At 46.1% G+C, this 70,817-nt stretch overlaps 3 protein-coding genes across 5 annotated transcripts; all 3 read left to right on the top strand.

The window, feature by feature from the left end:
- Window positions 1-11,925: 11,925 nt before the first annotated feature.
- LOC309388863 (ABHD16B-like) lies at window positions 11,926-13,233 on the top strand (the record flags this gene model as incomplete). Its single annotated transcript, XM_081946563.1, has 1 exon — window positions 11,926-13,233. One exon carries the CDS (start codon window positions 11,926-11,928, stop codon window positions 13,231-13,233), a length of 1,308 nt encoding a protein of 435 aa, XP_081802689.1.
- Window positions 13,234-18,956: 5,723 nt separating this feature from the next.
- Window positions 18,957-20,339, top strand: LOC309390267 (ABHD16B-like; the record flags this gene model as incomplete). Its single annotated transcript, XM_081949442.1, has 1 exon — window positions 18,957-20,339. One exon carries the CDS (start codon window positions 18,957-18,959, stop codon window positions 20,337-20,339), a length of 1,383 nt encoding a protein of 460 aa, XP_081805568.1.
- Window positions 20,340-25,543: 5,204 nt separating this feature from the next.
- Window positions 25,544-69,332, top strand: TPD52L2 (TPD52 like 2). 3 transcript variants are annotated; one of them, XM_081949824.1, is made up of 7 exons: window positions 25,544-25,698; window positions 31,871-32,007; window positions 37,318-37,466; window positions 48,731-48,790; window positions 54,343-54,444; window positions 66,491-66,539; window positions 67,381-69,332. In XM_081949824.1, exons 1-7 carry the CDS (start codon window positions 25,680-25,682, stop codon window positions 67,477-67,479), a joined length of 615 nt encoding a protein of 204 aa, XP_081805950.1. In that variant the 5' UTR covers window positions 25,544-25,679; the 3' UTR covers window positions 67,480-69,332. The 3 variants fall into 3 exon arrangements, with proteins under 3 accessions (XP_081805950.1, XP_081805951.1, XP_081805949.1); XM_081949823.1 differs by having other exon boundaries at window positions 25,546-25,698; window positions 31,844-32,007; XM_081949825.1 differs by lacking the exon at window positions 48,731-48,790 and having other exon boundaries at window positions 25,545-25,698; window positions 31,844-32,007.
- Window positions 69,333-70,817: the final 1,485 nt, after the last annotated feature.

Genomic DNA, 70,817 nt, shown 5'->3' with positions numbered 1-70,817 from the left:
GCCCTCTAGAGACCTCAGGAGCTTCCCTGAAGTCTCCAGAGGGCAAAAAACAGACCTACGGGTCTGTTCGGGAATGGTAACTTCTGGTTTGTCCATAGGGCCGATTTCCAACCTTCGGAGCCTTCAAGGGCCTTCAGGAGGCTTCCCTGAAGGCTCCAGAAGGCAAAAAAATGTTCCTACTAGGAAACCAAAAGTCCTTTTCTGAATTTCAAGTTTTCCCGTAGGGCCGGTTTTTCGCGCTTTGGAGGCTTGAGGAGGGCAAAAAACGGCCTCAAAAAAAGGCCGAAGTCAGCTGGTCAGCGCGCCTATGACAGACAGACAGATACAGAGGTGGTATGCAGCCAATTCTGACAGATTCTGGAGAATCGGTAGCAGAAATTTTGAGAGTGGGGAGGAAATGGGGATTTTGCAGTATCCTCACCTTGCCACACCCACAAACCCACACACCCACAGAACCAGTACTAAACAAATTTTGAATCCCACCACTGGACAGATAGATAGACAGATCATAGAGAATGAATAGATAGATAGATAGATGATAGATAGATGATAGATAGATAGATAGATAGATAGATAGATAGATAGATGATAGATAGATAAGTAGATAGATAGATAGATAGATAGATAGATAGATAGATAGATAGATAGATAGATAGATGATAGATAGATGATAGATAGATAAGTAGATAGATAGATAGATAGATAGATAGATAGATAGGTAGGTAGGTAGGTAGGTAGGTAGGTAGGTAGGTAGATAGATAGATAAGTAGATAGATAGATAGATAGATAGATAGATAGATAGATAGATAGATAGATAGATAGATAGATAGATAACTAGATATAGATAGATAGATATGTAGATAGATGATAGATAGATAGATAGATAGATAGATAGATAGATAGATAGATGATAGATAGATGATAGATAGATAAGTAGATAGATAGATAGATAGATAGATAGATAGATAGATAGATAGATAGGTAGGTAGGTAGGTAGGTAGGTAGGTAGGTAGGTAGGTAGGTAGGTAGATAGATAGATAGATAAGTAGATAGATAGATAGATAGATAGATAGATAACTAGATATAGATAGATAGATATGTAGATAGATAGATAGATAGATAGATAGATAGATAGATAGATAGATGATAGATAGATGATTGATAGATAGATAGATGATAGATAGATGATAGATAGATGATAGATAGATGATAGATAGATAGATAGATGATAGATAGATAGATAGATAGATGATAGATAGATAGATAGATAGATGATAGATAGATGATAGATAGATGATAGATAGATGATAGATAGATGATAGATAGATAGAAGACAGAAAAAAGATGATTGAAAGATGAGAGAGAGAGATCAGAGGATCGATAGGTAATCAAGTAGATCATAGAAAGATGATAGAAGATAGAATATAGATAGAAGAGAGGCAGGGAGGGGGAGAGAGAGAGGGAGGGAGGGAGAAGCGTTGGCAAAAGCTGTTCAGCTCTGCTCTTGGGTTCCTTGAAGCCATCCAGCAGACTCAGCCAAGACCACTTCTAGACACCCCAGGAGTTTCCCGTCAACCGCAGGGAGTTTGCATTTGAACCTGTTCCCCTCTGTGGGGCTGTCGCGCTGGGCGGGGAGGGTGGTTTCCTGTCCTTTTCATCCATCTTCCCCTTCTCCCCAGCCAGCCCCCCCTTTGGCTTTCAAACGCCTGTCTGCTTCCTCTCTTACGCCCCGGGGGGGCTTTCCATGCTGGCGGAGAATAAATCTTGGTCTATTTTTAAAGTGGGGAGGGGGCAGGGAGGGAGGCAAACAAGGAAGGCCAGAAGGAACCGGGCCCTGTATGGAGGCGGTGATGGAGGCCAAGAAAAGCCTGTGAGTTTGTAAGGGTGCACAGAGGACATATGATGGGGAAAGTGGCTTGAGGAGAGGAGGAGGAGGAGGAGAAGAGGAGGAGGAGGAGGAAGAAGATGATGTAGGGGAAGAGAAAAAACAGGAGAAAAAGAAGAAAAGGGAGGGAAGGAGGAAGAGGAAAAGAAGAAGGAGACGATAGAAATGGAGATGGTGATGGTGGGATGAAATTCAAATAAATAATATGATAGCAGTCTTCCAATATTTGAGGGGCTCCCTCTTCATCCTCTCCCCAACCTATTCTCCAAAGCACCTGAAGGCAGGACCAAGAAGCAATGGGTGGAAACTCATCAAAGAGAGAAGCAACCTAATAAGAAATAAGAAGAATTTTCCTGACCGTTAGAACAATTAATCAGTGGAACAACTTGCCTCCAGAAGTTGTGAGTGCTCCAACACTGGAAGTTTTTAAGAGGAGATTGGACAGCCATTTGTCCATAATGGTATCCGGTTTCCTGCCTAAGCAGAGGGTTGGACTAGAAGACCTCCAAGGCCCCTTCCAACTCTGTTATTCTATTCTATTCCATATATTCTATTTCTATTCCTTATTCTATTCCATATATTCTATTTCTATTTCTATTCTATTCCTTATTCTATTCTTTTCTACTTTGTCACTCTACTCTATTCTATTCCTTATTCTATTCTATTCTTTGTCATCCTATCCTATCCTACCCTACCCTACCCTACCCTATCCTATTCCCCGTGGTGACACAGGGGTTAGAATGCAGCGCTGTAGGCTACTTCTGCTGACTACGGGCTATTTGGCAGTTCTCTTACCAGCTCAAGGTTGACTCAGCCTTCCATCAAATGAGAACCCAGATTATTGGGGGCAATATACCCTATTTTTCAGACTATAAGACGCACCTAAATTTACAGGAGGAAAGCAAGAAAAAAAGTTGTTAGCCTCCGCGTGTTGCGTTTCCCACCCCCACCCCCCCAGTCCCCAGAAGCACTCTGCAGTGCTCTGCATGGCCCATTTTTGGCGAAAATGGGCTGTGCGTAGCAGAGTGCTTCTGGGGGCTGGGGAGGGCAAAAACGCGATGCACGGAAGGTTTGGGAGGCCAAAAACGCCTGCATTCGGTCTATAACCGAATACGGGTGGCTGGCTGGAATGAAATGGATTTGCTGGAAGGGGAGAAAAGGTGAGTCCGGGCAGGTCCAGCTGGCGTGGTGAGGGTCAGAATCCCCCATTGCTGGGGTTGAAAGAGAACAGAGGAGGAAGAGAAAGGCAGAAAACATGGCTTGAGGTGTGCTTTCTAATCGCCGTCCATATGTTTTTCTTCTGACTGGAACGGAAGACCAAATGAAAAGGAAAAACTGTTTGGTGTGTTGTATATACACAGCCTTAGATGAAGATTAGACAACCTGTGACCCGTTGGGTCCTCCTTGCAGAGATATTTCCTCACCTAAACAGAGAAACGTAGAACGACCACCAACAGGCAAAAAAGCAGACTTCCTGCTGGCTTCCCCATTGACCTTCCTTGCGGGAAGTTGGCAGGGAGTGCCGGAAACGATGACTATACGACTGCAGCTACATCTTGGTCGAATTTCAATTCCTCCTGGAGTCCTGGGTCCCCAAATTTTGGTCCCATTCTGTAAGGAATCACAATTTAGACGCATTGATTCAAAAACCGTTGCTCTACGACGCACCGTTTCGCCCAATTGAAGGTTACAAACAATCGAACAGCCATCAGAGTTTTAGCCGGCCGTAGATAAATTGGTGAAGACAAAATGCTAAACCAAGGATTGAAGAAGGGGTAGTAGCTCAGTTAGCACCGAACCTCTTGGGCCGTTCTCTAGCGATCTGACTAGCATCAAGCAGTTTTCCTCAAATGACGTTCAGCTATTGGTAAGACCATGCTTGGAATACTGCATCCAGTTTTGATCACCATGCTAATAATACAATAGTAGAGTTGGAAGGGACCTTGGAGGTCTTCTAGTCCAACCCCCTGCCTAGGCAGGAAACCCTATACCGTTTCAGACAAATGGCTATCCAACATCTTCTTAAAGACTTCCAGTGTTGGGGCATTCACAACCTCTGGAGGCAACTTCTGTTCCACTGATTAATTGTTCTCACTGTCAGGAAGTTTCTCCTCAGTTCTGAGTTGCTTCTCTCCTTGATTAGTTTCCACCCATTGCTTCTTGTTCTTCCCTCAGGTGCCTTGGAGAATAGTTTGACTCCCTCTTCTTTGTGGCAACCCCTGAGATATTGGAACACTGCTATCATGTCTCCCCTAGTCCTTCTTTCTCTTAAGCTAGACATACCCAGTTCCTGCAACCGTTGTTCATATGTTTTAGCCTCCAATCCCCTAATCCTCTTTGTTGCTCTTCTCTGCACTCTTTCTAGAGTCTCCACATCTTTTCTACATCGTGGCGACCAAAACTGAATGATATAAAAAAGATGCGCAGACTGTAGAAAGAGTGCAGAGAAGAGCAAAACAAAGATGATGAAGGGACTGGAGGCTAAAACATAGGAAGAACGGTTGCAGGAACTGGGTATGTCTAGCTTAATGAAAAGAAGTGTTGGAAAAAAATGTCCTCCTGGGCTCAGTTCCAAGTGGAGAAAAAGACACTGGAAACATGGAGGCTGCTTGGAAAGGTTTAATGGTGGACAGGATCACATGGCTTGAGTTCCTGAACAGAAAATGGGGATCACAGGCTTCCAGATGTTGGGTGAAGAAGAAAAAGAGAAAGAAGGCGCTTCCTGTGAGTTCTTGGGTTTTTTACACACTCTCTTTGGCCCCATCTCTCTGTTTCCTGTTTCTGTGTAAGAAATGTATTCTGATTGGTTGTCAGACTCCCAGGGGCTAACTTTGTAAGTTGTGTGCCTTTTTGAGTCCCAAGCTTGGTTGAGTTCCCAGTTGCCACGTGGTGAGTTTCTGTAGAAGGCTAATCCTACCTTTGTTATGAAAGACTAGCTCAGGCTTCTTTTTAATGGCCCATTAACAAAGGTGAGGGCTATTAAGAGCGAATCTGTTTCCTGCCTAAAAACATGTTTCTCCATTTCTCATCCAGGGAAATATAATATTCTGCCTTTTCAATATTTCCCAGGATATTTCATTTTTCTAGGAGAGGGGTGGGTGCTAACTTCCTAAAAAAAGGACGAGGGGAGACGTGATAGCAGTCTTCCAATATCTCAGGGGTTGCCACAAAGAAGAGGGAGTCAAGCTATTCTCCAAAGCACCTGAAGGCAGAACAAGAAGCAATGGGTGGAAACTAATCAAGGAGAGAAGCAACTTAGAACTAAGGAGAAATTTCCTGACAGTTAGAACAATTAATCAGTGGAACAGAAATTGCCTCCAGAAGTTGTGAATGCCCCAACACTGGACTTTTTAAAGAAGATGTTGGATAACCATTTGTCTGAAGTGGTGTAGGGTTTCTTGTCTAAGCAGGGGGTTGGACTAGAAGACCTCCAAAGTCCCTTCCAACTCTGCTATTCTATTATTCTGTCTTAATCCTTATTTTGGAGGCCAAAACACACCTGATTTATTCCAGGATTAACAAATAATGGTGTTTAGTGCAGAAGTCTTCAACCTTGGCAACTTTATAGACCTGTGGATTTCAACTCCCAGAATTCCCCAGCCAGACAGTTTGGCTAGGGAATTCTGGGAGTTGAAGTCCACAAGTCTTAGAATTGCCAGGGTTATACAATAGCAGAGTTGAAAGGGACCTTGGAGGTCTTCTAGTCCAACCCCTTACCTAGGCAGGAAACCCTATACTGTTTCAGACAAAACATTACACTGAGAAACATTAATCTAGGATCGCACCCCCTCCCCTCCCAATCCCTGCCCCAATCCTGGTCTACTCTCCACAGTAATCATTTCCCGCCTAAATCTTAAACTGAGCTGATCCTGGTTACCTTTCTCAAACCCAGCCAAGATTAGCTAGATGATCCCCAGGGATCTTGCTGGATCTCTTGCTGATTTCCAATTCCACTCTATTTCTCCCTCCCTCCCCATTGAATAACACTTGAGCAAGTAAGTGCATTTGCTCCCTTATTTGTAATCTAAGCATTTTTTTATTTTTAAACTTTTGTTTTAAGCTAAACAGAGAAGTAAAACTTTTGAAAGGGGAAAACGACTTTAGCAATTGGGTGTCAGGATTTTGCTGGCTTTGCAGAGGCATTTCCCCTCAATGACACTCACAGCTACCAGGACTTCACTCTTTCAAATTCTTTGCCCCTTCCAGCCAAATTTTATTCCAGAACATCCAAAAGTGAACTTTTTTGGTTAGTGGATAGTTCAATGTGTTGAGCCAGTAGGTTAATTTAGTACCGGTAGTCCCTGACTAACCACAGCTCACTTAGTGATTGATTAAAGTTATGGCACTGAAAAAAGTGATGACTATTTTTCACAGTTAACCCAAATAGAATAGAATACAATAGCAGAGTTGGAAGGGACCTTGGAGGTCTTCTAGTCCAACCCCCTGCTTAGGCAGGAAACCCTCTACCATGTCAGACAAATGGCTATCCAACATCTTCTTAAAGACTTCCAGTGTTGGGGCATTCACAACTTCTGGAGGCAACTTCTGTTCCACTGATTCATTGTTCTAACTGTCAGGAAATTTCTCCTCAGTTCTAAGTTGCTTCTCTCCTTGATTAATTTCCACCCATTGCTTCATTTTCTACCCACAGGTGCTTTGGAGAGTAGTTTGACTCCCTCTTCTTTGTGGCAACCCCTGAGATATTGGAAGACTGCTATCATGTCTCCCCTGCTCCTTCTTTCTCTTAAGCTAAACATACCCAGTTCCTGCAACCGTTCTTCATGTGTTTTAGTCTCCAATCCCCTAATCCTCTTTGTTGCTCTTCTCTGCACTCTTTCTAGGGTCTCCACATCTTTTCTACATCGTGGCGACCAAAACTGAATGCAGTATTCCAAGTGTGGCCTTACCAAGGCCTTATAAAGTGGTATTAACACTTCACGTGATCTTGATTCCATCCCTCTGTTGATGCAGCCTAGAACTGTGTTGGCTTTTTTGGCAGTTGCTGCACACGGCTGGCTCCTATTTAAGTGGTCGTCCACTAGGACTCCAAGATCCCTTTCACAGTTACTACTGTTGAGCAAGGTACCACCTATACTGTGCCTGTGCATTTGGTTTTTCTTGCCTAAATGTAGAACCTTCCTTTTAGAACCCCATAATTATTATCTTCATTTAATGACCCCATAATCCCTTGCGGGGAGTGAGTGTGGGCAACTGGATCTAGTAAGAGTATTTACTGGCCAGATGCCCTTCCCTGTCGCCTATGTGGAATTTTGTTCAGCAGATATAATCTCATTGTGCCCAGAGTGAGAAATATCTGCCTCTGTCTAGGATCGAACTCACAGCCTCCTGATTGTGAGGCAAGAGCTCCACCTCTAGGCCACTGCAGCACTCTTTTTGACCCCATAACCATGTCATCAGAGGCTTGGCAACGGGGTCATACTTGTGACAGCTGCAGTGTCCCAAGGTTTTGTGACCTCCTTCTGACCAAAGTCAATGAGGAAGCCAGATTCACATAACAAACGGGTGACTAACTTATCAACTGAAGTGATTCACTTAACGGCTGTGGCAAGAAAGGTCATAAAATGGGGCAAAGCTCACTTAACAAATGTCTCAACTATAGAAATTTGGGTGCAATCATGGTCGACATGATAGATGGTGTTCAGATTATGTGCTTCACCTTCTCCCTTCCTTCTCCTTCTCCCTTCTGTCTCCATGTTCTTCCTTTCATCTCTCTCTCTATAGATAGATCTATCTATCTATCTATCTATCTATCTATCTATCTATCTATCTATCTATCATCTATCTATCATCTATCTATCTATCATCTATCTATCTATCCTCTACCCCTTTCACTCATCTATCTGTCACCTCTATCTAATCTTCCTTTCATTTCTCTCTCTCTCCCCTCGTAGGAGTAGAAAATGATTTGACGGCACATAATAAATCCATTCTATGGCGCCATCCAGTGGTCACCTACTTTGAAGTACCCCCACACAACAGCTCTAACTTTTTCCTGCTTGGTTTGGCCACAGACTCCCCCTTCTTACTATGCCAAGGCTGAAAGACACACAAGCAGTGCAGAGGTCCCGGCCAGCTCGCCACAACTAACTCACCACGCAACAACTCGCTGCAGGACAGGAGTTAACAACAATATCAAGAAATGGTGGAATAGAATAATTAAAGAAAGGAGGGACAAAATGAAACGTGAATGACAAAAAATTACGGTATTTTTAAATTTACTTATTTTAAATAATTAAATTGAATCGTTACATCAGGGGGTGTCAAACTCACTTTCAGTGGGGCCGCATGAGGGCTGCGGTTCACCTGGGGAGGCGTGGCCGACTGGGTGGGTGTGGCCCAGAGGTGGTATTCAGCAGGTTCTGACCAATTCTGGAAAACCAGTAGTGGAAATTGTGAGTAGTTCGGAGAACCGGCAAATACCACCTCTGGCTGGCCCCGCCCCCATCTATGCTCTGCCTCCCGAGTCCCAGCTGATCGGGAGGATCAAATGGAGATTTTACAGTATCCTTCCCCTGCCATGCCCACCAAGCCACGCCCACAGGACCAGTAGTAAAAAAAATTGAATCCCACCACTGGTGCGGCCAAATGGGGGGGGGGGATGGCCAGCATGATGCCACTCACTGGGTGTGGCCGGCTGGGTGGGCATGGTCAACTTGACACTATTCCGCAAACTGCTGGCATGTTTGTTTCCTCTTCACATTGGGTAGATTGGGCTGAAGCAACACGAACCAGCTCCTTACATTTTCCAGGATGGCCCCACGGACTGGATCCTCCCACATTGCCGGCCGGATCTGCCCACATGACAAGCCTTGAGTTTGACACCCCCCCATCCCCACCCCCGCATTATATTATCTCATGGCAAGTTGCCCATGGTGAGTTGGGGCAGAAAATTGTCCCATTCCAGCTTGAAAGAATGGGACAACTCTCTGTGTTATGAGTCCTTATAAGAGTTCTACCTTGCTCAATAGTAGTAACTGTGAAAGGGATCTTGGAGTCCTAGTGGAGAACCACTTAAATAGGAGCCAGCCGTGTGCAGCAGCTGCCAAAAAAGCCAACACAGTTCTAGGCTGCATCAACAGAGGGATAGAATCAAGATCACGTGAAGGGTTAATACCACTTTATAATGCCTTGGTAAGGCCACACTTGGAATACTGCGTTCAGTTCTGGTTGCCACGATGTAGAAAAGCTGTGGAGACTCTAGAAAGAGTGCAGAGAAGAGCAACAAAGAGGATTAGGGGACTGGAGGCTAAAACTTATGAAGAACGGTTGCAGGAACTGGGTATGTTTAGCTTAAGAGAAAGAAGGACTAGGGGAGACATGATAGCAGTCTTCCAATATCTCAGAGGTTGCCACAAAGAAGAGGGAGTCAAGCTATTCTCCAAGGCACCTGAGGGTAGAACAAGAAGCAATGGGTGGAAACTAATCAAGGAGAGAAGCAACTTAGAACTGAGGAGAAACTTCCTGACAGACAGAACAATTAATCAGTGGAACAGAAGTTGCCTCCAGAAGTTGTGAATGCCCCAACACTGGAAGTCTTTAAGAAGATGTTGGATAGCCATTTGTCTGAAACGGTATAGGGTTCCCCGCCTAGGCAGGGGGTTGGACTAGAAGACCTCCAAGGTCCCTTCCAATTCTGCTATTGTATTGTATAAACTTTAGAAAGAGTGCAGAGAAGAACAACAAAGAGGATTAGGGGAGTGGAGACTAAAACATATGAAGAACGGTTGCAGGAACTGGGTAGGTCTAGTTTAATGAAAAGAAGGACTAGGGGGAGACAGGATAGCAGTCTTCCAATATCTCAGGGGTTGCCACAAAGAAGAGGGAGTCAGGCTATTCTCCAAGGCACCTGAGGGTACAACAAGAAGCAATGGGTGGAAACTAATCAAGGAGAGAAGCAACTTAGAACTGAGGAGAAACTTCCTGACAGTTAGAACAATTAATCAGTGGAACAGAAGTTGCCTCCAGAAGTTGTGAATGCCCCAACACTGGAAGTCTTTAAGAAGATGTTGGATAGCCATCTGTCTGAAATGGTATAGGGTTTCCTGCCTAGGCAGGGGGTTGGACTAGAAGACCTCCAAGGTCCCTTCCAACTCTGCTATTGTATTGTATTGTAATTAAACCCAGCCCACCTGGAATTCCTTTGACTCTTATCTCCTGCCATTTTTTGCTTGGACTGTTAGTAGTTCAGATTCTTGTAGACAGCTTAAGCTTGCAATAAATCTTTATACCCAATTTGAACTGCCTGAATCTCCGGAGTTCCTTGGCGTTTGACATTGGCAAATGTCAATGAATTATATCTGAATTATAAGCAGAGCACCCTATAGGACACTGAAATGTTTTACATTAAAAAAAAAATCATAAACAGCCACCAAAATCCCACTCAATCCTCAACATTCTAAATTAAATCCGAGCAGGTGAGAAGCCCCAGAATGTCCCGAAATTTGAACCCCTTTCAAAAAAAAAACAAAAACCTCCTCACAAGATCTCTCCCGTCTGCAAAGGAATTGCATGAGGAGGATCCCTGTCTCAAAATGAAGCTGAAGTCCAGGCCAAGGAAGAGGAACTATCTCTGGTGAAGCAAAGTTCTTGAGAAGTTCAGTGCCTCTTGATTACAAGAACAAACGTTGTTTTGTTTTGTGGGGCCACAAAGACTCCTTCAGCAAAACTGGTAGGCTTATCTTCTTTTTCCCAGCTAGCATCCCAAGCAGTGCCCTAAGCACTGACAGATCTTGGTGCCACCCCACCCACCCCTTGTACATACTGTAAAAATCTTCATTGGTTTTTCTTTCTTTCTCAACTTTGTGGTGCCCCCTTGGGGCCTGGTGCCCTAAGCACATGCTTAGTCTGCTTAATGGTTAATACACCACTGATCATGAGAGAGAGACAGAGACAGAGACAAAGCCTGTGTGAGAGAGAAAAGAAAGTGAGAGAAGGAGAGAAAGAAAGAAAGTGAGAGAAAGTGAGAGAAAAGAAAGTGAGAGAGAAAGTGAGAGAGAGAAAAAGTGAGGGAGAAAGTGAGAGAGAAAAGAGAGAGAAAGAGAAAGTGGTGGAGAAAATGAGAGAGAAAAGAGAGTGAAAAAAGAAAGTGAGAAAGAGAGAGAGAGAAAGAAAGAAAGAGACAGAGAGAGAGAGAAAGGGGGAGGGAGAGAGAGAGAAAGAGAGAGAAAAAGAGAATGTATGAGAGAGAAAAGAGGAGAGAAAGAAAAAGAGAAAGAGAGAAAGAGAAAAGAGAGAGAAAAAAGGGAGAGAAAATGAGAGAGAAAAGATAGAGAAAAAAGAAAGAGAGAGGTCTAGGGTAGGTTTTAGGTGGGCTTCATGGCTCTCTTGGGGGATGCCGTGGCTCAGTAGCTAACATGATGAGCTTGTCAATCAGAAAGGTCAGCAGTTCGGCAGTTTGAATCCCTAACACTGCGTAATGGATTGAGCTCCCATTACTTGTGCCAGCTTCTGCCAACCTAGCAGTTCGAAAGCACGTTAAAAATGCAAGTAGAAAAATAGGAACCACCTTTGGTGGGAAGGTAACAGCGTTCTGTGCGCCTTTGGCGTTGAGTCCTGCCAGCCACATGACCACAGAGACATCTTCGGACAGCGCTGGCTCTTCGGCTTTGAAACGGAGAGGAGCACTGCCCCCTAGAGTCGGGAACGATTGGCACATATGTGCAAGGGGCAACCTTTACCTTTATATGGGTCTCTCAGGCAAGTCCTCAGAGGAGAAATTGCTCACAAAGGGAGGTTGCCCTGGATAATTATTACCTCTCCCTGACCTGGAGGCCTCTCAAAGGACATGTCCTCTGCCCATTGCATGGTGCCATCCTCCTTTTCCATAACACCACCTGGGTGACCTCAAGATGTTCTAACACAGTTCAGGAGTCACATCTACTTTGGGGCCAAATCCTGAAGAAGTGGCTCACTCCCGGTCTTATGTCCAAACCAGATTGGTGGCCGTTCCTCCTCCTCTCCTGCCAACTTCCTTTCATTTATCTCGCACTTTTCAGGTGACCTCACTCGAGGGCTCCATCATGTGTTTCAAAATGGAGACGTGCCTGAAGATCAAGGACAGCTATTCCTTCAAGAAATGGCCTGTTGAGTATTCCTGGGATGAGGACAGCGAAAGTAGCAGCAGCGAGAAGGACACCACCAGTCATAGGAGCTCCCTACCACATGTGGACACAGCTGCCCAGGATGGAGAGGCCAAGAAGGTCAAAATTAGCATCCTCCACCAAATGAAGCAGGCCTCCGGCACCTGGATCAGGTACACCTTGGCACACACCCTTGGTCGCTGGCTGCTTTACCCGGGTTCCGTCTGCCTCTTGAACAAAGTCCCGCTGAAGCTGCTGATGAATGGGAGGACACGCCTGATGAAGGAGTTTTGCGGGAAGCGGGCCAAGCTGGTGGCGTGCGACGGGAACACAATTGACACCATGTTTGTGGACCAGCGTGGGAAGAGCTCCAGGAAGCTGGGAACGCAGCTGGTGATCAGCTGTGAAGGGAACGGCAGCTTTTACGAAGTGGGGTGCTTCATCACCCCGTTGAAGGCGGGGTACTCCGTCCTGGGATGGAACCACCCTGGTTTCGCCAGAAGCTCGGGCAAGCCATACCCCAAGAATGACGTCAACGCCATGGAGGTGGTCGTTCGGTACGCCATGCACCGTCTGAAATTTAACCCAGAGAACATTGCCATCTATGGATACTCCTTGGGGAGCTACACTGCGACCTGGGCGGCCATGGCTTACCCAGAGTTGGGAGCCCTGGTCCTCGACGCTTCCTTCGATAGCTTGCTCCCTTTGGTCAGCAAGATGGTGACCAAGCGGGTGAGGAAGCTAGTCCTTCAGACGATCAAAGAGAACTTTAATCTCAACGTGGCGGATATGTTGCGCCACTATCAAGGGCCGGTGCTCCTCATCAGGAGGACCTTTGATGAAATCACCACCACCCAGTACCACCTGGAGAGCCACCTTCCCGTGATCCAGACCAACCGAGCCAACGACCTACTCCTGCAGATCTTAAGGTGCCGTTATCCTAACATCATCTCTGGGGTGGAGGAGGTAGTCCAGCAATGGCTCACTGCCGACTCCCCTCGCGTGGAACGCTTCATCTACCACAATTTCTACCGGGTGGATGACAACTGGTGCCTCGATCAACTGAAGACCTACCGATCCATCGTGGGGAGCCAGGATGAATTCCCCTGGAAAGTTGGGAGCGACTTAGCGACTGCAAGGAAGAAGCACCTGGCTTTGTTCCTGGCCAAGAAACATCTGAAGAACGTGGAGATCACGCACGGGAGAACGTTACCGCCGGAAGAATTTGAGCTGCCTTGGAAGCTCTAGCCAGGCTGGCAGATGGTGGGTTTGATAGCAGAGTAAGAGAGAGAAATAAAAGCTAGGATACATCATTGCCTGTGGTTGCCCTGAGAGGTTTGTCTAAGGAAGAAGAACTTATGACTCAAAAGGTGGATAGGAGGCCAACTTTCTGCTTCTCAAAAGAGCTGAGGAATGGAACTGGCTGGGTCCACCCACGTTATCCCTGGCAGGTAAAGATCTACTGACGTCATGTGCACCAAACCTGATTAACTATAAGCTTGGTTGGTTGGGATGATGGCGGTTTTTGCTTTAGGGTTCATTATCTCCTCAAGCCTGTGTCCTAAATCCGCTGTTGACCCATGAGTGTTGTGCCAACTCAGGGGTCGGCAACCTTAAACACTCAAAAGAGCCATAAAAGTCCTAACTGGAAGCCCCCCGTTCAATTCTGAAGCCAACCGGAAGTCTGGTTCCCCCACCATAGAGTCTTCTCCTAGCACAGCGTCCTTTTTCCTCTGCTGACTGGAAGTCCGGTTCCCCCACCATAGAGTCTCCTCCTAGCACGGCACCCTTTTTTCTCTGCTGACTGGAAGTCAGGTTCCCCCACCATAGAGTCTCCTCCTAGCACGGCACCCTTTGTTCTCTGCTGACTGGAAGTGTGGTTCCACCATAGAGTCTCCTCCCAGCACAACGTCCTTTTTTCTCTGCTGACTGGAAGTCCGGTTCCCCCACCATAGAGTCTCCTCCTAGCACAGCACCCTTTTTTCTCTGCTGACTGGAAGTCCGGTTCCCCCACCATAGAGTCTCCTCCTAGCATGGCACCCTTTTTTCTCTGCTGACTGGAAGTGCAGTTCCACCATAGTGTCTTCTCCTAGCACAGCATCCTTTTTTCTCTGCTGACTTGAAGTCCACTTCCCCCCCCCCACCATAGAGTCTCCTCCTAGCATGGCATCCTTTTTTCTTTTACCTGTTCTAACCGAAAGGCCTATCAATTGTGGAGCTGACCAGCGACAGGGAGCTGCAGCAGAGTGATAAAAGGGCCAAAGGCGGCTCCAGAGCCGCAGAATTGCTGATCCCTGTGCTAGTTTGACCACCAATCATATCGTGAAGTATGTGGACAGTACAAATGACTCTGGCTTCTCCCATTGAATTGCCTTTCCTTGTCAAAAGGTCACAAAAGGAGATCACATGACTCCAGGACACTGCAACCCATAATAAGTATGAGTGGGTTGCCAAGCATTCAAATTTTGATCACGCTTCTGTGGGGATGTCATGTGTATGTGAAATAAGTGTGAAAAATGGTCCCCAGTTATTATTATTTTCAGTGCTGCTGTAACTTCAAACTGTCCCTAAATGAATTGTGGTAGCTGGATGGAATGTGATCTGGATTCCAAGGAGGGAGGGGTTGCATTCCAGAGGGTTTAGAGCCAAGTTTAGATAGTTTGTTTGGAGGAAGAGGGTCGTGTCAGCTCCTCCGTAGCAACTCCCTACACCACCACGGCCCTCCAAGAGCCTTCTAACAGGCAGGATTGCAGGCTAGCTCACTGTCCACTGCCAGCAGTTTGATTCTCACCGGCTCAAGGTTGACTCAGCCTTCCAGCCTTCTGAGGTCGGTGCTCTGACCTAGGCTTCACCAAATCACAAACCAGGCTCCTTGCCCCGAAAAAACATCTCCCCTTTTATTTGGCTAATGTGAATTCCTAGCATTCACATCCAGCAAAGTCCCAGCAAATAGTCTTTCATGGGTGAATTGCAACCACAGACCTTGTCAGTCCATGGATCATTGCCAGGCCGATATCTTCCAAACACAGCACAGTACAAGAAAATATTTGGCAAGGAGTCTCTGAGAGTCACAAACAAATCTTCACACTAATAAAACAAACTAATTGTCTCCTGCAAACTCCACTCCCCTGTCGCTCCTCTTTTATCCCCTCTGGGAGAGGCCATTCATTGTCCACCTGTGTCTTTACTCCCAAGTCAACCCCTGTTCTTTAGCTGTTCCCTTCGTCTGGCAACTCTGTGTATGCGCACACTGGGAACAGGCTCCAGCTGTTCTTCTGCCTCACTGATGTCTGACTCTAAAGGCAGCTGATAACTGTCAGACAGTCCTGGCCCCATCTCTGCCTCCGACACAGAGCCCTCATCAGAGCCTTCCCCAGACTCCAGGACTGGCCCAGGTTCCTCCCCAACCTCCTCACCGTCCAACTTTGCTCCCAGCTGCACTGGCAGGCCACAACTGTCAGTAAAATGAGGACCTCGATTGGTGGGGGCAAGAGGCTCTTTAAACCACTTAGAGTTCTGTAAAGCACTGTGAAGCAGTATATAAGTCTATGTTTTATTGCTATTGCTAATTCTCAGAGACTATCTTTCCTTAATGCCATTACAGGTAGTCCTCGAACTTACAACAATTCACTTAGTGGCGGTTCAAAGTCACAACGGGACTGAGAAAAGTGACGTGGTTATTTTTCGCCCTTAACAATCGCTGCAGCATTGTCCCATGGTCCCTTGATCAAAATTTCGAGCGCTGGGCAACGGGTTCATATTTACAACGGTTGCAATGCCCTGGGGTCATGTGATCAATCCCCTTTTGCCACTTTTCGACAAGCCAAGTCCGTGAGGGAGCCAGATTCACTTAACCGCCATGTTAGTATCTTAACAATAGGAGCAATTCACTTAACAGCTGTGGCGAGAAAGTTCATAACGTTGGACAAAACTCACTTTAACAACTGACTCTTTGGCAACAGAAAGTTCGGGGCTCAGTTGTAGTCATATGTCGAAGATTACCGTATTTTTCGGAGCATAAGACGCACCTTTTTCCCCTCAAAAAAGAGGCTGAAAATCTGGGTGCGTCTTATACACTGAATATAGCATTTTTAGCCTCTCAAACCCTGCCCCCTTCACAAAAATGGCTGTGCAGAGCCTTTAGGAGGCTTTCAGAGAGCTCCTGGGGGCTGGGAAAGGAAGAAATGAGTTAAAAACGGGCCGTTTTTGCTCATTGGGGGGGGGGGCATCTCCCAGGAGCACTCTGCAAGCCCCCTAAAGGCTATTCATGCCTTTTTATGGGAAAAAAAACAGACCCGTTTTTGCGAAAAACGGGCCGTTTTGGGGAGGTTTGCAGAGTGCAAAAACTTTTTTTTTAATTTGCCTCTTCTAAACCTTGGAGAGTCTTATACTCTGAAAAATACGGTACCTGCAGTCTGCTTTATTTTAGCAAGATTCTGTCTTTAGGTGAGGAACAATAAAGGAAATTTGCGCAGAAGGAATTCTTTCAGGGGTGAAATCCTCCCGGTTCGTCTTGGTTTGTCTCAGATCGGCTGACCCGGTAGGGACGATTGCCGTTAGTTCTGTGAACCAGTAGTAAAAAAAAAGCTTCTGAGGATTGTGGCCCTCAACTGTGAACTGCGCAATCGTCAGAAGCTTTCCCCCCGCTTTTTAAATCATTTTTTTCCTGCCTATTCGCCCAAACCAGCAGGAAAAAAATGCTTTAACGAGTGAACAAAAAGTTGGCCCCGCCCATCCAGTCACATGACCCCACCACTACAACCAAGCCACGCCCACAGAACTGATGGCAAAAAAAAATAGATTTCACCACTGAATTCTATATGTCTTTTTTGGTACTTGAAGCCTGACAGCTGGCAACCTACCGTATTTTTCGGAGTATAAGACGCACTGGAGTATAAGACGCACCAAGGTTTTGAAGAGGCAAATTAAAAAAAAAAGTTTTTGCATCTGCAAACCTCCCCAAAACGGCCCATTTTTCATGAAAACGGGTCCGTTCCCCCCCCCCAAAAGGGCATGAATAGCCTTTAGGAGGCTTGTAGAGTGCTCCTGCGGGGGGGGGCAGTAATGAGTTAAAAAAGGCTCTTTTTCGTGAAAACGGGCCTGTTTTTTTTCCAAAAAAGGCATAAATAGCCTTTGGGAGGCTTATAGAGTGCTCCTGGGCGTGGAGGGGGGGCGCAAAATTGAGCAAAAACGGGCTGTTTTTTGCTCATTTCTGTCCCCCCCAGTCCCCAGAACTCTGAAAGCCTCCTAAAGCAGTGGTTCTCAACCTGTGGGTCGGGACCCCTTTGGGGGGGTCGAACGACCCTTTCACAGGGGTTGCCTAAGACCATTGGAAAACACATATTTTTGAAAAATACAGAAAACATAAAATAATTTTATGGTTGGGGGTCACCACAACATGAGGAACTGTATTAAAGGGTCGCGACATTAGGGAGGTTGAGACCCACTGTCCTAAAGGCTCTGCACGGCCATTTTGGGGAAGGGGGCGGGGTTTTGGGAGGCGAAAAATGCTGCATTCAGTGTATAAGACGCACCCAGATTTTCAGCCTCTTTTTTGAGGGAAAAGGGTGCGTCTTATACTCTGAAAAAATGGTACATATTTCTAAAAAGCAATCCATTCCCCCCCCCCCCCGACCTCCTCCAATTCCACTTAGTTCTTTAGTTTTTCAAACATAACTCTCTTTTTAGCAAGACTTCGGAAGTGGTTTTATTGCCGAGAAATTGGGATTGGTGTATCCATTTTGATCTCAGAGTGGGAAACTGACACCCCCTCACCAGCCAGCCCTCCAGCCTCATTTCGTCAACCCTAGAAATCGATGAGAGGGCTACACCAGTTTGATAATAGTTTTACCCAGTGTCAACTACCCTCCAGGCAGAGTAAGAGTTGGAAGGGACCTTGGAGGTCTTCTAGTCCAACCCCCTGCTTAGGCAGGAAACTCTACACCACTTCAGACAAATGGTTATCCAACATCTTCTTACAAACCTCCAGTGTTGGAGCATTCACAACTTCTGGAGGCAAGTTTTTTCCACTGATTCATTGTTCTAACTGTCAGGAAATTTCTCCTCAGTTCTAGGTTGCTTCTCTCCTTGATTAGTTTCCATCCATTGCTTCTTATCCTGATTTCAGGTGCTTTGGAGAATAGCTTGACCCCTTCTTCTTTGTGGAAGCCCCATAAATATTGGAAGACTGCTATCATGTCTCCCCTTCTTTTCATCAAACTAGACATACCCAGTTCCTGAAAAACCGTTCTTCATATGTTTTAGTCTCCAGTCCCCTAATCCTCTTTGTTGCTCTTCTCTGCACTCTTTCTAGAGTCTCAACATCTTTTCCACATCGTGGTGACCAAAACTGAATGCAGGATTCCAAGCGTGGCCTTACCAAGGCTTTATAAAGTGGTATTAACCCTTCACGTGATCTTGATTCTATCCCTCTGTTGATGCAGCCTAGAACTGTGTTGGCTTTTTTGGCAGCTGCTGCACACGGCTGGCTCCTATTTAAGTGGTTCTCCACTAGGACAACCAAGATCCTCTTGCAATTACTACAATTGAGACAGGTATGACCCATTCTATAACTGGAGGACATTCTCCTCCTTTTTCCTCCATCGTGGTCTTCTGGGCCTCCTGTCCAGAGGGGCGGGGGAGCCTCCAGCCCTGCTCAGGCAGTAGCCCTTGCCTGATTTGGGAGCTGTTTGAGCTCACAAAGGGGACTGATGTCACCCATTATTACGCCGTTCTTGTGGGAGGAGATGCTGAACCACCTTGAGACCTGCATGGACATGGTTTCATCATGGTCACAGAGATGTCCTTCTAAAGCTAGCGCCATGCAGCTATGAAGGGAGTGGTCCAGCCACGAAGGTCCTACTTCTGAGACATCAGAAATATCCAGGTGGGGGTCCTTGCCGTAGCCCCCTCCGTTTTTTTAAAAAACAAAATACTTTATGCGGCTCCTAGAGAATAAGCATCGTCTCCCTATGTGCGTCTTCTGTTTTCCCAAAGCGCTAGGCCGGGTTTTTAAGGCTTATTTTACAGCCAGTTATCACTTTGATTTTGCGAACTGGCCGGTGGAATTTCGATGGGACGAAGCAGGAGGCAGCAGCCTTCCGGCGACTCACACCGACCATGGCAAGTCCCGTAAGCACTCTCTCCTCAAGGCCGTGCCGGGGGCTTGTCCCCCAGAACTGGCGTTTGAGGCCGGTCCTTGTGGACATCGGAGTAGCCAATGGAACCTGATCAGCAGCGTCAAACAGTTGCCCAGTCGACTTGCCAGCTACATCATGGCCCACTCCTTAGGCCGGTGGTTACTGTACCCAGGATCGGTCTTCCTTTTGAACCAAGCCCTGCTCCCCATCCTGGCCAAGGGTCAGACTCGCCTCTTGCAAGAGTATAATGGGAGACGGGCAAAGCTGGTAGCCCGTGACGGGAATAAGATCGACACTATGTTTGTGGACCGGAGAACCAGGTTGAACATCCCCGGAACGGAACGAGGGAACCGCCTCGTGATCTGCTGCGAGGGGAACGTCAGTTTTTATCAGTGGGGCTGCCTGTTCACCCCCTTGAAGACAGGCTACTCGGTGTTGGGGTGGAACCACCCTGGCTTCGCCGGAAGCACCGGGCAACCGTACCCGAAGAACGACGCCAACGCAGTGGACGTGGTGATGAGGTACGCCATGCTCCGCCTGGGCTTCCCGGTGGAGGACATTGTGATGTACGGGTGGTCCTTAGGGGGCTATTCGGCCACCTGCGCTGCCATGTCCTACCCAACGCTGGGCGCGTTGGTCCTGGATGCCACCTTTGACGACTTGCTCCCCTTGGCTCTGAATGTCATGCCCAAGAGTTGGAAGAAGCTGGTGGTGCGGACGGTGAAGGAGCACTTCAACCTCAACGTTGGGGAACAGCTGTGCAAGTACTGCGGCCCCGTCTTGCTCATTCGCAGGACCAAGGATGAGGTCATCAGCACCTGCCCGGTGGGTCTGGAGGACCAGATAGACAATCTCCGATGCAACAGGGCCAACGAGCTCCTCATCCAGTTGCTGCGGCACCGCTACCCGTGCGTCATGTCCCAGGAAGGATTGGAAGCCGTCCACGATTGGCTCCGAGCCTTCAACCCCAAGCAGGAAGCAGCCCTTTACCAACGCTACCAAGTGAACGACGACTGGTGCCTGAAGGAGCTCCAGAGCTACAAGTCCATCCTGGGGCTGAAGGACTACTTCCCTTGGCAGGTCGGGAAGTACAGCCAGCACCGAGAGAAGCAACAGTTGGCTGTCTTCTTAGCCAGGAAGCACCTGAAGAACGTGGAGGCCACCCACTGGTCTCTTCTGAAGCCCGACGACTTCCAAATGCCTTGGCAGTTGTAGCCGGAAGAGGAGGAGACGGACACGGAAGGGAGAAAAGAGGAAGCGACAGACAGACAAAGAGAAGGTCTTGGAGAATCGGATGGTGTGTCTCTGTTGTCTTTGCGCGATGTGCCCTTTCCCCCCCAAGTACGGGTCCTTCGGTTTTGCTGGATCAATTGCCATCATCTATGGCAGGGAGAAAGCTATGGGCCAGCACACCTTATGGGGCAGCAGGCCCACTGTAGAGAATTAGGGTGGTAGCCAGTGGTTGGATTCAAATAATTTAACAACGGGTTCTCTGCCCTAATAATGACTGGGTGGGCGTGGCTGGGTGGTCATGTGACAGGGTGCGCATGGCCAACTTGATTGGTTTCACTCTTAGGGAATTTATCCTTAGTCCAACTCACAATAAAATAGAATGATAAAATAACATTGTTCCAATATTTAGAACAGAACAGAATTGAAAAGAAGTAGAGTTGGAAAGGACCTTGGAGGTCTTGTAGTCCAACCCCCTGCTTAGCCAGGAAACTCTATACTACTTCAGGTAAATGGTTATCCAATCTCTTCTTAAAATCTTCCAGGGTTGGGCGTATTTAAAATTTCTGGAGGCAGGTTGTTCCACTGATTAATTGTTCTGTCAGGTGATTTGAGGGGCTCCTGCAAAAATGAGGGAGTCAATCTATTTTCCGAAGCACCAGAAGGCACAAAAAGAAACAATGGATGGAAACGACCATATTTTTCGGAGTATAAGAGGCACCTTTTTCCCTCAAAAAAGAGGCTGAAAATCTGGGTGCGTCTTATACACTGAATACAGCATTTTTGGCCTCCTGAAACCCCCCCTTTGCAAAAATGGCCATGCATAGCCTTGTGGAGGCTTCCAGAATGCTCCTGAGGGCTGGGGAGGGCAAAAATGAGTGGATAACGGGCCTTGTTTTGCTCATTTTTGCCATCCCCCCCAGCCCCCAGGAGCACTCTGGAAGCCTCCTAAAGGCTATGCAAGCCCCCCCCTTTTTTTTACAAAAAACGGGCCTGTTTTTGGGAGGTCTGTAGAGTGCAACCCCCCCCCCCCCTTTTTAAATTTGCCTCTTCAAAATCTTGGTGCATCTTATACTCCGGTGCGTCTTATACTCTGAAAAATATGGTAACCAAAGAGAGAACAACTTAGGACTAAAGAGAAATTTCCTAAGGGTGAGACCAATCAACCAATGGAATAGCTTGCCTTCAGAAATTGTGGGTGCTCCATCACTAGAGGCTTTCAAAAAGAGTGAGGGAAGTACACCCCAAAAGGATAGTGACAGGAACCACTAAAACAATGCAAAAAACCTAAACATCTGTACCCCGTTTTTAAAAAAGTCAACCCCAAAACAACCACAGCAGCTGAGAGGGAAACTTAAGACCAGCCGCTCATGCTAATTGAAAGCCTGGGCATGCTGCCAAAAGCCATTAACCCTTCCAACTCTATTATTCTAGCTTTTCTACGTTCTAAATTGGATTCTTCACAGCAGAAGCAATACAGCTGGCTGGACAACGCATGCCTTAAAATCAAGGACTATATGACCAAGCTGCATCATTGCCCCCTCCTGTATCTTTCCCCCAAGAAAGAAACAAGAAGTAGCCAACATTGCAGCACACACACACACACACACACACACACACCTCCATCATAAATGTTAGTCAGTTGGGGAAATAAATATATATGTTTATGTTCTAACCTAGGCTTCCCCAGCAGCATCAAGCCGAGTCCTCATCCTGATAAACCACTTTTATTTAATTTACAGTGAATTCCTCTCCAGCAAAGTCTTTCCTCTCCCACAGCCTTTCAAGATAGGTCACAATTACCGACTTTTCTCAGGCTTGGAGAGTGGCCAGGCTGATATCTTTCAGACGCGGCAAAACTTGGCAAGAATGCAGGAATGAACTAATGGCCTCCTGCAAGCTCCACTCCCCTTTTGCTCCTCTTTTATTTCTTCTGGGAGGGGCCGTTCACTGTCCACCTGTGGCCTTACTGCCAAGTCGACTCCTGTTCTTTAGCTGTTCGTCTGACAACGCTGTGCATGCGCCCACTGGGAACAGGCTCCAACTGTTCCTCTGCCTTACTGATGTCTGCCCCTGAAGGCAGCTGGTAACTGGTATACAGCTCTGGCCCTCTCTCTGCCTTCAACACAGGAGCCCTCATCAGAGCCTTCCGCAGGCTCCAGGACTGGCCCATTAATCTGCCGACAGGTCTGCTGGCCACTGGCGAGCCACAACAATATATATTCCATGGGGAAAAATAATTAATGCTAGCCAGACTTCGCATCTTACATGAATGGATCTGCTAGAGACATAAAAGCAATCCATCTAACCTTATTGTATGTCATGCTGGGTTCTCCCAGCGTCCCAACCTTCACAGTGAGTCTGCAAGCTGTGTGAAATCATTCAAGATGACGATCGCAATTGTGCAATTAAGGCCCTGCACGGCCGGCTAGGGAATTCTGGGAGGTGACTGCAGCTGGTCTTAAAGTTGCCAAGGTTGGACACCCCTGGTGGAAAAAACCACTAGAGCTTTGTCTGTTAATGAGAAATTCCGGGATTTATTTATTGATTTCCATTAATAAGGCTTGCAGGCCGGGAGGAGAAAAAAAAACTCTTAAAACTTCAGAACAAGTAATGTGATTCTTGGTGCTGTGTGTTCTATCGCCACTAGAGGGCGCTACCCCAAAGGTACTTTTCAAAAGGAAAAACCAGACTTTGTTGGGGGTGTGTGTGAAATTCACATTGGGCCAAAGAGTGGCAGTCTAACCCACGTCTCACGCTACTTCCGATTCTCAAATGCAAAAGTAATCTCGATAGATTGATGTCTATGGAGATTCTCAGTCATCCATCACGGTTGTCCCAAAGGTGCTTTTTTCAAAAGGCAACGGGACTTTGGTTGCCTTTTGATAAAGCATCCCTGGGATCGCTGGATTGAATTTATATAGCTGCCCACTTACTCTTAGTGGCTCTGGGGCGGTTTACACACAATCAAACTCTCTCCAGGGGGAAAGTCAGCCTGGGGGATACGCATGTGGGTGAATTGCTAACGATAAAAGCCTTGCCTTTTTTGGCTGGTGCTTTGAAAGAAGGCCTCTTCCTCCCCAATAAGACAGGAATGAAACGGCAATGCCCCATCAGCCAGTGAAGCTCCTCTTAGCTAAAGAAATAGAATAGAAATCGAATAGAATTAAGGATGAATGAATAGAATAGAGAAAAGGAAATAGAATAGGAAATAAAATAGAATAGAATAGTGTTGGAAGAAATGTCCTTCTGGGTTCGGCTCCAAGTGGGGAAAAAGACACTGGAGACATGGAGGCTGCTTGGAAAGATGGTTTTAATGGTGGACAGGACCGCATGGCTTGAGTCCTGAACAGAAAAGGTGATCACATGCTTCAATGTTGGTGGAGAAGAAGAGAAGGGCAGAGAAGAGAAGAGCAGGGGTGAAGAAGGGCTTGCAGGGATTTTTATAATCTGTTCTGCCCCACCTATCTGTTTCCTGTTCCTGTGTAAGAAATGTATTCTGATTGGTTGCCAGACTCCCATGGGCCCGTGCAAGGGCAACCCTCTAGGCTGAGTTTGAATTCAGGTTTGATTGAGTTCAGCTGCCATGTGGTCAGTTGAGTAAAGGCTTATATTATCATGCCTTCATTCCCATCCCCCTGGAGCTGAAGGGGAGAACTCTTTATTATGTAAAGTGGACTAGCTTGGCCTTCTTAATGGCCCATTGACAAAGTGGGGATGGGCCGGAAGCTGCAGGAATTTACTTTGTGTTTAAAATGTGTTTCTCCCTTTTTCACATCCAGGAAGTATAATATTCTGCCTTTTCAATATTTCCTAGGATATTTCATTTTTCTGGGAGAGGGCTAGGTGATAACTTCCTACAATAGCATTAGGAATAAGAATAGAATAGAATACAATAAGAAATAGAATAGAACAGAAAATAGAAAATAAAATAGAATAAAAATAAAATAGAATAGCATTAGGAATAAGAATAGAATACGATAGAAAATAGAATAGAATAGAAAATAAAAGAATAGAATATAGAATAGAATAGAGAATAGAATAAAATAGAAAAGAGAATAGAATAGAATATAGAACAGAAAATAAAATAGAATAGAAAATAGAATAGACTAGCATTAGGAATAAGAATAGAATACAATAGAATAGAAAATAGGATAGAAAATAGACTAGACTATAGAATAGAATAGAAAATAAAATAGAATAAAATAGAAAAGAGAATAGAATATAGAAGAAAATAAATTGAATAGCAAATAGAATAGAATATAGAATAGATTAGGCATAAGAATACAATAGAATATAGGATAGAAAATAGAATAGAATAAAGAATAGAATAGAAAATAAAATAGAAAAGAATAGAAAAGAGAATAGAATATAGAATTGAATTGAATTGAATATAAAATAGAAAAGAAAATAGAACAGAATAATAACTTTATTGTCGCTTGGAATGTACACTAATCGGTATATATTAAAATGAAATGTCATTGCATGCAGCTCTCCAAGAGTCTCCACCTCTAATAGGCACAACATAAATATGACAAAATAAATAATAAATAAATACAAAATTATGCACATACCCATGTATATGACACAGAGAAACAAGTCTAGTTTGTATTTATACATGTACATGGGGGGGAAAAGGACGTGATGATTTCAATATAAAATCTTAAACAGGGAGACCTTGACTCACCACTTATTTAGTAACCGTTCAAAATTACAGCGGCTTTGAAAAAGTGACTTATGACCCTTTTTCACACTTATGACCATTGCAGCATCCCCATGGTCATGTGATCAAAATTCAGATGCTTGGCAATTGATTCATACTTATGACGGTTGCAATGTCCTGGAGTCATGCGATCCTCTTTTGCGACCTTCTGACCAGCAAAGTCAATGGGGAAGCCAGATTCACTTAACCACCGGATTACTAACTGAACAAATGCAATGCTTCACCTAACAACTGTGGCAAGGAAAGTCGTAAAACGGGGCAAGCATACCTTAACAAACGTTTCACTTAGCAACAAAGGATTTTGGGCTCCATCGTGGTCGTAAGTAACCCGAGGACTACCTGCCCCGCCTTCCTTACCCCCTGCCTCCCACTTCGCCAGAGTCCATCGAGAACCCGAAGTTTTGAAAACGCCGCTTCGCCTCCTCCCGCTCGCCCTCTTTATTCCCTTGGGCGGGGCGTGAGCCGACGCTTCTTGATGACGTTCGCAGGCCAGAAGGGAGCGTCGGTGGCGTGTGACGTCGCGCCGTCAAGCGAGAAAGCTGCCTCGGTGGTTGTTTTCAACCTCCGCCGTAGCCGCTCAACGGTCGCCGGGCCTGGCCGAGATGGAGAGCGCCAGCCAGGGTAGGGGTCGCCGGGAGGGGCCGTCCTGGAGCTCAAGGGGGGGGGCTCGTCTGGGGGCTGCGCGACTTCAGCCTTTCTGGGGGCTCAGGGGCGCGCCTCTCGCCTGGCTGCCCCCCCCCCCCGCCCTGCAAGCAGAAATCTAGCATGTTTGGCGGGGGGGGGGCTCCGCTTTTCTTCACGGGGGGGGGAAGGTTAAGTGGTCCAGCAACTCAGAGGGGAAGGTCAGACACCCCCCACCCCACCCCAAAAGGGAGGAACGGTGGGAATTGGGGCCATGGGCGCTCCTGGGGAGGGGAGGGGTGGACCCTGCAGGGGAAGCGTGTCTGTGGGGGGGGGAAGGGGGTCTTTATTTTATTACATTATTTTATTTGTAAGTGTTCCTTGTTTTCCTTTTTTATTCTTTCGCTTTTCGTTTACTTTTTTATATTTTACTTTTTTATTTTATTCTTTTACTTGTATTCTTTTATTCTTTTATTTTGCTTTTTTATTTCGCTTTTATTCTTTATTTTATTTTACTTTTTTATTCTATTTTTATTTTATTATTTATTATTTTGCTTTTTTATTCTTTTACTTTTATTCTTTGGTACTTTTTTATTCTTTTACTTTTTTATTCTTTTACTTTTATTGTTTTTATTTTATTTTTTATGTTGCTTTTTTTCTTTTCTTTTTATTATTTTGCTTTTATTATTTCTTATTTTTATTTCATTATTTTATTCTTTATTTTTTGGTCTTTTATTTTTATTATTTTACCTTTTCATTTTATTTTTATTATTTTACTTTTATTGTTTTTATTTTATTTTTTGTTTTCTTTTTTCTTTTTATGATTTCTTATTATTTTTATTTTATTCTTTTATTCTTTATTTTTTGGTCTTTTACTTTTATTATTTTACCTTTTCATTTTATTTTTATTATTTTTTATTCCTTTATTCTTTATTTCATTTTTATTATTCTACTTTTTTATTTACTTTTTTATTATTTTCCTTGTATTGTTTTATTTCATTTTACTTTTATTGAGTTTTTAAATTTTATTCTTTATTCTTTGGTTTCATTTATTTTATCATTTTTTATTTATATTTTTTTACTTTTACAAATTTATTTTATTCCTTTTTATTCTTTTACCTTTATTCTTTTATTTTTATTATATCATTTTGGTTTCTGTACTTTTTGGAGACAGCCCTTCCTGCAGTTCCTTCCTCCTGGGGGGTGGGGTGGGTCTGGGATTAGCTGTTGCAAGGAGAAGCAGTGTAGGGGGTCCCCAGGGCTTGTTTGCCCACCCTCCCCCTTTAATGCCCAGCCGTGGGACGCTGAAGAAGCTTCGGATGGAAGCCTAGAATTTGAAGAGGCCTTTGGATTAGGAGCAGCTGGTTGGGCGGGTTTGGCCTGGCCAGGATGTCCTTGGATGGGGGGAGGGAGGGAAGGGTGAAGGGGAGTCTGAACTCAGAGTTTACTAAGGGTTAGGAAGGCCTGCCTGGAAGGAGGGGAAGCTGGATCTGGTTTGGGGCTGCGGGAGGTTGCGATCTTGGGAGAGGGGTCAGCTTTTGCAGCTTTAATCTCCTGGGGGAGGGGGGTGTCTGTTTTCCCCTGTCATTTGCCAGATTAAGTTTGATGGTTTAGAGCTGTCTTTTTCAAACTTGGTGTTGAAGATGGGGGGGGGGGGGGGGACTTCAACTCCCAGAATTGCCCAACCAGCCATCCTAGCTGCAGAATTCTGGGAGTTGAAGTCCACACATCTTTAAAAAGTTGAGAAACACTGTTTTAAGCCACAATCTAATTGTGCCTGGGCCAACTGGTGAAAAATAATTACTTCACATCCAGTGTAAAACGGAGATTAAATTACTCCAAACTGAGTTAAAAGGGTTTCTTTTGTAGATCCCATTACCCAAACCCGACAGGGATATTTACACTGCTTTAAATAAATGCTAACAGGGATGCGGTGGCTAAGACGCTGAGCTTCTTGAGCAAAAAGGTCGGCAGTTCGGCGGTTGGAACCCCTAGCGCTGCATAACCGAGTGAGCTCCTGTTACTTGTCCCAGCTTTTGCCAACCTAGCAGTTCGAAAGCACGTAAAAAAATGCAAGTAGAAAAATAGGGACCACCTTTGGTGGGAAGGGAACAGCGTTCCGTGACCCTTTGGTGTTTAGTCCTGCCAGCCACATGACCACGGAGATGTCTTCGGACAGCGCTGGCTCTTCGGCTTTGAAATGGAGATGAGCACCGCCCCCTAGAGTCAGGAACGACTAGCACATCTGTGCAGGGAAACTTTTACCTTTTTAAATCAATGCTTCTTATCCTTTTTTTTTAAAGGAAAGGGCACAGCTAAACTGATGCTACATCCTCTTTCAAATTGTCAATGGATTCTGCAAGTGACTTGACACCTGATTCAGACCTCGGTCCTTTTGACTAATGCTATTTGGCTTCGGCTAAATTTTGAAGGAACAGTGGGGTACATCTTACAACCCAGTTCAACTGTGCGGTCAATATTTTTTCCCCCATATACCCCAGAGGGGAAACGTCTCCTGGTGTTTGCTGAATTCCTCCCTTACGTTGTTCCTTTAAAAGTTATTTTTAATCAAAAAGAACCAGAACAGGGAAGGCAACGTGCTAAAACACAAGAGCTCCTTCTCTTACTAAAAACAACTGCAAAAAGGAAAAATAGTGGGTAATCTAGAGCTGTGTTTTTCCCCCATCCCTAACCACTTTAAAATGGATGGACTTCAAATCCCAGAATCCTCCAGCCAGCAGGCTTCAGACGAGCAAAAACAATTGGGGGGAGAGCAGATTCGTTAAAGGCTGTATGATTCGGTTAACCGCTGCAGGGATTTCACTTAACGGCAAAGCAAAAAAGGTTGAAAAATGAGGCCCTTGGTTAAGAATTGCCTTGCTTAGCAGCAGAAATTTAGGGCTCATTTTTGGTCATATGTTGAGGACCCCCCCCCGAAGTATCCTAGGGAACTGCTGACTTAAGCATAGAAGGCGAAATTGCAGACAATAGACCTCTGTTTTCACACAAGTTTTGAGCTGTTTTCTAAGGCCTTCTAAGGTTGACACTTGTCTCCTGTTACAGTTGCAGCTGTGTTTTTAGAGGGTGTGGGGGTGTCTCTTGTGTTGTTGTGTATCTTGAATGTGCAGCTGTTCTCTGCCCACCTCTGTATGAAGTGTCTGCATCCTGTATTAGGGAGATAGTGACCATCCGAGACGGCAAAAGCTTAGAAAAATCTTTTTATTTGCTTTGATATCAGTTAGACCAGTATGGCTCAACCTTGGCCACATTTAAGGTATGTGGACTTCAACTCCCACAATTTCCCAGCCAGCCATGACACACACACAAACCACCCAGGGCACTGCAACCATCGTAAATATGAACCAGTTGCCAAGTGTCTGAATTGTGATCACGTGACCCTGTTGTAAGTCGAGGACTACTTGTACCCTGTTGTTACTCCTTTCATGTACATGTGTAAGTATGAATTATGAAGCATGGAAAGACAGGCGCCTTTCAGGCAGGTATAGCTGTTGTGGTCTGCTAGCAGAGCTGGCAGCAGATTCGGACGGTGAGGAGGTTGGGGAGGAACATGGGCCAGTCCTGGAGTCTGGGGAAGGCTCTGATGAGGGCTCTGTGTCAGAGGCAGAGAGGGGGCCAGGGCCATATGCCAGTTATCAGCTGCCTTCAAAGTCAGACATCAGTGAGGCAGAAGAACAGCTGGAGCCTGTTCCCAGTGTGCACATGCACAGAGTTGCCAAAGGAAGAGAACAGCTAAAGAACAGGGGTCAACTTGGGAGTGAGGCCACAGGTGGATGATGAATGGCCCCTCCCAGAGGAAATAAAAGAGGAGCGAAGGGGGAGTGGAGTTTGCAGGAGACCATTAGTTCGCTTCATTGGTTCATGACTCTCCGAGACTCCTTGCCAAGTTCTGCAGATATCGGCCTGGCAGCTCTCCAAGCCAAAGAAGGTCTGTGACTGTAAATCCTCCCTTGAAAGACTTTGGTGGATGTGAATGAGCAGAATTCACAGTCAATGAATAAAAGGGGTTTTTGTCGGGACCAGGAGTTGGCTTCAGGCTCTTGGGAAGCCTCGGTCAGAACAATAGCTTGGTGCTACTTACCATGTCTCCAATAGGAAAAATAAATTGTAAGATGGGCGGCTAATAAATTTTACAAGTGCATACATATAGATTTGTGCCTCAGGGTTGAACTGTGAGTTCTTTGGTGCTCCCTAAGTTGGTTGTTTCCTTGCAAACAGGTTTCATTGCTGAATTAGATACCCAACTCCCACGGCAAAGGAGAGTCCAATTAAGGAACTGGAGTACTAACTCAGATCATTCAGTCAAAGAATAAACAGCCTAAACAAGGAACTACTAAGAACACTCCCACCAAAACTGCCAGGCAAACTGCTAGTATAGGAACGAGAGCGAAACCCCACAGCCATCTAGCCCTGATGATGTTACCTAGTTTGGCAGTGAAACGTCTGTAAGAAAACAAGCTCAGAGAGCACCAGTGACCTCACTACATCTTTCTGACTGCTACACAACCTGGCACCCTGTGTTTGTCTTAAACTGCTATTAAAAATGCCTGCGTGTCCAGGCTGTGCTGTAGCCCACAGAATAAATAACTCCCATTATCTCGGCTAAAGGAAATGTCTCATCCCCCATGTTGAATAACGGAGTTGGAAGGGACCTTGGAGGTCATCTAGTCCAGGGGTCAGCAATCTGCGGCTCTGCAGCCCCATGTGGCTCTTTCATCCCTCTGCTGCGGCTCCCTGTTGCTGGTTGGCGCCACAATTTTGAGTGGAGCTTCCGGTTTGGGGGGGTGGGGAGCCCGGCAGGCCAGGAGGAGACTCTATTGCAAGGGATGGGTTTTCCAGTTGGCTCCACAATTGATAGGGCTTTCAGTTAGGACAGGTAGAGGAAAAAGAGGAAGCTGTGCTAGGAGGAGACTCTATGGTGGGGGGGGGGGGAACCAGACTTCCAGTTGGCAGAGGAAAAAGGACACCCTGCTAGGAGGAGACTCTATGGTGGGAGAACCAGACTTCCAGTTGGCAGAGGAAAAAGGACACCCTGCTAGGAGGAGACTCTATGGTGGGGGAATCAGACTTCCAGTTGCAGAGGAAAAAGGGCACCCTGGTAGGAGGAGACTCTATGGTGGGGGGAACCAGACTTCCGGTCGGCTCCAGAATTGTATGATGGGCTTCCAATGAGGACCTTTGTGGCTCTTTGAGTGTTTAAGGTTGCCGACCCCTGCTCTAGTCCAACCCCCCTGCTCAAGCAGGAGATCCTATAGCAGTGAGGGCGAACCTTTTTGGCACCGAGTGCCCAAACTGGAACGGGTGTGCACACCGAAATCCAAGGAGCTGGTCTTCGGATTTCTTGTCCTCTGGCGTGCGCGAAGACCAGCTAGCGCCAGAAACCAGAAGAGCAGCTGGCAACATTGTGCGTGCCCACAGAGAGGGCTCTGCGTGCCACCTGTGGCACACGGATCATAGATTCACCATCACGGTCTTATACCAATTCAGACAAATGCCTCTTCTTTAAAACTTCCAGTGTTGGGGCATTCACAACTTCTGGAGGCAACTTCTGTTCCACTGATTAATTGTTCTCACTGTCAGGAAATTCCTCCTCAGTTCTAAGTTGCTTCTCTCCTTGATTAGTTTCCACCCATTGCTTCTTGTCCTGCCCTCAGGTGCCTTGGAGAATAGCTTGACTCCCTCTTCTTTGTGGCAACCCCTAAGATATTGGAACACTGCTATCATGTCTCCCCTAGTCCTTCTTTCTCTTAAGCTAAACATACCCAGTTCCTGCAACCGTTCTTCATATGTTTTAGTCTCCAGTCCCCTAATCCTCTTCGTTGCTCTTCTCTGCCCTCTTTCCAGAGTCCCCACATCTTTTTTTCTTTGTATTGTGACCAAAACCAGATGCAGCATTGCAAGTGTGACCTGGAAAGCAGATATCACATCTTTACTATTGAAGGGGGTTTATGGTGTGACTTGTGGGTAGCTGCTTGCGAGTCCCAAAACACAGATGCCCCTGCTGTAACCTGCTGGACGTGTCTTTCATTTGACTCCCTCTTCTCTGTACGGGCATCCTCTGCTTGACTAATCCGCTTGCCTTTTCTCTGCCTGTCCGGTCCCTCCCTTTGCTTCTTGTCCATGACAGATATCAACCTTAACTCTCCCAACAAAGGTCTCCTGTCCGATTCCATGACCGACGTGCCCGTGGACAACCCCAGCGCCGTTGCCATGGCTGCTTCGTCGAGGACCGTACCCTACAATGGTCTCACCGAAGCCGAAGAGGAAGAACTCAGAGCTGAGCTGGCCAAGGTAAGGGATTGCCTCCTGTCCGCTCTTTGAAGCTTGCTCAATCTCGGCAATCTTGTTCAATGTGGTTGAGCCAGTTGGGCCTTGTGGTTAAGGTACCAGGCCCAGAAACAGGGAGTTCTACTCCCGCCTTAGGCTTGAAAGCCAGCTAAACGGGCCAATCACCATGATAAGATCTAGTCATGGCTTAGGCATGAAAGCCGGCTGGATGACTTTGGGCCAATCAACAGGAGACGGTGAGTTCTAGTCCTGGATTAGGCATGAAAGACGGCTGGGTGACTTTGGGCCAATCAACAGGAGACGGTGAGTTCTAGTCCTGGATTAGGCATGAAAGCCTGTGGGTGATTTTTGGCCAATCACCAGGAGACAGTGAGTTCTAGTCTTGGATTAGGCATGAAAGCCTGTGGGTGACTTTGGGCCAATCACCAGGAGACGGTGAGTTCTAGTCTTGGATTAGGCATGAAAGCCTGTGGGTGACTTTGGGCCAATCCCCAGGAGACAGTGAGTTCTAGTCTTGGATTAGGCATGAAAGCCTGTGGGTGACTTTGGGCCAATCCCCAGGAGACAGTGAGTTCTAGTCCTGCCTTAGACATGAAATCTGGCTGGGTGACTGGATCAGTCATTTACTCTCAATCCAACCCACCTCACAGGATTGTTATTGTGGGGAAAACAGGAGGAACAAAGTATTATGTATGTTTGCCAGCTTTTAGTTATGTGTAAAAGCAATAATGATGGGATAAAGATCGAATCAATAAACTAAACATTTAGGCTTATCTTTTCTACTTTCCCCTGTCCCTAAACAATTTATTTTCTATTTGAGCACTTACAAGAGCCACGTCATAACGTTTAGAATACTCTCTGGCTTTGTTGATAATGTTCCTATAGCCATTATTAGATAAAGATAGGCCAGTATTTCTCAACCTTGCCAGCATTTGAATGTATGGACTTCAACTCCCAGAATTCTCCAGGCAGAAGGTAAACACTCAGACATTGAGGGATCTGGAGCTCTAATTCTGTAGGGCCCAGCTGTCAATCATCTTCCCTGCCTCGTCTGTTTTACAGCAGAATAGGAAACTGCTTTGCTGCAAAACACCAGCATGCAACAACATTTATATTCGCAAGATTTGCTTAGGTTATCTAAAGATTTCCCAAGGGCAGCATGGCGGCTTAGAGGTGAAGACGCTAGGCTCCCACTCAGAAAGTTGAGAGTTCAATTCTAGGTAGCGACAGATGTTTCTCTTATCAGGGCGCAAAAAGAAAATATCTGCTGTGAACTCCATGTAGGCATCAGGAAGGCCTGTCGGCCAGTAAATGCTCAACTCCACTTAGTTGCCCTGACCCCACCCTGAAACAAGAGATTACAGGGTTGTAAAAAGATTTAAAAAAAAAAAGATTTCCCAGGAAATCTTTCCTTAGAAACTTTCCTAGGAAATACGGAGAGGGAATTTACTTTTATTTAATAGGCATTTTGTGAATGGCTACCTCCTCCATCGTGGGTATATAGGTAAAGTATTTTTTGAGGTAGCCTGTTTGTGAATGATCTTAAATTTTGAAAACACACCTTAAAACTGTGTTTCTCAACTTTGACGACTTTAGATCCTGTGGACTTCAACTCCCAGAATCCCACAGCTGGCTGGGGAATTCTGGGAGTTGAAGTCCACAGGACTTAAAGAAGTGATGGCGAACCTATGGCACGCGTGCCACAGGTGACATGCGGAGCCATTTGTCAGGGCAGCTGAGTTCACCATTTTTAAAAGCCATTTTTCGCCCTCCCCAGGCTCCAGAGGCTTTATAGGAGCCTGTGGAGGGCGAAAAGAGCCTCCCCCCCCTGAGCTTCTGTGAAGCCTCCGGAGCGCAAAAAACTGGCCCTACGGGCAAACCGGAAGTTCAGGAACGGACTTCCGGTTTGCTTGTAAGGTCGTTTTAAGCGCACCGAAGGCATTAGGGAAGCCTCCTGACAGTCCCTGAAGCCTCCAGAAGGCGTCCGGGGAGGCCAGGGAAGCTGTTTTCACCCTCCCCAGGCTCCTATAAAGCCTTTGGAGCCTGGGGAGGGCGAAAAAAGCATGTAAAAATGGGGGGTCGCACATTGCATTATGGGTGCGGCACGCCCGCACATGACCCCCCTGCGCTCCCCGAAGCTTTGCCGTCGCTGACTTAAAGTCACCAAGGTTGAGAAACACTGCCTTAAAATGTTTATGGCAGTGTTCTCAACCTTGCTAACTTGAAGATGGGTGGACTTCAACTCCCAGAATTCCCTGGCTGGCTGGGGAATTCTGGGGGTTGAAGTCCACCCATTTCAAAATGGGCAATGTTGAGAACCCCTGTCTTAACACATTAGTTGCATTCATGCAACGTGCCTAATTTCCTGAACAGGTGTCTCCTGTGCCTCAGGTAACTAATTAACCCAAATTGCTGAATTTGCATTTCAGGTAAACTCTTAAATTTAACAACAGCCTGGCTTAGCAATGGAAATTGGGGCCTCCATTATTGTAAGTCGAGGAGTACTTGTATTTGGGAATCTGAAGTTACAGGTTTCCTGCCGCCTCTTTTAATTCTTGATCCATCAGGGTTGGTGGTCCTTCAGAGGTTTTTTCCTCTGTCTGACCTTTAAGTGACTCTGGGCTCCTGCATCTCTTACCTGATCTGTTTGTGATGCAGCATTTCTACCGAGTAGAGTAGAGTAGAACAAAGAATAGGAGTAGAGTAGAATAGAATAGAATAGAACCAGGATGGCGAACCTATGGCAAGCATGCCACAGGTGGCACACGGAGCCATTTGTCAGGGCACGCGAGGCGCTGCCCTGTCAGCTGGCCAGCGTGCATGCGTGCGCTGGCCAGCTGAGTTTGTCACTGCATTACTTTGTTTGCCAGCTGTGCTTAAACTCTTAAGACATATGGTAGACTGATCTGACTCTTATCCCTAAGCTCACTACGCATGTACACACATTCTTTTTGTTCGCCTGCCAAGAAGGTAAGCAGGAACGCTGCCAAAATGTAATCATTAGCTAGTAAGTTTTGTTTTCATTTTATTTACAATAAAATGTGTTTCTTAGAATATATCTCGGGTTTATTTTTCTTGAAGTATACTTCAAGGAAAAACCACGGTTCATCCCTCATTAAATACAATTACCCCAGGAGGGGAACAGGGCTGAATTTCCACCCTGACACGGTTCACCCTTTTTTAAAGCCATTTTTCGCCCTCCCCAGGCTCCAGAGGCTTTATAGGAGCCTGGGGAGGGCGAAAACAGCCCCCCCCCCTGAGGCCCTCCGGAGGCTTCAGGAGCTTCCCTGAAGCCTCCGGAGTGCAAAAAAACGGCCCTATGGGCAAACCGGAAGTTCGGGAACTGACATCCAGTTTGCTCTGGAGGGTGGTTTTGAGCGCTCCGGACGCTTCAGGGAAGCCTCCTGAAGGTCCCTGAAGCCTCCGGAGAACTTAAAACGACCCTCTGAGCGGAAGTGACTTCTGCTTTCCTCGTAGGGTTGTTTTTTGCCCTCCGGAGGCTTCAGGGAAGCCTCCTGAAGGTCCCTGAAACTTCCGGGGAAGGGGGGGACTGTTTTTGCCCTCCCCAGGCTCCTATAAAGTCTCTGGAGCCTGGGGAGGGCAAAAACATGCAAAAAATGGGGGGGGGGATCTCATGCGCGCATGTGCACTGTGGGGGTCACGCATTGCATTATGCGTGCGGCACGCTGGTGCACAACCTCCCTGCGCACCTCCCACCTATGGCACGCGAGCCAAAAAAGGTTCCCTATCGCTGGAATAGAACAAAGAATAGGAGTAGAAAAGAATAGAAAAGAATAGAATAGAATAGAATAGAATAGAATAGAATAGAATAGCAGAGTTGGAAGGGACCTTGGAGGCCTTCTGGTCCAACCCCCTGCTCAGGCAGGAGTCCCTACACCAGGGGTGTCCAAACTTTTTTCAAAGAGGGCCAGATTGGATGAAGTGAACATGCTGGAGGGCCGAACATTTTTCCCAACATTCTTTGAACAATTACAATTAAATGCAAATGAATTATTTTATGCCAAGTTAATTGCAAATGGCATACTTTTCATTTCATAACATTAAGATCAACTGACAGCTGAGTTTTCACAATGTATGCATCTTTTCCCTGAAGACTCGTGTTTAGTACATTCAGATGCTTTCTTTCCTCTTTCCCTCTTACTTGTCTATCCTTCCTTCCACCCTCCCTTCCTCCTTCCCTTCCTTCCTGCCTCCCTTCCAGTTCCCTCCTTCCTCTTTCCTCCTGCCTGCCTGCCTTCTTTCCCTCCTGCTTATCTATGCTTCCTTCCTTCCTTCCTTGCACCTCCCTCCCTTCTGCCTGCCTGCCTTCTTTCCTCTTTCCCTATCCTCCTATCCTTCCTTTCTCCCTCCCTCCTTCCCTGCCTCCCTTCCAGTTCCATCCTTCCCTCCTTCCTTCTGCCTCCTTCCTGCCTGCTTGCCTTCTTTCCTCTTTCCCTCCAGCGTGTCTGCTTTTCTTTCCTTCCTTCCACCTCCCTTCTGCCCTCCTGCTTTCTTTCCTCTTTCCCTCTGGCTTGTCTATCCTTACTCCCTCCTCCCCTCCTTCCCTTCCTTCCTGCCTCCCTTCCAGTTCCATCCTTCCCTTCCTTCTGCCTTCCTGCCTTCTTTCTTCTTTCTCCTGCTTGTCTGTTTTTCCTGTGTGCGCGCGCGCGAAAAAGAGGTGGTGGGAGAGAAATTTGAAAGGTCTTCTGCTTTCGGAACTCGGAAATACCCCCTCCCCCCTCCCCTTTTCCTCCAGCGAGCACGGAGCTTGAAGGAGGCGAAGTGTGAGCGCGCGCGCGAAAAAGAGGTGGTGGGAGAGAAATTTGAAAGGTCTTCTGCTTGCCGTGGGTGGGCCGCATTTACATAGAGCAGGGAGGGCTGTTAAAGGGCCGTATTAAACCGCCCCCCGGGCCGTAAATGGCCCGCGGACCAAACTTTGGACATGCCTGCCCTACACCATTTCTGACAGAGGGCAGTCCAGTCTCTTCTTGAAAGCCTTCAATGATGAAGCTGAACGTCTGAAGGCAACTTCTGTTCCACGGGTTGATTGCTCTCACTGTCAGAAAATTCCTCCTCATTTCCAGGTTGAATCTCTCCTTGGTCAGTTTCCATCCATTATTCCTTATCTGCCCTTTGGGTGCTTTGGAGAACAGCTTGACCCCCCTCCTCTCCATAGCAGCCCCTCAAATTTTGGAAGGCTGCCAACCTGTCTCCCCTGGTCCTTCTCTTCTCTAGACCAGCCACGCCCAGTTCCTTACATTTGTCTTCTACTCCTTCCTGCCTAACGTGGACTTTCTTCGCCCAAACGTGTAGGTGGAAGAGGAGATTGGCACCTTGCGCCAGGTGTTGGCGGCCAAGGAGAGACACTGCGGAGAGCTGAAAAGGAAGCTGGGCTTGACCCCCTTGGATGACCTGAAGCAAAACCTCTCCAAGAGTTGGCACGACGTCCAGGTTTCTAACGCGTAGGTATTCCCCTCTTTTGTGATCTTGTACGTTGTTGCACACAGTTAAGGGGATGAAACACCGAAGACCAAACCTTGCAGCTCAGCAAAGGAGGAGAAGGCACAGGTAGTCCTCGACTTACGACCAGCTGCTCAGCGGCCATCCAAAGTTGCAACAGGCTTACCTTGAGGCAGCAGGTAGTCCTCAAGTTACGACCCAAATTTGAGCCCAAATTTTATTTTTGCCAAGCCAAACATTTGCTAAAGGGAGTTTTGCCCTATTTTACGACTCTTCCTGCCACCGTGGTGAAGCGGATTGCCGCAGCTGTTAAATTATTCATGGGGTGGTTAAGTGAATCTGATTTCCCCTATTGACTTGGCTCGTAAGGAAGGTTGCAAAAGAACACACACACACCCCGGGCACACTGCAACGGTCATAAATATGAGTCAGTTGTCAAGCGCCTGAATTTTGATCCCCTGACCATGGGGAATGCTGCGACAGTCGTAAGTGTAAAAAATGGTCATAAGTCATTTTTCAATGCTGGTGTCACTAAATCAGGGGTGTCCAAACTTGGGAACTTTAAGACTTGTGGACTTCAACTCCCAGAATTCCCCAGCCAGCCGGCTGGGGAATTCTGGGAGTTGAAGTCCACAAGTCTTAAAGTTCCCAAGTTTGGACACCCCTGCACTAAATGAACTGTTGTAAGTCGAGGACTACCTATACTTAACAACTCAGCTTTGGAGTTACAGCAGTTGGAGAGAAACACACACACACACACACAGGGATTCTCGTGGCCAAACTTCAGACACTCGGCCACCAGACCACATTTTTCACCCGTTTGCAGCATCCCGTGGTCGCATGAGCTCATTTTATGACGGTTTCACCAAACAACGGCATTTACAGGCTAATGACATCCATAACAACTGTTGGTTCGCATAACCACCTCAGCATTTGTTTAACTTCCACCCCAAAAAAGGTTTTAATATTGAGCCGGTCACATGACCGAGTCATTGTATGACCATGATGATGGGCAGGCTGTGTTACGGTCGTAAGGTGAGGATTGCCTGTACTTTCCTTCCATTTGCTTCATGTTGTATCTGTGAAGCCCCCTGTCTCCGCAGTCCTTGGGCAATGGGCTTCCCTTCGGATATGCCCCTGGGTGAGGCTTCCACTGGTCATTGGGGCATACGGGGTCTTGCCCAGGGTGGCTCCCTCCAGGCACCTTAGACACGTGGCATCCTGAGAGTTGTAGTCCTAGTGTGTCCGTAGGGCTCCCAACTCTAGCAGGCCTGTGTATCTGGGAGAGGATTGCCTCTCTCAATCACAGGCATCAAGGATAACAATGACGAAGTTTCAGTAGAAAGCCCTGTGATTTTGAGCATTTATTTATTTATTAGACTTCATTTATTTAATACAATACAATAGCAGAGTTGGAAGGGACCTTGGAGGTCTTCTAGTCCAACCCCCTGCCTAGGCAGGAAACCCTATACCATTCCAGACAAATGGCTATCCAACATCTTCTTTAAGACTTCCAGTGTTGGGGCATTCACAACTTCTGGAGGCAACTTCTGTTCCACTGATTAATTGTTCTAACTGTCAGGAAATTTCTCCTCAGTTCTAAGTTGCTTCTCTCCTTGATTAGTTTCCACCCATTGCTTCTTGTTCTACCCTCAGGTGCCTTGGAAAATAGTTTGACTCCCTGTTTTTTGTGGCAACAAAAAAACCTAGTAGTAGGTTATGGTCTACCTTATCAAATGCCTTACTGAAGTCCAAGTAAAGTATATTGACGGCATTCCTCTGGTCCACGAATTTTGTCACATTATCAAAGAATGCAATAAGATTAGTCTGGCATGATCTGTTTTTGACAAATCCATGTTGGCTTTTGGCTATTACTTTGTTTGCTTCTAGGTGTTCGCTAATTCGTTGCTTGATTATTTTTTCCAGAATCTTTCCTGGTATTGAGGTCAGGCTGATAGGTCTGTAGATTCCTGGATCTGTTTTTTTCCCTTTTTTTTTGAAAATGGGAACCACATCAGCTCTTTTCCAGTCCTCTGGTAGTTCCCCGGTGCTCCAGGATCTCTGAAAGATATAATTCAGTGGTTCTGAGATCTCGTCTGCTAGTTCCTTCAGAACTCTGGGGTGTAATCCATCCGGTCCTGGTGATTTGAACTCATCTAGGGTAGACAGGTGCTCACTTACCATTTTCTTCCCTATTTCAATTTGTGTTCCTAATCTGATTTTTGTGGTGCTGTTTTTGATAGGTTGGACTGTTTTATCCCTTTGTGTAAAGACAGATGCAAAACATGAGTTAAATAGTTCTGCTTTCTCCCTGTTGCTTGTCACCTTCTTGCCACTTTTTCCCAGCAATGGACCAATTGTTTCCTTAACTTTTTTCTTGTTTTTAAGATGTTGGAAGAAGCTTTTTTTGTTAATTTTTACTTTTGTGGCAAGCCTTTCTTCATTGTGAGCCTTAGCTTTCCTCACTTCATCTTTACAGGCTCGGGCTATTTGTTGATATTCTGCCTTGGTTATGTCCCCCCCTTTCCACTTTTTATACTTACCTTTTTTTTCTTTATGAAGTTTATTAAATTTATTAAGTTTCATTTCTTTACTGAATTTCATTTATTGATTTTCATTTATTCAATTTCATTAAATGTATCTATTGGATTTCATTTATTCAATTTCATCTATTTGTTTAATTTTATTACATTTCATTTATTTATTGAATTTCTTTTTATTTTTTAAATTTCATTTATTCAATTTCATTTTTTAATTTATTTATTGGATTTCATTTATTTATTTATTCAGCTTCATATATTTAACGCACGCTGCCTCCTTCTTCCTGTCTCTGTTGGCTTCTGGGCTCTGCGCCCCCTTATTTGGTGGGGGCGGGGGCTGCTTGTACGCTTGGAATACGGCCGATTCCCGTCGGGGCCTTTCGCTTCTTAACTTTCCGGCTTATTCTTCGCTGGGAAATGCATTTTCTGCAAAATATCTTGCGAGGTTCCCTGAGGTTTCCTGAGGCCAAGAGAGGGAAATTCCGCTCAGCAGATGTCACAGGAAAACGAAAGCCATTGTTTCCTTCCAGTGAGATTTCCCCTGTCCTGTTTTGCTCCAGGGCAGAGATAGTCCTCAACTTACAACCGCAAGGGACCCCAACGTTGCCGCTTGCTGAGCAAGACGGTTGTGAAACAAGTTTGGCCGGTCGTTACGATCTTCCTTGCGTAGTTGTTAATTGATTCGCTGCCATGGTGAAGTTGCCAACACGGTCGTTAAGAGAATCCGACTTCCCCATTGGCTTTGCTCCGCAGAAGGTCGCAAAAGGGAGTCAACGTGACTCCAGGACACAGTGACCGTCATAAATACGAGTCCGTGGCCAGGTGTCTGAATTTGGATCACATGACCAACGGCCATAAGCGTGAAAAACGTTCATCGCTCATTTTTTTCTGGTGCTGTTGTAACTTGGAACGGTCACTAAAGGAAACTCTTGTAAGTCCGAGTGTACCTGTAACGTTGTAATTTCAAACAGCCTCTCAGTGAATGATTGTAAGTGGAGACCTCCCTTTATGTCTTCGTTTTCAGATAATTTTTGATACCTTAGCACAGGGGTGTCCAAACTTGGCAACTTTAAGACTTGTGGACTTTAACTCCCAGAATTCCCCAGCCAGCTCTGCTGGCTGGGGAATTCTGGGAGTTGAAGTCCTCAAGTCTTAAAGTTGCCAAGTTTGGACACCCCTGCCTTAGCAGTTAGCACCATCGATATAATGGCCCCCAGACGAAGAGAGCAAAATACAGATTAAATTCAGGCACTTGAAGGGAGATTTCAATACTCCGTGGCTAAGATGCTGAGCTTGTCGATCAGAAAGGTCGGCAGTTCGGCGGTTCGAATTCCTAGCGCCACATAACAGAGTGAGCTTCCGTTACTTGTCCCAGCTTCTGCCAAACTTCGAAAGCCCGTAAAAAATGCAAGTAGAAAAATAGGAACCACCTTTGGTGGGAAGGGAACAGCGTTCCATGCTCCCTTGGCGTCGAGTCATGCCGGTCACATGACCACGGAGACATCTTCGGACAGCGCTGGCTCTTCGGTTTTGAAACGGAGATGAGGACCGCCCCCCCTAGAGTCGGGAACGACTAGCACATCTGTGCGAGGGGAACCTTTACCTTAGCACCATCCATATAGTGGCCCCAGACGAAGAGAGCAAAATACAGATTAAATTCAGGCAGGTGAAGGGAGTTTTCAGGGGGGAGGAAAAAAAAGGGGGGGGAATTTTAATCTGCAGAGGACAAAGGGAAGTGTAACTATGGGGAAGACCCGTGTTTCTTTGGTGAATTGCTGGTTTGCGCAGAAGTGTCTATGGCTGAATGTGTCTTATTACACAGGTGTCAAACTTGTGGCTGTTTTACATCCGTCATGTGACGTTTCATGACGTTTTCCCCCTTCGCAGAGCTGGGGTGGGCGTGGCCTGCGCGGGCTGCCAGTTTGATACCCCCTGGTCTATTATAATGTCTAACGATGACGTAGCTATGTTTGTGACCGCTTGGCCGGAGCATCTGAGCTGCAAACAGCTAGGTCTGGATGGAGAGGAATCCTCGACTTACGGACTGGTTGCTTAGCAACCATCCAAAGGTAACAGCAGACCAACATTGGAGATAACCGGTGACCCAGGTTTGAAATTTCGATGGTTATCCTCATGTCTCCCGAGGTCACGTGATCAAACTTTGACCCATCGGCCCAAAGGTGTTTTTTTTTCCCCAAGAGGCAACTGGACTTTTTGGTTTTTGTTTGAAGACGTTTCCCTTCTCATCCAAGGAGCTTCTTCAACTCTGAATGGATGGTGGGGAAGGGAAGGATTTTATACTCTTGCAGAGAGCTGGTCATTTGCATCCTTTTAGAGCAGTATTTCTCAACCTTGGCAACTTGAAGATGTCCGGACTTCAACTCCCAGAATTCCCCAGCCAGCGAATTCTGGCTGGGGAATTCTGGGAGTTGAAGTCCGGACATCTTCAAGTTGCCAAGGTTGAGAAACACTGTTTTAGAGAGTCGTTGAGGCCACCTGGATCTCTGCAAGGAATATAAATCCTTCCGTTTAGTCTAGCCCAACCTTATGTCATCCCGTCCAATCGTTCCTTGAAAATCTCCAGCGACGGGAGCACCCACAAGCTGTTTTCGATCATCGGGTTGTTAATTCGTACCTGCTGGGCCAACACCACTCAGCCCCCCCCCCCTTCTAAGTCAAAGGGCATATCTTCTTGCAACCAGTTGGTCTCCTTTCCCCTTGTTGTGGCCCGCCAGCGGTTAGTAGAGCTGGCAGCAGATTTGGACAGTGAGGAGGTTGGGGAGGAACCTGGGCCAGTCCTGGAGTCTGGGGAAGGCTCTGATGAGGGCTCTGTGTCGGAGGCAGAGAGGGGGCCAGGGCCATATGCCAGTTATCAGCTGCCTTCAGAGTCAGACAGCAGTGAGGCAGAAGAACAGCTGGAGTCTGTTCCCAGTGTGCGCATGCGCAGAGCTGCCAGACGAAGGGAACAGCTAAAGAACAGGCGTAGATTTAGGAGTAAGGCCGCAGGATGATGAATGGCCCCTCCCAGAGGGAATAAAAGAGGAGCGAAAGGGGAGTGGAGTTTGCAGGAGACCATTAGTTCGCTTAATTGGTTCATGACTCTCCGAGACTCCTTGCCAAGTTCTGCAGATATCAGCCTGGCAGCTCTCCAAGCCAGAGAAGGTCTCTGACTGTAAATCCTCCCTTGAAAGACTTTGATAGATGTGAATGAGCAGAATTCCCAGCAAATTAATAAAAGGGGTTTTTGACGGGACAAGGAGTTTGCTTCAGGCTCTTGGAAAGCCTCGGTCAGAACAGACTTGCTGACTGAGGAATTCTGGGAATTGAAGTCCGGACATCTTAAAGTTGATGAGTTGGGAAACACTGGATGAATTGGGACTGGCCTTGTTTAGCTTCTGAGCCCAGGGAAACTGGCTGTTTTGCAAAAGGTGGCATTCGGGGATTGGATTGTTATGTTTGGACCTACGTCTGCTTCAGTTACCTTCTGACATACAGGTAGTCCTCGATTTACGACCGCCACCGAGCACAAAATTTTCCATTGTTAAGCAGCATGGTTACTAAGTGACTTTTTGACCCCTTCTACCACCTTTCTTGCCACCGTCGTTAAGTAAAGCACGTCAGTTGTTAATAACCCAGTTTGTTAAGTGAATCCGGCTTGCCCCTTGGATTTGCTTGTCGGAAGGTCGCAACAGGAGATCACGGGACACTGCAACCGTCCTAAATATGAGTCAGTTGCCAAGCGTCTGAATTTGGATCACGTGACCCCCGGGGAGGCTGCGACGGTCGTAAATGTGAAAAATGAACATCGTAAGTCACCTTTGTCAGTGCCTTCGTAGCTTCGAACGAATGGTTGTTAAGCCGAGGACTACTCCTAGAACAAATTAGAAGTTGTTGACTTTGGGTGTGACGTTTGCAATTTCCTACCGTGTCAATGTCATTTCCATCTTTAGCCTGGTATCGTTAGGAGCACAGGTATGTTTTTATAGTTTAGATACGGTGATATGCTGAGCACAGGTAGAGGTTCATCGGGAATGTTTTTTTTAAAACAATTTTTATTTGTTTTTGAACAAGGACAAACAAACATAAAAGTAAAAATTAAAAAAACCCATCTTCCATTACAAATTGTAGAAAGTGTGTCTGTTGGTTACAGTATTTCCATGCATCTCTTCCATAGTCACCATCTGCTTTTCATATCAAATCGCATATTTTAAATTCACCTATATTCATGTATATCACAATTATTATATCTCGACCTTAATTTGACTATAATTGTTTTTACGTCCTTTTATATACAATATTCAAAATCTAGAATAGGATTATGTGATAACATTCCATTAAATCATCCTAAAATCATCCAATCTCAATACATCTTTATAACATATTCTAGATAAAGCTTTTAAACCTCCTCTCATAATCTCCATGTGTTGTTTATATAAAATTTCATATTATCCAACTAATATATCTTATATGTATTGTTATCATTATTAATCATTATTTAACTATAGCTATTGTCATTTCATTTTATACATGCTAGTAGTAAACTAAATTTAGCTTAATTTTTATTATACATTTTCATTGCATCAACCTGTATCCCTCCAGCAATAGTACGGTTTTATACTGTATCTCTTGCCATTTGTAACATTAATGTTCTAGTTACTTTCTTAATAAATCTTGTATAAACCTGCCTTGGCAACATGCTGTTCCTTTCGTATCTCACAAAAGCTTGAAACCCAACATCTGCTCTTTCCATCAGCTTATCTTTGGTTATCACTAGTCCTTCTATCAAGATTTCTCTCCTTATCTCCGTCAATTTTTCTCTCTTTTCTTCTTTTGTGCTTTGAGGTCTGGGGTAGAGTTCCAATCCATCCATCTCCCCTTTCCATATTCCGCTCTTGCCATTACCAACCACGCTCACTTTGTTGTCCGTATCCACAGTTTTCTTATCTCTTTGCTCATTTTCTTTCTTCCATCTTTTGAACTCTACCTTCTTCATTTGGTAAACATCCTCACTTTCTCCATCGGATTTTTCTGATTTTTGTATTCCATATTCTCCAATCTCTTTTCAATTCTCTCCGTCACAACTAATAGATTTTAAATTTCAAACATAATCATTTGCAGTGTTACAGTTTCTTTTTCCTGGTCCTTGAAAGTTTAACCTTTAAGTCCAACATCATCATAAATGATGCAGCTTACCAAGGAGACAATCAAACATTTCCTGCTTAGCATCGTGAAAATGTAAGAAAATGTTCCTCTCTATCAAGAGGGCAGGGAAGTCTGAAATGATCTGGGCCAGGTCTCCTTCTTGAGCAGGGGGTTGGACTAGAAGACTTCCAAGGTCCCTTCCAAGTCTGTTATTCTGTAATTCTGTAAGGGTCTCCTGCTTGAGCAGGGGCTGGACTAGAAGACCTCCAAGGTCCCTTCCAACTCTATTGTTCTGTAATTCTGTGTAGGGCCGTGATGGCGAACCTATGGCATGCGTGCCACAGGCGGCACGCGGAGCCATTTCTGAGGGCACGTGAGGCATTGCCCTGTCAGCTCCAGTGCGCATGCACCCGCTGGCCAGCTGATTTTCGATAGTTTTTTTTAATCTCCGGAGGATTCCCTGAAGCCTCCAAAGGGCGAAAAACAGCCCAATGCAAAGAGAGCTGCCGGAACGGGGAAAGACAAGCGGCAAGGAAAGAGGCTTCTTTCACTCGTGCTGGCTGCTCTGTTCCCCCCTCCCCCCTGCTACTAAAAAGGATCCTGCCCGATCCCTTGAATCCACAGGGAAATGAGAGAGCTGCCAGCACGAGTGAAAGAAGCCTCTTTTCTTGCCGCTTGTCTTTCTCCCCGTGCTGGCTGCTCTGTTCCCCCCTCCCCCCTGCTACTAAAAAGGATCCTGCCCGATCCCTTGAATCCACAGGGAAATGAGAGAGCTGCCAGCACGAGTGAAAGAAGCCTCTTTTCTTGCTGCTTGTCTTTCCCACCATGCTGGCTGCTCTGTTCCCCCCTCCCCCTGCTACTAAAAAGGATCCTGCCCGATCCCTTGAATCCACAGGGAAATGAGAGAGCTGCCAGCACGAGTGAAAGAAGCCTCTTTTCTTGCTGCTTGTCTTTCCCACCATGCTGGCTGCTCTGTTCCCCCCTCCCCCTGCTACTAAAAAGGATCCTGCCCGATCGCTTGAATCCACAGGGAAATGAGGAGAGCTGCCAGCAGGGGGGAAAGACAAGCAGTAAGGAAAGAAGAAAATAGGCTTCTTTCACTCAACGTGGCTGCTGTTGCCCTTTTCTCCATTTCAGTGCTAGGGCATCGAGGTTGCCCCACCCACCATCGCCCAGGTCCTCGCTTCTCCCAAACATTTCTTTGCCTACCTGATTTCCAGCTCCATCGCGTTTCTTGCCATCGTGTGCAGAGAAACAAAGTTTGTGGGACTAAAACAAAACTTCAATCAATTACAACTTGGGGGGGGGGGGGGACAGATCTTGCAAAGTTGGAATTGATTGATTGAAAGGAGTTTTTTTTAGTCCCACAAACTTTGTTTTCCTGTCCAAAACAGCAAGAAACACAATGGAAAAATGCTACGGAGGGGAAATTAAATAGGCAAAGAAATGCTTGGGAGAAGCGAGGACCTGGGCGATGGGGGGTGGGGCAGGCTCCATGGAGTGGTGCTGAAATGGAGAAAAGGGCAACAGAGCAGCCACCTTGAGAGGAAAAAGCTGCTTTTCCTTATTTCCTTGCTGCTTGTCTTTCCCTCATGCAGATTGGTCTCTTCCTCATTTCCCTTTGGACTGCAGTGACCAGGCAGGAGCCTCTGTGCTAGCACGGGGGAGGGGGGGAAACAGAGCAGCCACCTTGAGGGGAAAAAGCTGCTTTTTCTTCTTTTCTTGCTGCTTGTCTTTCCCCTGTGCCAGCAGCTCTCTTCATCATTTGTCTATTGACTGTAGTGCCCAAGATCCTCTTTAATAGAAGGGGAGAATTTAGCAACTGGACTCACATCTGCCATTGTAAAAAGGGCCCAACCTTTACACAGGAGAATGATAAGGGAAGGTTTTTTGACACAGGAGCACACTTGAGCATCCCCCCACCCCCACCCCAATCTCTGCCCGTTAGTGGCAGAGCAACTTCTCCCCTCACTGGGTGTTATCCAAGGGGAAGCAGCCAGAGCAGGGAGTGGCGAGGAAGCCGTGTGCAAAAATGCACGGTCCACACAGGTGAGGGGGGACATTAAGTTATGTGGGTGGGCACTCAAGTTCGTGTGATAGCGCGCACGTATGTGCTTTTGGCACCCGAGGCGAAAAAGGTTCACCATCACTGGTGTAGGGTCTCCTGCTTGAGCAGGGGGTTGGACTAGAAGACCTCCAAGGTCCCTTCCAACTCTATTATTCTGTAATTCTGTGTAGGGTCTTCTGCTTGAGCAGGGGGTTGGACTAGAAGACCTCCAAGGTCCCTTCCAACTCTGTTATTCTGTAATTCTGTGTAGGGTCTCCTGCTTGAGCAGGGGGTTGGACTAGAAGACCTCCAAGGTCCCTTCCAACCCTGTCATTCTGTTATTGGGTTATTCTGGTGATAACGTCATCTATCGGACAAGCCAATAGTTTCTCTAGCCGCAGGGCAATGAATGCTGGGAAATACGCCAGGGGCGTTCTGACCGAGGCTTCCCCAGCAGCACAAATCCTTGTTCTCGTCCTGATAAATCCCTTTTATTTAATTAACAGTGAATTCCTCTCCAGCAAAGTCTTCACTCTCCGACAGTCTTTCAAGATAGTTCACAATCACCGACCTGGCCAAGGCGATATCTTTCAGACGCCGCAATACTTGGCAAGAATGCAGGAATGAACTAATGGTCTCCTGCAAGCTCCACTCCCCTGTTGCTCTTCTTTTATTCCCTATGGGAGGGGCCATTCACCGTCCACCTGCGGCCTTACTCCCAAATTGACCCTTGTTCCTTAGCTGTTCCCTTCGTCTGGAAACTCTGCACATGCGCAGACTGGGAACAGGCTCCAGCTGTTCTTCTGCCTCACCAGTGTCCGACTCCGAAGGCAGCTGAGAACTGTCAGACGGCCCTGGCCCCCTCTCTGCCTCCGACACAGAGCCCTCCTCAGAGCCTTCCCCAGACTCCAGGACTGGCCCAGGTTCCTCCCCAACCTCCTCACCGTCCAAATCTGCTGCCAGCTCTACTAGCTGTTGGCAGGCCACAACAAGGGGAAAGGAGACCAACTGGTTGCAAGAAGATATGCCCTTTGACTTAGAAAGGGGGGAGAGGGGCTGAGTGGTGTTGGCCCAGCAGGTACGAATTAACAACCCGATGATTGAAAACAGCTTGTGGGTGCTCCCGTCGCTGGAGGTTTTCAAGGAACGATTGGACGGGATGACATAAGGTTGGGCTAGACTAGAAGACCTCTGAGGTCCCTTCTAGCTCTATGGTTCTATGGTTCCATCTTGCACGACGAGGTCTCGAAAGCTGCCAACTGCCAGGGTTCCAAATAGCATCCAAAAGAAAGATGGCTGCCAGCCTAACACCAACTTTAAGAGTTGTGGACTTCAACTCCCAGAATTCCTCAGCCAGCCTAGCTAGGCTGGCTGAGGAATTCTGGGAGTTGAAGTCCACAAGTCTTAAAAGTGGCCCAGTTTCCAGAGCCCTGTTCCAGATGTGAAGGGGGGGGGGAAAGGCCTCTTCCCTCCTAACAGATGAGTAAAATTGTATGAACAAATGAAAGAGGTGTTCTCTAACCTGTTGTATTTATAGATATGTTTCGGCCAGCAATACTCTGGAGGACTGGAATGACAAATTAACCCAATCAGAAGCGTGAGTCTCTTAACCTTCTGCGTAAAACACGCACGCACGCACACCACCTGTGTAAGACCACCATTAACTTTTCCTTCCTTGCACTAATTCCTTTCCTGCTTGGTCCCTTTGCTGGAAATGCTTCCCGGGTGCTGTGTAATATAAGGCGAAAGGGTTAAGAAATGGGGAGCTGAACTTTTCTTGGAGTTTCGGGCTGTTTGGCTGATGCTTTTCCTGGGGAGATTGATAGCAAGATGGTTCTTTTATCCTACTAGCATTGGCTACGAGCACTGATGATGTTACCTAGCTGGGTCATGAAATGTCTACAAGGAAACAACCAAATTCAGAGAGCATCCAGGACCCCAGAGTCCTCCTCCTCCTCCTCTCCCATTCCTTTCTAGCGCTGATGATGTTCCCTAGTTGGGTCATGAAACATTTGCAAGAAAACCAAGCTCAGAGAGCACCAAGGAGCCCACAATCATCTTCTTCTTCCTCCTCCTCCTCCTCCTCCTCCTCCTCCTCCTCCTCCTCCTCCTCCTCCTCCTCCTCCTCCTCCTCCTCCTCCTCCTCCTCCTCCTCCTCCCTGTAAGCCCCACTCTCTTCTAGCACTGATGATGTTCCCTAGTTGGGTTACGAAAACATCTGCAAGAAAACAACCAAGCTCACAGAGCACCAAGGAGCCCACAATCATCTTCTTCTTCCTCCTCCTCCTCCTCCTCCTCCTCCTCCTCCTCCTCCTCCTCCTCCTCCTCCTCCTCCTCCTCCTCCTCCTCCTCCTCCTCCTCCTCCTCCTCCTCCTCCTCCTCCCTGTAAGCCCCACTCTCTTCTAGCACTGATGATGTTCCCTAGTTGGGTTACGAAAACATCTGCAAGAAAACAACCAAGCTCACAGAGCACCAAGGAGCCCTCATTTCAACCCAGAGCTACAAATATTTTCCTAGACAAGTAGTCCTCGACTTACAAAGGTTCACTTAGTGACCGTTCAAAGTTACAGTGGCACTAAAAAAAGTAACTTGTGACTATTTTTCACCCGCCAGCTGGCAGGGAAATTCTGGGAGTTAGTCCACCCATCCTCAAGCAGGCAACATTGAGAAACCCTGCTATAAATGAATGGTGCACCAGAGTTGGTTTTGTGCTTTCAAGTAGGAGAAAAGAATTAATACAATAACAGCTTCTTGTGATTCCCCCTCAGGAAAAGGACGACTTGCGATGTCTATTTGCAGACTGCTTTTCCAAGTGTCCCTCGGTGATTTATTTATAATCATTTAATTGCCAGAATTACAGTTTGCCTTTTTTCCAGATGCTTCCAACTGTGTCTGTGTGTGCTTGTGTTTAGATAGAGAGATAGAGATAAAGATAGATAGAGATAGAGAGAAGGAAAGATAGAAAGATAGAGACAGAGAGAGAGAGAAAGAGATAGCTAGATAAGGAGAAAGAAAGATGATAGATAGATAGATAGATGATAGATAGATAGATAGATAGATGAGATAGATGATAGATAGATAAGATAGATAGATAAGATAGATAGATAAGATAGATAGATAGATAGATAAGATAGATAGATAAGATAGATAGATAGATAAGATAGATAAGATAGATAGATAAGATAGATAGATAAGATAGATAGATAGATAGATAAGATAGATAGATAAGATAGATAGATAGATAGATAGATAAGATAGATAAGATAGATAGATAAGATAGATAGATAGATAGATGATAGATAGATAGATAGATAGATAGATAGATAGATAGATAGATGATAGATAGATAGATAGATAAGATAGATAGATAAGATAGATAGATAGATAGATAGATAGATAGATAGATAGATAGATAGATAGATAGATAGATAGATAAAGACTAGGGAGTGACATGATAGCAGGATTCCAGTATTTGAGGGGCTGCCACAGAGAAGAGGGGGTCAACCTATTTTCCAAAGCACCAGAAGGCAAGATGAGAAACAATGGATGGAAACTAACCAAAGGAGAGAAGCAACCTGGAATTAAGGAGAAACTTCCTAACAGGGAGGTTAATTAACCAGTGGGAAAGCTTGCCTCCAGACACCGTGGGTACTCCATCACTGGAGGCTTTTAAAAATAGACTGGATACCCACTTGTATGAAATGGTATAGGCCTGCTGCTTGAGCAGGGGGGTTGGACTAGAAGACCTCCCGAGCCCCTTCCAGCTCTGTTAGGTATTGATTGAGATTGGGACCCAGGTTCTACCACCCCATTCCTTCAATTCAGGCACTTTAATTTTTTGCTTCCTGGGCTGGATGTCCTGCATCACTCATAATCATGGGCCCCACTGTGGTTGTAAGTTGAGGACTACCTGTAGTAGCATTTCCAGATTGGCCAATTGCACTGCAGTTGCAATTCATGCAGGGGTGGGGTTCAGCCAGTTCGGGCGAACTGGATGCTAATTTTACATCTGGTTCGCAGAACCGGTAGTTGCAAGGACTGGCTGGCCCTGCCCACCCCTCTCCCCTTCCCGGAGCTTCCACGCTGCCCATTTTGGATGCTAGGTATGTGCAGGGCCTGCGTGGAGACTCTGGAAGGGGGAAAAATAGGTCTCCCGGAAGTTCCGGAAGTCTGGAAAGGGGCCTGTTTACAGCTTCCGGAGCCTCCCGTTTTCGCCCTCCTGGAGGTTCAAGAAAAGCCTCCAGAGCCTGGGGAGGGTGAAAATGCCCCGCCCCGCCATGGTGCAGGAGGCCGAGTAGGCCATGCCCACCATGGCCACGCCCGCCAAGCGACCGAACCCTTTGCTAAAATTTTGGAAGCCCACTCCTGAATTCTTGGGTTATTTTGGACAACTCCATCTTGCCATTTCTGTCTTTCTCCACAAAATACCAAGCAGGGTATGGAGATTCCACAGCATCCGGCTTTCGGTGCAGCTAAGTTTTGTGCTGACAAGGATTGCGGATGTGAGCGATTTCCTCCGTTCATTTGGGAATCTTGTGATCAGAGGGGAAAAAAAGTCAAGCCAAGATTAACAATCTCGGTAGCTTCCAACTGTTGGAGGAATCTCAGAATGGGTAGCTGAGGCCTTGAGAAGCTGCTTCCACTGTTGAAAACTGCAATTTTTGATGGTGTCTTGACAGGAAGCCTTTCCCTTCCTGAGTATGTAAATCCTTGCTCAATAGGAGTAACTGTGAAAGGGATCTTGGAGTCCTAGTGGACAACCATTTAAATAGGAGCCAGCCGTGTGCAGCAGCTGCCAAAAAAGCCAACACAGTTCTAGGCTGCATCAACAGAGGGATAGAATCAAGATCAGGTGAAGGGTTAATATCACTTTATAAGGCCTTGGTAAGGCCACACTTGGAATACTGCATTTAGTTCTGGTCACCACGATGTAGAAAAGATGTGGAGACTCTAGAAAGAGTGCAGAGAAGAGCAACAAAGATGATTAGGGGACTGGAGACTAAAACATATGAAGAACGGTTGCAGGAACTAGGTATGTCTAGTTTGATGAAAAGAAGGACTAGGGGAGACATGATAGCAGTCTTCCAATATCTCAGGGGTTGCCCCAAAGAAGAGGGAGTCAAGCTATTCTCCAAGGCACCTGAGGGTAGAACAAGAAGCAATGGGTGGAAACTAATCAAGGAGAGAAGCAACTTAGAACTGAGGAGAAATTTCCTGACAGTGAGAACAATTAACCAGTGGAACAGAATTTACCTCCAGAAGTTGTGAATGCCCCAACACTGGAAGTTTTTAAGAAGACACTGGACAACCATTTGATTAAAATTGTATTAGGGTCTCCCGCTTGAGCAGGGGGTTGGGCTAGAAGACCTCCAAGGTCCCTTCCAACTCTGTTATTCTCTTGTTATTAGTGATACAAGTGCAAAAGACCAAGTTATCTTCAACGTGGTTTGGATTTTTGCAACTCGAATCGTCATCATTTTTTAATGACCCCATAAATCCCTTGCAGGGAGTGGGTCTGGGCAACTAGTAGAGTGTTTTCTGGCCGGATGCCCTTCCTGTTGCCAGTGCGGAGTTTTGTTCAGCAGAAACATTCTCATTGTGCCCAGAGAGAGAAATATCTGCTCTACCTAGGATCGAACTCACAGCATCTTGATTGTGAGGCAAGAGCTCCACCTCTAGGCCACGACACTATTCCATTTTTGCAACTCGGATATGGTAGCTGCCGTATTTTTCGGAGTATAAGAGGCACATTTTTCCCTCAAAAAAGTGGCTGAAAATCTGGGTGTGTCTTATACACTGAAAACAGCATTTTTGGCCTCCCGAAATCCCGACCCCTTCAACAAAATGCCCATACATAGCCTTTAGGACAGGGGTGTCCAAACTTGGGAACTTTAAGACTTGTGGACTTCAACTCCCAGAATTCCCCAGCCAGCCATGCTGGCTGGGGAATTCTGGGAGTTGAAGTCCACAAGTCTTAAAAGTTCCCAAGTTTGGACACCCCTGCTTTAGGAGCTTTCAGAGTGCTCCTGGGGTCTGGGGAGGGCAGAAATGAGCGAAAAACAGGACATTTTTGCCCCCCCAACCCCCAGGAGCACTCTATAAGCCTCCTAAAGGCTATACATACCCTTTTTGGGGGAGGGGGATAAGAAAACGCCCCATTTTCACGAAAAAGGGCAGTTTTGGGGAGGTCTGCAGAATGCAAAAACTTTTTTAAAAAATTTGCCTCTTCAAAATCTTGGTGCGTCTTATACTCCGAAAAATATGGTAATTTGAAAAGCATATGGATGATAAGCTGAGTTGATGATAGGCAGATACCAATAATGTTAATATGTGCTTTCCCCCCTTCTTTTTGATCTCCTTAAACAATGCAAAAAGAAGAAGAAACAATTTGACAATAAACAGCCGAATAAAGAGTGTTAATTTCACCCATTATCAGGTAGCAGACAGAGAGGCTTCGTAGCCTTGCTGAAGTACAGGTAATCCTTAACTTACGACCATTCGTTTAGGGACTGTTTGACGTGAACGGCGCTGGAAAAAGTGTCCTGCAACCGTTCCTCGCACTTATGACCGTCACGGCATTCCCCCACTGTCATGTGTTCAAAATTCAGGCGGTAACATTTTCAATGGTTGCAGCCTTCCAGAGTTGTGCGAACGTTGTTTGCGACCTTCCCAGCTGGCTTCTAACCGTTCGGGGGGCGGGGGGGGGAAGCCTGATCTGTTTAATGACGCATGGTTCACTTAACAACTGCAGCTATTTGCTTAACAAAAAAAACAAAAACAAAAAAAGTCACCAAATTGGGCATGACTCAATTTTAACAGCCTCCCTGCTTAGCCAAGGAAATTCTGATCTCTTGGTCGTAAGGTGAGGACTGCCTGTATCTTGAGCGTCTCTCAAAATCCTGCCATAATGAAGCACATCTACAGAAGGGACACATCCTTGCTTTAAATCCGTTTGCTAGCCTGTTTCACCCTCTGCGGTAGTTGCAAAGCTTTGCAAAGCCTCCAATGTGTACGTACAGAATGCGTACACGGCTCTTCCTTTCCCTAACTCCTGTTTTTTTTTAAAACTCCAGCTGAGTCTTCCTTTGCTCCTTAGAGACCGTTCTCAATTAACGACGGCCTCCCTTCACCATTCTTGTTTTTCTCTAGCTATAAGAAGACCCAGGAAACGCTGTATCAGGCCGGCCAGAAAACCTCAGCTGCTCTCTCCAACGTGGGCTCTGCGATCAGCCGGAAGCTTGGAGACATGAGGTAAGGGGTTGAGTTATTTTTCCTCCTTTTTGATCTAATTCTTCCAAAGAATTTTTGTCCGGTGCAAAAGATCAGGTCCAGGCGTGAAGGTCCAACTAAACTGATTTATTGCTCAAATGCCCATGGGCAGACTAGCACCTACCTGGGAGTTTAAATAGGGGCCAATAGGGATGCGTGACTCGGTGGTTGAGCTTGTCGATCAGAAAATCGACACTTCAGTGGTTCGAATCTGTAGCGCCGCACGACAGTGTGAGCTCCCGTTACTTGTCCCAGTTTCTGCCAACCTATCAGTTCGAAAGCATGTAAAAATGCAAGTAGAAAAATAGAAACCACCTTTGGTGGGAAGGTAACAGCGTTCCGTGCGCCTTCAGCATTTAGTCATGACCACGGAGACGCCTTCAGACAGTGCTGGCTCTTCGGCTTTGAAACGGAGATGAGCACCGCCCCGTAGAGTCAGGAACGACTAACACATATGTGCGAGGGGAACCTTTACCTAAGAGCCAATGGCATTCAAGGGAGGTTGGGCTTAGTTTGCTTGTGGCTACTTAGGAATTCTGGTCTAGTTTCTCTTTTGACTCTGCCACTCCTTCCCAGACAGACAGAGGTAGGCAGAGACAAGTGTTAGGTGGGAAAAATCAGCTCCACATGTCAAGGTCCAATTAAGTTGATTTATAGCTAAAGAGCCAATGCACAGGAATCTTCTCATCTCACGGTTAGCATCTGCTTGAGATTAGATAAGGTCAGCGGAGGATTGGACTTAATCGTTTGACTGCGTAGGGATGCTAGGCTTATGCCTCTACACATTCTTGTTCAACATGAAATCAAAACTTTTGCTGATATCTGGTTGCAATTCACAGCACAGGGACCTTTTGGACCACGCTGTACAGGGAGTCCTCGAGTTGCAGCCCTAATGGCGCTTGCCCATCGCAGTTGTGAATTACGACGGTCGTAAAGGGGGTTGATCGCACGGCCCGACCTGATTTGACAAACTCTTTTGCATCTGTTGTAAAGCGAAAGCACGGTCATAAGGCGTGCCCCGTGGCCCTTAAAGAGATTGCCACGGTCGTTAAGCAAACGGGTGGTTTGCTGCGGCCGCACACGGGGTTTTGCCAGTGGGGAAGTAGGAAATGCAGGGGTTTGGACCCAGCATGGTCATGGGACTGCACAAGTGACTACCAGAACTCGAGCAACTGCCTGGGTTCAAGGCAACATTGTCCTGTGATTTCTCATGTGGAGAAACATCTCCGAATTAAATTGTGGTCAGAAGTAGTCACTTATTCACTTAGAGACTGTGATTGTCATTCCACTTCTTAAGTAAGACCCTCATTCTGGTTAAGGATGCCAAGAAGTGAAAACTTACCGTATTTTTTTGGATAATAAGACGCACCCGACTATAAGACGCACCTAAATTTAGAAGTGGAAGACAACAAAAAAAGGTTTTTGACCTCTAAGCACCGTATTTTCAGGCCTTTTGGGGGGGCTTTTTTTGGACCTTTCCCAGTCTTTTTTCTACCCATTTTTCAGACTTTTTTTTGGCCCCTTTTCAAGGCATTTTGGCCTGTTTTGGGGGCTTTTTTGTCTCCTTTTTGAGGCTTTTTTCAGACCCTTTAAAGGGTTTTTTTCAGCCCATTTGTTTTCAAAAACAGGGCCAAAAAAGTCTCAAAAATGGGCCCAAAAAGCCCCCAAAACGGGCTAAAAAGAGGCCTGAAAAAGGCCACAAAATGGGGCATGCAGACACCAAAAAGTGGCCAGTGGGGCTTCAGCAATATTTGGTCTATAAGACATGCAGACATTTTCACCCTCTTCTGGGAGACAAAAAGTGCCTCTTACAGTCTGAAAAATACTGTAATTATAACCGTTTATAAGCATCTAGGTAGGGTGGCTCAGTGGCTAAGACGCTGAGCTTGTCGATCAGACAGATCGGCAGTTCGGTAGTTCAAATCCCTAGCGCCCTGTAATGGAGTGAGCTCCCGTGACTTGACCCAGCTTCTGCCAACCTAGCAGTTCGAAAGCACGTAAAAAACACAAGTAGAAAAATAGGGACCACCTTTGGTGGGAAGGGAACAGCGTTCTGTGCGCCTTCGGCATTTAGTCATGCCGGCCACATGACCACGGAGACGTCTTCGGACAGCGCTGGCACTTCGGCTTTGAAACAGAGATGAGCACCGCCCCCTAGAGTCAGGAAAACTAATATGCATGTGCGAGGGGAACCTTTACCTTTTAGGTAGGGTTACAATGAAATTGTGCTTAACTTCGTCATGACCAATACAAAATCACTGTTGTTCTTGGCATTGATCTTGGAACAGCAGTTACTCAGTGGCATCCTATTTTGGGCCTAAAATTCTGATTATTACATACATCTAATCAACATCCTGATTTTCCTTTTTCTAAAAACACCTTTTAACCCGTCTGATGTTCTAAATGAGGGGCTGTGGAGAAATTAACATGTTATTGTTAATGTGTTCAGAACTGCCCTTCTTTATATCTTTACACCGTACCCGTTGCTAATACTTCAGACTTCGGGGTTTATGTAACATAATTCTGATGACGTAGATTAAAATGATGACTTTGGTGGACCTGCAGGCTTGGGAACACATTCATCTTCCCCGTTGAAACTGCTGTTCTTAAATGTTGAAGGGACTCCAGCCGTCCTGGGCAAATGACTTCTTAAAAGATATTGGACAGTTAGGATGCAGAAATACAATTTATATAAATTACTTTTGGCTTAAAAAGCTGCAGAGTTGAGGATTCCTTTGAGCCAAGTGGAGAGAAGGAAGGTGGCCAAATTCTAGCATTGGGATTTCCCACAAATATATGAAATTTCAATAATCCCCCACACCTTTCCCACATTGGGGGTTTTCTTACTAATGAGAGTCAGTTTGATTTAGGGGTTAAGGCACTGGGAGAGAAGCCGGAAGATGGTGAGTTCTAGTCCCACCTTAGGCATTAAATCCATCTGGGTGACTTTGGGACAATCACTAGGAGATGGTGAGTTCTAGTCCCACTCAGCTGGGTGACTTTGGGAGGAGGAAGTAGCATTGTGTCCGTTTACCACTTTGAGTGGTTTCTAAAAAAAACAAAAACGATCGGCTATAACTAGATAAGTAAAATGAACGAGTAGATAGAGCAGCTGCCTTGTGTGTTTGTTGTGACAGAATTGTGGACCTGCAAAGAAGAACCTTTCACTCATCAAAACCATGATTTTTCAGGAACTCTCCTTTCCCCATCTGGCTGGGATTATCTGGGTGGTAAGCGCATGCGATGTACTCTGATCACATAAATGTAAAATGCCCATACCATTTTGTTGGTCTGCGTGCACTCCTACACTTTGCGTGTCGATATGCCGCCTTCCTCCCTTTCTGTTCTGACCCAGGCTTCCTTTGAAAGCATGAAGCAAAGCCTTGGTCCCGACAAAACCTCTTTTATTTGCACAACTCTGAATTCCTTTCATTCACAGGCCACAAGGCTTGGCAAACAGCCTTTCAGAGGAATGTTTATCCACACGAACCTTATCTCGCTTGGAGAGCTGCCAAATAACTGGTTTGCAAACGCAGGGCAAGGCAAAACATGGCACAGAGTCTCTTATAGGCACAAACAGAACTTTCCACTCTTGAAACGACCGAAGGAACAAATTGTTTCCTGCAAAAGCCCCCTCCTCATTCGCTCCTCTTTTGTTTCCTATGGGCGGGGCCAATCACCTCCAAGGTGTGGCTTTACTCCCACGTTGACCCTGCTTTCTTAGTTGTTCTTGTCTTCTGGCAGCTCTGTGCATGCGCACACTGGGAACAGGCTCCAGCTGTTCCTCTGCCTCACTGCTGCCTAGCTCCCTCTCTGCCTCCGATGCAAAGCCCCCGTCTGAGCTTCTCTCAGTCCCCAGGACTTTCCCCTGTTCCTCCCCAACCTCCTCACTGTCTCACTCTGCTGCCAACTCCGCTGGCCGCCATCGGACACCCAATCCATTCCGAAATCTACACTTTGGCTCAAACACGTTCAAAGAATTGGGCGCTGGCCTTTAACCCCGCCAGGGTTCCTGTGCAAACTGATATTGCTTGTTCACTGAACGTGAGGACTGGAAGCGTTGACGTGCCTTGTAGACTGTTCACAGTGTCAATAGCAGTGCGTCCTTTATGCGAAGGGTGGGACGCTTAAACGTACACGCGTGGGTCTTGGCTGGGTTACTAAACCCACAAAGGCCCACCGGGATTCTGTGAATCTTAGGAGGATTAGGAATCGTGAAACAGAGTAGAATTAAAAGCCTGATTGTGAGGAAGCTCTTGGGGGGGACATAAGGAGCGATTAAAATACAGTGTCCATGAGTTGGTGATCTTGGTGGGGTTTTTAGAGGGGGCCCTGTCCAACCCTTCCCTTGGCAGAGGAAGGCCTTAGAACTGGCTTTTTCCTCCTTGCAACTTTAAGAGGTGTGGACTTCAACTCCCAGAATCCCCCAGCCAGCAGGGCTGGCTGGGGAATTCTGGGAGTTGAAGTCCACACCTCTTAAAGTTGCCATGGTTGAGAAACACTGCTTTAAAACGTAAGGACGGGGCTGCTTGATTGGACCGCAGCCCATCCAATTACAGTATTGGTTTCTCCTATGGCCAATCAGGTCTCTGTAGGGTGTTGAAAAGCAGGAGATGGGGACCGCCGCCCCCCTGCCATTCCTTCCCTGTAAATGGTTTTTGAAGGCCTATTGGCCTCCCCAGGAACTCATGTTGAGTCTCAACAGAAGAATATTTGTAGAATATTCTTCTGTTGAGAATCACGGGATCCTTGGTGCTCTCTGAGCTTGCTTGTTTTCTTGCAGACCTTTCATGACCCAGCTACGTAGCATCATCAGTGCTAAAAAGTAGTGAGGTTTGTTCCCTGTTTATACACAGCAGCTTGCTCTGGCACTGTTGGCAGGGGTGGGGTTTTCTCCTTAGTGTTTCTTGATTAGGTTATTGTTCCCTGCTTGATTGTTTGTCTGGGTTCAATCCCTGCTTATCTGGTTGGTGGAGAGGATGTGTAAAACTAATAGCAAACTCCCACTTACTAGCATTTGATGATGTTACGTCGTTGGGTCATGAAATGTCTGTTAAAAGACGACCAACTCGACACCAAGGAACCCACAGTTCTCCTCCTCCTCCTCTTCACAAACCCCACTCCCTTCTAGCACTGATAATGTTTCCTAGTTGGGTGATTAAATGTCTGCAAGAAAACCACCAAGCTCAGAGAGTATTAAGGACCCACAATCCTCCCCCCCTTCTCCTCTCCACAAACCCCACTCCCTTCTAGCACTGATAATGTTTCCTAATTGGGTGATAAAATGTCTGCAAGAAAACCACCAAGCTCAGAGAGCATCAAGGACTCTACAATGTTAAGTCTTCCAAATTGATAATACTTACCCGATTAACAATCACGATTAAAACTAGAACAAATTTATCAAAAGAAACATTTTCTCTTCCTCTCAATCTTAACAGCCTTACCAAATGCCGAGTTCAATCCCCAGAATTTCCCAGCTAGTCATGTGTGGCCTTCAATGCCCAGAATGCCCCAGACAACATGCCAGCTAGGGGATTCTGGGAGCTGAAGTCTGCACATTGTCAGGGTTCCAAATAGCATCCAAAATTAAATCAGAGTCCAAGGCAAAGTATTGCTCAAAGTTCCAATTTATGAAGAGAGCCATGTTGGCACATCTGGGAAATCCCGAATCTGAAAGTTTCCCGGTTTTCCCTACCCAGTTGAAAGTTCAAGATCTTGCCCCCGCCCCCCTGGCCCACAAGTCCATCACATGGTCCAATCATACCCTGCCATGCTGGCAGCTTCCACCCATCCAGTTCCGGTCAGGTGCAGAGATGCAGTGCAGAGACAAAGGATGACCTTGGCTTTCTAGAAAGAATGTTGTTATGGCTACATATCATCTAACTCCGTACAATCCCCCCTCCCGTTTTCCCACAATAGAAAAAGGCATAGTAGAATAATAGAAAGTGTGGCAGGCCAAAGATCCAAAGGAAAAGACGGCTGCAGGCCTGACACACAGTTTTTTTTAACCTTACCACGGTTGAGAAAGATTGCCAGCTGGTTGCTATTGGTTCTCCTCTTTAACCATTGGGGGGTTGGGGTTTTGGCTTCTCTGGCAAGCCCCCAGGTCCTCCCACCAAAGCATCTCCAGTTATTTTGCGGTGCCAAAAGACTCCAAATGATTAACCCGCCCCCATTTTCGAGTTTTTCTTATGTGATCAGAGGCTTAAGTATTGTGGTGAGTTTTTTCTTCCATTCTTTGAAGGGCAGAAGTCATTTCTGCTCAGCTTGTCTTTGCTGTGTGGTCTTTTTGAGGTTTTTTGGCCTTTCTCCCACCAAACTCTCTCTGTGTGTGTGTGTGTGTTCCTTTACTTTCCTGGTGTGCCTGCAGTTGTGACCCTGCTTGGGTAAATGGGTAAACAGTTCTGGAGGTGATTCCGAATTGGGGAGACCAGGGAAAGCCTGGGAAATCTGAACGGCTTTGGTGTGTAAGTCACCCGACAGCTCAGCATAGTTTCTACACAAGAGTATAAATAAGAGTATATAGAAGGACATATACACTATATTGCCAAAAGTATTTGCTCACCCATCCACATAATCAGACTCAGTTGTGAGCGAATACTTTTGGCAATATAGTGTATTTCTATATAAGAGGGACATGGTGGCTCAGTGGCTAAGATGCTGAGCTTGTCGATCAGAAGGGTCGGCAGTTCGAATCCCTAGTGCCGTGTAACAGAGTGAGCTCCCGTTCCTTGTCCCAGCTTCTGCCAACCTAGCAGTTCGAAAGCACGTAAAAATGCAAGTAGAAAAATAGGAACGACCTTTGGTGGGAAGGGAACTGCGTTCCATGCGCCTTCAGCGTTGTGTCATGCCGGCCACATGACCACGGAGACGTCTTCTAACAGCGCTGGCTCTTCGGCTTTGAAACAGAGATGAGCAGAGCCCCCTAGAGTCAGGAACGACTAGCACGTATGTGCGAGGGGAATCTTTACCTTTACCTATAGTTTCTAAACCAGGTTATTCTAGTTCGGTCCAATCCAGATGTGTTTGTATTATTCCTGTCTTCCCCCTCTCAGCTCAGCCAGCGTCTCTCCTGGCTGGGGATGACGGGAGAAACCAGCTGGTCTACATTCAAAGTGCAGTTAAATTGAGTTGGGTTCGATCCAATGGGAGTTAGTTGTAGAATGAACTTCCTTTGGATTCAGGCACGCAAGAATCCCTTTGGTCTAGTGGTTAAGGCAGCAGGCTACAAACCAGGAGACTGTGAGTTCTAGTCCAGCTTCAGCATGAAAAGCAAATGGGTGAGTTTGGGCCAATCACCAAGCGACTATGAATTCTGGTCCCACCTTCAATGTGAAAGTTGAAGCTGGGTGACCTAGGGGACGGTGAGTTCTAGTCCTGCCTTAGACACAAGTCGACTGGGTGACTTTGGGTCGATCAGCAGGGGATTGTGAGTTCTAGTCCCGCCTCAGGCACAAGGCAACTGGGTAACTCTGGACCAATCACCAGGAGACGGTGAGTTCTAGTCCCACCCATGGCATGAAAGTCAGATGGATGACTTTTAGGCCAATCACTCTCCCCTCACCGGGTATCTGTTCTTGTAGGGAGGAAGAAGGAATACTAAATATGTTTACTGCCTTGAGCTGTTTATAAATAATAATAATAATAATAATAATAATAATAATAATAATAATAATAATAATAAGAAGAAGAAGAAGAAGAAGAAGAAGAAGAAGAAGAAGAAGAAGAAGAAGAAGAAGAAGAAGAAGAAGAAGAAATAAACAAATAAATAAAATAAATAACCCCACTGCTAATTGCTCTTCTTCTGAACAGGAGGAACAGTTTTAAAAAAAACGATTTTATTAAGTGCACTAAAATCGCCTGGAGTGATGTTGGCCTTTGTTAAAGATTCCCGGGTTTGTTTGCTAATGTTTCTCTCTTGGAGAACTGGTTTTCCTAGTTGCTGCTTCCTTGCCACCTGGCCGTATCCTCTGGGTTTCTCCTGCCAGAAGACGCCGATTCACGTTGTTATCTTGAGCTGTGGGTCGGTGACGCCTGGAGCCAAAGGCCAAGGCGCTCTTTCATTGTACATTCAAGCATAATTTTAGTCTTGCGGGAGAAGGCGTATCTTCTCTAATCTTCTGTAATTTGCAATTAAATGAGCCCAAAGGTGCTGTTCGAAACACAAATAGACTTGGGTTTTTTTCCCTTCCCATCCTGAACTGAAGAAGCTTCTTGGGTGAGAAGCGAAACCCCTTCAAGCAAAACCCATGGAAGCCCAGTTGCCTTTTGTGAATGATTGCAAACCTCTATAGGCAAAAAGCAGACAGGTCCGGCTTGACCCCTGGAACTGGCTGCGTATGGAAAAGAAGCAACCCTTAGTCTATGGAAGTCCTCAATCATCCATGTTATTTTTTGTCCCAAAGGAGCTCTCTTTCAAAAGGCAACTTTGCTTTTTTTTTTCTTGAAGGCATTTCGCTTCTCATTCCAAGGAGCTTCTTCTGTTCTGATTGAATAGTGGAAGATGGAAGGATTTAGCATATTTTTCAGAGTATAGACCAAGATTTTGAAGAGGCAAATTTTTTAAAAAACCCTTTTTTGCACTCTGCAGACCTCCCCAAAATGGCCTGTTTTTTGTCAAAACAAAGGGCATGCATAGCCTTTAGGAAGCTTGTAGAATGCTCCTGGGGGCTGGGGGGCAAAAATGAACAAAAAAGGCCCGTTTTTCGCTCATATTTGCCCTCCCCAGCTCCCAGGAGCACTCTGGAAGCCTCCTAAAGGCTCTGCGTGGCCATTTTTGGAAAGGGGATGGGGTTCCAGGAGGCCAAAAATGCTGCATTCAGTGTAGAAGCACCCAGATTTTCACCCTCTTTGGGGGTGGGGGGAAAGGTGCGTCTTATACTCTGAAAAATACAGTATATTCCTTGTAGTCTTCTGGTCGTTAGCACTCCTGAGACTCATTGAGGCCACTTGGAGGTTTATTTGTGCAATGGGAGGGGACGCTTGAATCTAGAACTGAAGAAGTTTCTCGGGCGAGAAACGAAACATCTTCTAGCAAAACCATAAAGTTCAGTTACCTTTCAAAAAACACCTGGGTGATTGGGAATCTCCGCAGACAATTGAATGAGCCATTTCTGACCTGCAGCCCAACGGGAAGACGGCCTACAGACCCCGTAGCAGATGTTGGTGGACCTGTTGGTTTAGTTGGGTGGGGAGCAGATGTTCTCCAGCATCCTCAACTGAATTCATCGAGCTGTTTTGAGAACTGCCACGGACGTTCAGATGGGTCAGCGACTTAATTGACGGAAACTAACTTTAATCTCACTCTGTGGCATGGACACTAACTGGGGCCCAATTTTGGTGGGCTGGAGCTTCATCCTCCTACAATTCCTTCTCCTTTTAAGATTCAACTCTTGATGGATTGTTTGAGGCCTGAGGTTTGGATATGGAAGAGGTGGTCTTGCAACGTGCCCCTAACTTTCTCTCTTTCCTCCTTCTCTCTTTCTGCTTCCGTTGGATTCTGCCAGGGCCCATCCGTTCTCACACTCTTTTAGGTAAGGCTTGGTTAGAAGGACGCGGTGGCTCAGTGGGTAAGACGCTGAGCTTGTCGGTCAGAAAGATCGGCGGTTCGAATCCCTAGCGCTGCGTAATGGAGTGAGCTCCCGTTACTTGTCCCAGCTTCTGCCAATCTAGCAGTTCGAAACCATGTCAAACATGCAAGTAGAAAAATAGGAACCTCTTTGGTGGGAAGGGAACAACATTTCCGTGAGCCTTCGGTGTTTAGTCCTGCTGGCCACATGACCACGGAGACTTCTTCAGATAGCGCTGGCTCTTCGGCTTTGAAATGGAGATGAGCAGCGCCCCCTAGAGTCGGAAACAACTAGCACATCTGTGCGAGGGGAACCTCGACTTGGTTAAAGGGATCATCTGTATGGGAACGCTGGTTCAGCCAGGTCACTATTCTGAAATGCAGGTAGTCCTCCACTTACGACCACAATTAAACTGTAAATTTCTGTTGCTAAGCAATGGAGTGTCTCTCCCCCCCCCCCCAATTTTATGATCTTTTCTTGCTGCAGTTGTTAAGTGAATCCCTGCAATGGTTCAATTTAGTAAACACGGTTGTTAAGCGAATCCAGCTTCCCCCTGGACTTTGCTTGTCAGAAGCAAAGGGGATCACGTGATCTTGGGGATCCCTGCGACCATCATAAATACGAGCCACTTGCAAAGCGGCCGGATTTGGATCACATGACCATGGGGATGCTGCAACGGTTGTAAGTGTGAGAAAAAGTCTCTTTTTTTCCCCCCGATGCCATCGTAACTTTGAACGGTCACTAAATGAATGGTCGTAAGTTGAGGGCTGATCTGTAATTCTCCTGATCCATCCTCTGCTGAGAGGGCCCCAGAATGAGTTGCGACTCACAACTCACGCCCTGTGAGGGCGGCAAGGGGCAGTGAGGCGCTATCCATGGTTTAATGCTTCTAACGTTTCCTTCCTTTCCCCTTAATGCTTCCGAGTAGCAGTTACTCCATCCGTCATTCGATAAGTATGCCGGCAATGAGGTAAGGTAGCAAAAGCCCCATTTTTTCCCCCCAAAACCGACGTTGGTGAGGGGCATTTGGGTGGGTACGATCAGTTGTAGGTCATTTAAGAGCTCAGAGCAGCATGGAACATTAACAATGATTTGTGTGGCCTACCACTTGGTCTTCTGGAAGGTCCGCATGGGAGCTGCTGAAGAAATAGTAATGTATTTATACATCTAAGACATGTGGACTTCAACTCCCAGAATTTCCCAGCCAGCTGTGCTGGCTGGAGAATCCTGGGAGTTGAAGTCCACACATCCTACACTTGCCCAGCTTGAAAAATACACTTTTGGCACCTCTTGCTTGTTGGTTCCGTGTTCAGTCTGTCAAAATGGCCTTTATTTATTTATTTATTTATTTATTTATTTATTTATTTATTTATTTATTTATTTATTTATTATTTATTTATTTATTTATTTATTTATTTATTTATTTATTTATTTATTTTTATTTATTTATTTTTATTTATTTATTTATTTATTTGTTTGTTTGTTTGCAAAGACACCTAGAGTCAATGAAGGGGAGTGGGAGGCCATATAAATTCTCTAAAAACAAACAAACAAAGAAATAAATTGTGGGAAAGCCAGTTTGTCAACAGGAAATAAGCCTGTGGAGTCTCAGCTGGCGGTGGGACTTTGCCATTTGGCGGTTACCAAGTTTTTGTGCATGCTATTGTAAACTTGGGGACTTTGACTATCGCTGTTGTATCTTATGATTTATGATTATGGTATTTTAGGATTGTGATCATGATTTACCACTTGTTACTTGTATGTATTCTATTCTATTCTATTTTATTCTAATTATTTCATATTCTATGCTAAGCCATTCTATTCTGCTCTACTCCATTCTTCTGTTCTGTTTTGTTCTGTTCTATTTTATTCCACTCCACTCCACTCTTCTGTTCTATTTTATTCTATTTCTTATTCTATTCTACTCTACTCTATTCCTCGTTCTGTACTGTTCCATTCCCTTCCTTATTCTATTCTATTCTACTCCTATTCCTATTCTATTATTTCATACTATTTGCTATGCTATGCTATTTTATTCTACTAATTCTAACTCTATTCTATTTTCTGTCCTATCCTATTCCTATTCCTGCTTTTTAACTGCTTTCTAAGAAAGCTGGAACCTAAAATTTCTGAATCATCTATAATTGTTTTTTTACACACGCCTCCCTGGTAGTTGTAAATACATCTTTCTCTTTCTGAAAAAAAAAGTGTGTGTGTTTCTCATTCAACCGAGAATTGTGGCTTTTAAGGATGCTTTTGTGGAGCTTCCCTTGTTTTTCCACATCATAATTATCCAGAGTTCAGCAAATTGTGGAGGTGATAAATTGTGGGAAGTGGGTTCTGAAGTGTTTTTCAAATAGCGAGAAAGCAGGCCTCAAGATGGCCTGCCTGAACAAAGAATGCAAAATTGTAGTACTCTCTTTTTATTTTACATAACTGTTCTTTTTTTCTTTTGCAAGGAATTCTGCAACTTTCAAGTCTTTCGAAGACAGAGTTGGAACCATAAAGGTAATTTTCCTTCCAAACATGGGAGAACCACCTCCTCCTCCTCCCCCCTCCTCCTCTTCTACTACTACTACTACTACTACTACTACTACTACTACTACTACTACTACTACTACTAGGCAATGGAGAGCCAGTTAGTAGTTAAGGCACCAGGCTAGAAAACGGGAGATCATGAATTGTAATCTCACTTTAGGCATGAAAGCCAATTGGGTGACTTTGGGCCAATCCCCAGGAGACAGTGAGTTCTAGTCCCGCCTTAGGCATGAAAGCCAGCTGGGTGACTTTGGGCCAATCCCCAGGAGACAATGAGGTCTAGTCCCGCCTTAGGTATGAAAGCTGGCTGGGTGACTTTGGACCAATCACCACAAGACCTGGAGTTTTAATCCTGCCTTAGCCATTAAATCCAACTGGGTGACTATGGGCCAGTCACTAGGAGACTGGGAGTTCTAGTCCTGTCTTAAGCATGATAACCAACTAGGTCAGGGGTGTCCAAACTTGGGAACTTTAAGACTTGTGGACTTCAACTCCCAGAATTCCCCAGCCAGCATGGCTGGCTGGGGAATTCTGGGAGTTGAAGTCCACAAGTCTTAAAGTTCCCAAGTTTGGACACCCCTGGACTAGGTGACTTTGGGCCAAATCACACTCTCTCAGCCCAACCCACCTCACAGGTGCGTGTTGTGGCTGGGAAAATAGGAAGAAGGCGTATCAGATATTGAGTTGTTGATAACAAGATTAAAGGTCAGATTTTGAAAAATGCACTTAAATGGGGGAGGGGGGGAGCAAAAAAACAAAAACAAAAACCCCAGGGCTTAATTCTTAACACTTGTTTTTCTTTTTCACTCAGTCCAAAGTTGTGGGTGGCAAAGATAACGATGGCGGCAACCAGCTCCACTCGCCGACGGCCGCTGGCGACAAGCCACCCCAGGACAACGCGCCTTTCTAAGCCCGACAAGCGTGGCGGTGCATGGCTGCCGGAGCCCCACCCTTTGCTCTTCCCAACACGCAAGACGAAAAAAAAAGAAAAGAAAAAAAAGGAAAAAAAAAAAAAGAAGAGAATTGCGGTCCCACTTGGAAGAGAGAGATCCATACATCCCTCTTCGCTGCTGGAATCTTCAGGTCCAATAAAGTGAACAGATGGCTTTTTGTACACTTATACCTATTTTACACTAAAGGCTTCTCGAGGGAGCCCCGCCCTACGCTTCCTGTTGGAAGGGTTAATCAGCGGGGAGGATTCGGCCGTTTGAGCCCAAAAGATAGACCCAGCTCTTTTAGGCTTCAAGAGGCTTGTAGACATTGCCCCCCCCCCCTTTTGTTCCTCCAGTTGCAAGCAGAAATTTGAATTTTTTTATGCAATACGGGAAAAAAAGAGTCGTTTCAGGAGGCGTTTAAGCTGTACGCAAAACAGCCGAGCGCTCTATGTACCCTTAACGCCATCTTCTTGGTATAACTAGCTAGCTAGCTTTCCGTTATTCGAGCTCGTTTCCTTTCGGGGCAGTTAAGAGACCCCGTTGACTGCTTTGGAAACCTTGTCCCACCTCTTGTTTAGATCGATAAACCAAGTTTACTTAGGGGGGGGGGGTTAAAGATAGCCCCCCCCCTTCCTTTCCCTTCTCTTCTGGAATTCCCAGAAAGGAATCTCCTCTTAGCCCCCGCCCGGGCTTCTCTCAAGCTTTAATAAATCTCAGAAAGTTTATTTTTTTGGGGGGGATTTGCAGGGGGTGGAGACGACACGGGGGATTTCCACAGCGCATCAGCTTTTTCGTATCGCGATTTAGGGGCCCCTCCCACCTCTCAGAGCTGAAACGCAAGCCTTATGTCACCACCTGCTTTAATCGTTTATAATCTTTTTATATCTCCGAAGTGTGAAGAAGGTTGTGGGTGAGGAAGGGAAGGGAAGGAAACGAAACAGGTTGGGGCATCTTATCGTAGAAACTGCATGTGGCTCTTGACGTTCATTTCAGCGTGTTGCCTACATACTCGGTTGCACGCATGTTGTTTTTCTTTCCCTGTCTCTCTCTCTCTCTCTCTCTCCCTTCAAGTGTAGGGAATTTGCTTTTTTGTCCTCTGGATTTGGGTCTTGCCTTAGAAAGTCCCGGAGGCTGTGAGGGAACCCCTGGGATTATCGGGGCGCCCCAAAATTCCGTTCTTTTCTTCACTCGTTGTTCCTTCCAGGAACTTTCCGTCCGACGTTTTTGAGATTTTGATGGATTCTCTCCATGGCTTCTGCAACCCATGGTGGTCGTGGATGGCACCGCACCTTGCCTGCTCTTGGTGATTACGCATGGAGACCCTAATCCCTGGAGGGAAGGGTGAGAACGCGCCGTTCTCCTCACCTTGTAGCTCGAAGGCAGAGGCACCCCTAAGCGATCCAGGCTTTTCCGTGCCTTAGAGGCCCAGTAGGATGGGAAGCAGCATGTCCCACAATAGATACCAACTTAGCACCCAGAAAGAACGATTGGGAGACCCTTCCTCTCTCTCTTTCTCTAGTCACCCGAGAAGCAAGTTTTGACACTCAAAAACGCGGGCGATGAAATTCTTCCTGCGTCCTTTTGTTGCTGTTGGCTGAATCCATTCCTGGCTCAGAACCTGACTCAAGAGAGGCAGAAGAGGCTAAGGGGAGGGGTTTGTTATTGTAGTTTCTTGAGAGGGAGATAGCCCACCTGCGTTTGGAAAAAATAAATAAAAGGGAGAAATCGACGTTGATGCGACCGGGCCGCTGCAGGACGAGGCTCAGTTGTTTCTCCTGTAATGGGTCTGGGGGAAATTTGTCAATAAAATATTCCTTTTGGAAAAGCAGAGCACTTGTCTGTCCTGTTATATTTCGGATCTGCAAATCCTGGTTGTAGGCAACGGTCCCCCGGGTTGCGATGCGTCAGCGTTCCAAGTAATAACCCCGTAGAAATCAGAACTCCCGAGGCAGACTGATTCCTCAAAGAAGAGTTTTATTGGAGATATCATATTGGCACAACTGATGAAAACCCGGCTCTGAAAGTTCCCACGCTTTTCACCTAATTAAAAGTGAAATCCCCACCCACCCCTTTCCCCAAACAATCAGTCATGTAGTCCAATTAAGGTGTTCGCCAGTTGCCTGGTTACTTCACTCCTCCTTTCTCCAGCCACCTGTTGGAATGACCTTGGTTCCCACAGGAAACTATTTTGCTTTGGCTACAAATCCCCATTGAACTATGTTCCCCCTCCCTATCCCTACTTCGCATAGTGGCAACCCTCAAGCGTCCATAATGGCCCCAGCTAGGTTCGCTTCAGAATTGACACGATCTTTTTGGTGCGGCTGAAAGTCCGATGATTCTGAATGGAAGGTTGAGAGCAACCTTCGAGTCGCCTTGAGACGAGAAGGGCAGCAAATGGATCTAACACACAAACGTTTGCTGTCAAATCCTCCTCCTTGCGCCATCGTTGCACTGTTCAGGTAGTCCTCGCCTTACGACTACGATTGAGCTCACAAATTTCCCTTGCGAAACCAGACAGATCTTCATTGGGCTTTGTCCTTTTTTATGACCTTCCTTGCCACAGTTGTTGAGCAGAATCACTGCAATTGTTAAGTTAGCAACATGGTTGTTAAGTGTAGGCAGAGGTCACAAAAGGGAATTGCATGACAATAACGCGTCAATGGGAGGGGGGAGCGGAAGCTGAATTTGCTTAACAACATGATTTACTGAACTGCAGTGATTTGCTTAACAACTTTGGCCAAAAAGGTAGTAAAATTGGGCACCCCTCACTGAACGAACAGCCTTGCTTAGCAGTTGAAATTCTGGTCCCAATGGTCATAAGTTGAGCACAGTCCGTATTGGCATAACATGAGAGACGTTGAGCCAGTGGTTGCTTTGCATCACTCATGTCACACGCAGCTGTGTTGTCAGCTTTGCTTTTGAAAAATCCACCTTGCTGTGGTACAAACACTTGGAACGACAATGAGAAGACACAACTTCACACAGTATCCTCTCCAGGCCATCTTCACGGCTTGCTGATTATTGTGAGTGCAGTGAGATGATGGTTCAGCGATGCAGACTCTGAATGTAGTTTAATTCAGTTCAATGAACAATAGCCCAACATGTCCTCCGAACCCAGGCAGAGAATACATCTTAATTCTGCAGCGACATTATGCAATTAATCTTTTAGTATTTGGGCCATGGAATGGAGTATTTTTTGCCTGTGATCTGTGTCTCTTGAAAATGTGAGGTCATTCAATGTGCGTTTGGTAGGTTTCTTTTGGGTGGGTGGGGAAGAACTCAGGCAGTAGATAATTAAAACAAATTTTTTCCT

Source organism: Natrix helvetica, assembly GCF_964273705.1.
Source record: "Natrix helvetica genome assembly, chromosome: 3".
In the NCBI taxonomy this organism is placed as follows: domain Eukaryota; kingdom Metazoa; phylum Chordata; class Lepidosauria; order Squamata; family Natricidae; genus Natrix; species Natrix helvetica.
Note: the sequence above shows the minus strand (reverse complement) of the source record. Positions and strands in the feature narration are given on the sequence as shown.

Excerpts from the sequence above, each read along its gene's own strand:
- TPD52L2 (XM_081949823.1), top strand. Across the intron at positions 32,008-37,317 it reads TCAGAGCTGAGCTGGCCAAG|GTGGAAGAGGAGATTGGCAC; the intron begins GTAAGGGATTGC and ends CCAAACGTGTAG. Across the intron at positions 54,445-66,490 it reads CGGAAGCTTGGAGACATGAG|GAATTCTGCAACTTTCAAGT; the intron begins GTAAGGGGTTGA and ends TTCTTTTGCAAG.